The sequence below is a fragment of the Rhinoderma darwinii genome, unplaced genomic scaffold (genome assembly GCF_050947455.1).
Source record: "Rhinoderma darwinii isolate aRhiDar2 unplaced genomic scaffold, aRhiDar2.hap1 Scaffold_114, whole genome shotgun sequence".
Taxonomy (NCBI): domain Eukaryota; kingdom Metazoa; phylum Chordata; class Amphibia; order Anura; family Rhinodermatidae; genus Rhinoderma; species Rhinoderma darwinii.
Window position 1 is genome coordinate 202806 of NW_027461951.1, and position 72089 is coordinate 274894.

The 72089-nt window shown below is 44.8% G+C and overlaps 2 protein-coding genes across 2 annotated transcripts; both read left to right on the top strand.

Moving 5' to 3' along the window:
• The first annotated feature begins 10056 nt into the window (after positions 1-10056).
• Positions 10057-11828, top strand: LOC142699024 (uncharacterized). Its single transcript, XM_075847963.1, has 5 exons — positions 10057-10121; positions 10258-10462; positions 11141-11269; positions 11354-11487; positions 11568-11828. The coding sequence occupies exons 1-5, from the start codon at positions 10057-10059 to the stop codon at positions 11794-11796; spliced, it is 762 nt and encodes a 253-aa protein (XP_075704078.1). The 3' UTR covers positions 11797-11828.
• Positions 11829-14692: 2864 nt separating this feature from the next.
• On the top strand, positions 14693-38127 carry LOC142699023 (uncharacterized). Its single transcript, XM_075847962.1, has 13 exons — positions 14693-14904; positions 14996-15073; positions 34920-34952; positions 35067-35345; positions 35460-35570; positions 35662-35998; positions 36081-36382; positions 36503-36710; positions 36800-36919; positions 37012-37145; positions 37235-37465; positions 37560-37789; positions 37882-38127. The coding sequence occupies exons 3-13, from the start codon at positions 34939-34941 to the stop codon at positions 37998-38000; spliced, it is 2085 nt and encodes a 694-aa protein (XP_075704077.1). The 5' UTR covers positions 14693-14904; positions 14996-15073; positions 34920-34938; the 3' UTR covers positions 38001-38127.
• The last annotated feature ends 33962 nt before the right edge of the window (positions 38128-72089 follow it).

The window sequence follows — 72089 nt, forward strand, 5'->3', positions numbered from 1 at the left end:
TGCTGGCAGGTCCCGGTGGGGGGGGGGGCAGCGGGAGCAACCTGCATCTCCATGCCCAGCTAGAGTTCCAGGGTGATTGCTGGAAGGTCCCGGTGGGGGGGGGCAACGGGAGCAACCTATGTCCCCATGCCCAGACAGAGTTCCAGGGTGATTGCTGGTAGGTCCCGGAGGGGGGGGGGCAGCGGGAGCAACCTGCATCTCCATGCCCAGCCAGAGTTTCAGGGTGATTGCTGGTAGGTCCCGGTGGGGGGGGGCAGCGGGAGCAACCTGCATCTCCATGCCCAGCCAGAGTTCCAGGGTGATTGCTGGTAGGTCCCGTGGGGGGGGGGCAGCGGGAGCAACCTGCATCTCCATGCCCAGCCAGAGTTCCAGGGTGATTGCTGGAAGGTCCCGGTGGGGGGGCAGCGGGAGCAACCTATGTCCCCATGCCCAGCCAGAGTTCCAGGGAGATTGCGGCAAGGTCCGGTTGGGGGCAGCGGGAGCAACCTGCATCTCCATGCCCAGCCAGAGTTCCAGGGTGATTGCTGGTAGGTTCCGGTGGGGGGGGGGGGCAGCGGGAGCAACCTGCATCTCCATGCCCAGCCAGAGTTCCAGGGTGATTGCAGGTAGGTCCCGGTGGGGGGGGGGCAGCGGGAGCAACCTGCATCTCCATGCCCAGCCAGAGTTCCAGGGTGATTGCTGGCAGGTCCCGGTGGGGGGGGGGGGCAGCGGGAGCAACCTGCATCTCCATGCCCAGCTAGAGTTCCAGGGTGATTGCTGGAAGGTCCCGGTGGGGGGGGGGCAACGGAAGCAACCTATGTCCCCATGCCCAGCCAGAGTTCCAGGGTGATTGCTGGTAGGTCCCGGAGGGGGGGGCAGCGGGAGCAACCTGCATCTCCATGCCCAGCCAGAGTTCCAGGGTGATTGCTGGTAGGTCCCGGTGGGGGGGGCAGCGGGAGCAACCTGCATCTCCATGCCCAGCCAGAGTTCCAGGGTGATTGCTAGTAGGTCCCGGTGGGAGGGGGGCAGCGGGAGCAACCTGCATCTCCATGCCCAGCCAGAGTTCCAGGGTGATTGCTGGAAGGTCCCGGTGGGGGGGGCAGCGGTAGCAACCTATGTCCCCATGCCCAGCCAGAGTTCCAGGGTGATTGCTGTAGGGTCCGGTGGGGTGGGGTGGCAGCGGGAGCAACCTGCATCCCCATGCCCAGCCAGAGTTCCAGGGTGATTGCTGTAGGGTCCGGTGGGGGGGGGGCAGCGGGAGCAACCTGCATCTCCATGCCCAGCCAGAGTTCCAGGGTGATTGCTGTAGGGTCCGGTGGGGGGGGCAGCGGGAGCAACCTGCATCTCCATGCCCAGCCAGAGTTCCAGGGTGATTGCTGTAGGGTCCGGTGGGGTGGAAGGGGGCAGCGGGAGCAACCTGCATCCCCATGCCCGCCCAGAGTTCCAGGGAGATTGCGGGAAGGTCCCGGTGGGGGGGAAGCGGGAGCAACCTGCATCCTCATGCCCAGCCAGAGTTCCAGGGAGATTGCGGCAAGGTCCGGTTGGGGGCAGCGGGAGCAACCTGCATCTCCATGCCCAGCCAGAGTTCCAGGGTGATTGCTGGAAGGTCCCCGTGGGGGGGGGGCAACTCGAGCAACCTGCATCCCCATGCCCAGCCAGAGTTCCAGGGTGATTGCTGGTAGGTCCAGGTGGGTGGGGGGGGTAGCGGGAGCAACCTGCATCCCCATGCCCAGCCAGAGTTCCAGGGTGATTGCTGGTAGGTCCTGGTGGGGGGGGGCAGCGAGAGCAACCTGCATCCCCATGCCCAGCCAGAGTTCCTGGGTGATTGCTGGTAGGTCCCGGTGGGGGGCAGCGGGAGCAACCTGCATCTCCATGCCCAGCCAGAGTTCCAGGGTGATTGCTGGAATGTCCCGGTGGGGGGGCAGTGGGAGCAACCTGCATCCCCATGCCCAGCCAGAGTTCCAGGGTGATTGCTGGAAGGACCCGGTGGGGGGGGGGGGGGCAGCGGGAGCAACCTATGTCCCCATGCCCAGCCAGAGTTCCAGGGTGATTGCTGTAGGGTCCGGTGGGGGGGGCAGCGGGAGCAACCTGCATCCCCATGCCCAGCCAGAGATCCAGGGTGATTGCTGGTAGGTCCCGGTGGGGGGGGGGGGGGGGCAGCGGGAGCAACCTATGTCCCCATGCCCAGCCAGAGTTCCAGGGTGATTGCTGTAGGGTCCGGTGGGGTGGCAGCGGGAGCAACCTGCATCCCCATGCCCAGCCAGAGTTCCAGGGTGATTGCTGGTAGGTCCCGGTGGGGGGGGCAGCGGGGAGCAACCTGCATCCCCATGCCCAGCCAGAGTTCCAGGGTGATTGCTGGTAGGTCCCAGTGGGAGGGGGGGGCAGCGGGAGCAACCTGCATCCCCATGCCCAGCCAGAGTTCCAGGGTAATTTGTGGTAGGTCCCGGTGTGTGGGGGGGGGCAGCGGGAGCAACCTGCATCCCCATGCCCGGCCAGAGTTCCAGGGTGATTGCTGGAAGGTCCCGGTGGGGGGGCAGCGGGAGCAACCCGCATCCCCATGCCCAGCCAGAGTTCCAGGGTGATTGCTGTAGGGTCCGGTGGGGTGGGGGGCAGCGGGAGCAACCTGCATCCCCATGCCCAGCCAGAGTTCCAGGGTGATTGCTGGAAGGACCCGGTGGGGGGGCAGCGGGAGCAACCTGCATCTCCATGCCCAGCCAGAGTTCCAGGGTGATTGCTGGAAGGTCCCGGTGGGGGGGGCAGCGGGAGCAACCTATGTCCCCATGCCCAGCCAGAGATCCAGGGTGATTGCTGTAGGGTCCGGTGGGGTGGGGGGGCAGCGGGAGCAACCTGCATCCCCATGCCCAGCCAGAGTTCCAGGGTGATTGCTGGTAGGTCCCGGTGGCTGGGGGGGGGCAGCGTTAGCAACCTGCATCCCCATGCCCGGCCAGAGTTCCAGGGTGATTGCTGGAAGGTCCCCGTGGGGGGGCAGCGGGAGCAACCCGCATCCCCATGCCCAGCCAGAGTTCCAGGGTGATTGCTGGAAGGACCCGGTGTGGGGGGGGGGGCAGCGGGAGCAACCTATGTCCCCATGCCCAGCCAGAGTTCCAGGGTGATTGCTGGAAGGTCCCGGTGGGGGGGGGGCAGCGGGAGCAACCTGCATCTCCATGCCCGGCCAGAGTTCCAAGGTGATTGCTGTAGGGTCCGGTGGGGTGGAAGGGGGGCAGCGGGAGCAACCTGCATCCCCATGCCCGCCCAGAGTTCCAGGGAGATTGCGGGAAGGTCCGTGGGGGGGGGGGCGCAGCGGGAGCAACCTGCATCTCCATGCCCAGCCAGAGTTCCAGGGTGATTGCTGGAAGGTCCCGGTGGGGGGGGGGGGGGCAGCGGGAGCAACCTGCATCTCCTTGCCCGGCCAGAGTTCCAGGGTGATTCCTGGAAGGTCCCGGTGGGAGGGGGGGGGGCAGCGGGAGCAACCTGCATCTCCTTGCCCGGCCAGAGTTCCAGGGTGATTCCTGGAAGGTCCCGGTGGGGGGGGGGGCAGCGGGAGCAACCTGCATCCCCATGCCCAGCCAGAGTTCCAGGGTGATTGCTGTAGGGTCCGGTGGGGGGGGACAGCGGGAGCAACTTGCATCTCCATGCCCAGCCAGAGTTCCAGGGTGGTTGCTGTAGGGTCCGGTGGGGTGGAAGGGGGTCAGCGGGAGCAACCTGCATCTCCATGCCCAGCCAGAGTTCCAGGGTGATTGCTGGGGGGGGGGGGCAGCGGGAGCAACCTGCATCCCCATGCCCAGCCAGAGTTCCAGGGTGATTGCTGTAGGGTCCGGTGGGGGGGCAGCGGGAGCAACCTGCATCTCCATGCCCAGCCAGAGTTCCAGTTCCAGGGTGATTGCTGTAGGGTCCGGTGGGGTGGAAGGGGGTTAGCGGGAGCAACCTGCATCTCCATGCCCAGCCATAGTTCCAGGGTGATTGCTGGAAGGTCCCGGTGGGGGGGGGCAGCGGGAGCAACCTGCGTCCCCATGCCCTCCCGGAGTTCCAGGGTGATTGCTGGAAGGACCCGGTGGGGGGGGGCAGTGGGAGCAACCTGCATCCCCATGCCCAGCCAGTGTTCCAGGGTGATTGCTGTAGGGTCCGGTGGGGTGGGGGGGGCAGCGGGAGCAACCCGCATCCCCATGCCCAGCCAGAGTTCCAGGGTGATTGCTGTAGGGTCCGGTGGGGGGGGGGGGCAGCGGGAGCAACCTGCGTCCCCATGCCCAGCCAGAGTTCCAGGGTGATTGCTGTAGAGTCCGGTGGGGTGGGGGGGGGGGCGGCGGGAGCAACCTGTATCCCCATGCCCGGCCAGAGTTCCAGGGCAAGAGTGTGACGGCAGGCAGCATAGGCCGGGGAAAAGTTCCAAGGCGGTGGGGAGAGGACTAGGCCTCGAGATAAGGAGATCCATTTGGTGACCAAACAGCAGTGAAAATAAAAAGGCCCAAATGTCAAAGAATGACATTTCTGCTACTGAAAGTGAAACATTTAAAATCAAGTTAAAGTGGGGTATGTTCAAAAATGTCAGAGGCGGTGGTGAACAGCAGGGGCAGGCCGGGGCAGAGTTCCAGGGCCAGAGTGTGACGGCAGGCAGCGCAGGCCGGGGCAGAGTTCCAGGGCGGTGGGGAGAGGACTAGGCCTCGAGATAAGGAGATCCATTTGGTGACCAAACAGCAGTGAAAATAAAAAGGCCCAAATGTCAAAGAATGACATTTCTGCTACTGAAAGTGAAACATTTAAAATCACGTTAAAGTGGGGTATGTTCAAAAATGTCAGAGGCGGTGGTGAACAGCAGGGGCAGGCCGGGGCAGAGTTCCAGGGCCAGAGTGTGACGGCAGGCAGCACAGGCCGGGGCAGAGTTCCAGGGCGGTGGGGAGAGGACTAGGCCTCGAGATAAGGAGATCCATTTGGTGACCAAACAGCAGTGAAAATAAAAAGGCCCAAATGTCAAAGAATGACATTTCTGCTACTGAAAGTGAAACATTTAAAATCAAGTTAAAGTGGGGTATGTTCAAAAAATGTCAGAGGCGGTAATGAGCAGCAGAGGCAGGCCGGGGCACAGTTCCAGGGCCAGAGTGTGACGGCAGCACAGGCCAGGGCAGAGTTCCAGGGCCAGAGTGTGACGGCAGGCAGCGTAGGCTGGGGCAGAGTTCCAGGGCGGTGGGGAGAGGACTAGGCCTCGAGATAAGGAGATCCATTTGGTGACCAAACAGCAGTGAAAATAAAAAGGCCCAAATGTCAAAGAATGACATTTCTGCTACTGAAAGTGAAACATTTAAAATCAAGTTAAAGTGGGGTATGTTCAAAAATGTCAGAGGCGGTGGTGAACAGCAGGGGCAGGCCGGGGCAGAGTTCCAGGGCCAGAGTGTGACGGCAGGCAGCGCAGGCCGGGGCAGAGTTCCAGGGCGGTGGAGAGAGGACTAGGCCTCGAGATAAGGAGATCCATTTGGTGACCAAACAGCAGTGAAAATAAAAAGGCCCAAATGTCAAAGAATGACATTTCTGCTACTGAAAGTGAAACATTTAAAATCAAGTTAAAGTGGGGTATGTTCAAAAATGTCAGAGGCGGTGGTGAACAGCAGGGGCAGGCCGGGGCAGAGTTCCAGGGCCAGAGTGTGACGGCAGGCAGCACAGGCCGGGGCAGAGTTCCAGGGCGGTGGGGAGAGGAGTAGGCCTCGAGATAAGGAGATCCATTTGGTGACCAAACAGCAGTGAAAATAAAAAGGCCCAAATGTCAAAGAATGACATTTCTGCTACTGAAAGTGAAACATTTAAAATCAAGTTAAAGTGGGGTATGTGTAAAAAATGTCAGAGGCGGTAATGAGCAGCAGAGGCAGGCCGGGGCACAGTTCCAGGGCCAGAGTGTGACGGCAGCACAGGCCAGGGCAGAGTTCCAGGGCCAGAGTGTGACGGCAGGCAGCGTAGGCCGGGGCAGAGTTCCAGGGCGGTGGGGAGAGGACTAGGCCTCGAGATAAGGAGATCCATTTGGTGACCAAACAGCAGTGAAAATAAAAAGGCCCAAATGTCAAAGAATGACATTTCTGCTACTGAAAGTGAAACATTTAAAATCAAGTTAAAGTGGGGTATGTTCAAAAATGTCAGAGGCGGTGGTGAACAGCAGGGGCAGGCCGGGGCAGAGTTCCAGGGCCAGAGTGTGACGGCAGGCAGCACAGGCCGGGGCAGAGTTCCAGGGCGGTGGGGAGAGGACTAGGCCTCGAGATAAGGAGATCCATTTGGTGAACAAACAGCAGTGAAAATAAAAAGGCCCAAATGTCAAAGAATGACATTTCTGCTACTGAAAGTGAAACATTTAAAATCAAGTTAAAGTGGGGTATGTTCAAAAAATGTCAGAGGCGGTAATGAGCAGCAGAGGCAGGCCGGGCACAGTTCCAGGGCCAGAGTGTGACGGCAGCACAGGCCAGGGCAGAGTTCCAGGGCCAGAGTGTGACGGCAGGCAGCGTAGGCCGGGGCAGAGTTCCAGGGCGGTGGGGAGAGGACTAGGCCTCGAGATAAGGAGATCCATTTGGTGACCAAACAGCAGTGAAAATAAAAAGGCCCAAATGTCAAAGAATGACATTTCTGCTACTGAAAGTGAAACATTTAAAATCAAGTTAAAGTGGGGTATGTTCAAAAATGTCAGAGGCGGTGGTGAACAGCAGGGGCAGGCCGGGGCAGAGTTCCAGGGCCAGAGTGTGACGGCAGGCAGCGCAGGCCGGGGCAGAGTTCCAGGGCGGTGGGGAGAGGACTAGGCCTCGAGATAAGGAGATCCATTTGGTGACCAAACAGCAGTGAAAATAAAAAGGCCCAAATGTCAAAGAATGACATTTCTGCTACTGAAAGTGAAACATTTAAAATCAAGTTAAAGTGGGGTATGTTCAAAAATGTCAGAGGCGGTGGTGAACAGCAGGGGCAGGCCGGGGCAGAGTTCCAGGGCCAGAGTGTGACGGCAGGCAGCACAGGCCGGGGCAGAGTTCCAGGGCGGTGGGGAGAGGACTAGGCCTCGAGATAAGGAGATCCATTTGGTGACCAAACAGCAGTGAAAATAAAAAGGCCCAAATGTCAAAGAATGACATTTCTGCTACTGAAAGTGAAACATTTAAAATCAAGTTAAAGTGGGGTATGTTCAAAAATGTCAGAGGCGGTGGTGAACAGCAGGGGCAGGCCGGGGCAGAGTTCCAGGGCCAGAGTGTGACGGCAGGCAGCACAGGCCGGGGCAGAGTTCCAGGGCGGTGGGGAGAGGACTAGGCCTCGAGATAAGGAGATCCATTTGGTGACCAAACAGCAGTGAAAATAAAAAGGCCCAAATGTCAAAGAATGACATTTCTGCTACTGAAAGTGAAACATTTAAAATAAAGTTAAAGTGGGGTATGTTCAAAAAATGTCAGAGGCGGTAATGAGCAGCAGAGGCAGGCCGGGGCACAGTTCCAGGGCCAGAGTGTGACGGCAGCACAGGCCAGGGCAGAGTTCCAGGGCCAGAGTGTGACGGCAGGCAGCGTAGGCCGGGGCAGAGTTCCAGGGCGGTGGGGAGAGGACTAGGCCTCGAGATAAGGAGATCCATTTGGTGACCAAACAGCAGTGAAAATAAAAAGGCCCAAATGTCAAAGAATGACATTTCTGCTACTGAAAGTGAAACATTTAAAATCAAGTTAAAGTGGGGTATGTTCAAAAATGTCAGAGGCGGTGGTGAACAGCAGGGGCAGGCCGGGGCAGAGTTCCAGGGTCAGAGTGTGACGGCAGGCAGCGCAGGCCGGGGCAGAGTTCCAGGGCGGTGGAGAGAGGACTAGGCCTCGAGATAAGGAGATCCATTTGGTGACCAAACAGCAGTGAAAATAAAAAGGCCCAAATGTCAAAGAATGACATTTCTGCTACTGAAAGTGAAACATTTAAAATCAAGTTAAAGTGGGGTATGTTCAAAAATGTCAGAGGCGGTGGTGAACAGCAGGGGCAGGCCGGGGCAGAGTTCCAGGGCCAGAGTGTGACGGCAGGCAGCACAGGCCGGGGCAGAGTTCCAGGGCGGTGGGGAGAGGACTAGGCCTCGAGATAAGGAGATCCATTTGGTGACCAAACAGCAGTGAAAATAAAAAGGCCCAAATGTCAAAGAATGACATTTCTGCTACTGAAAGTGAAACATTTAAAATCAAGTTAAAGTGGGGTATGTTCAAAAAATGTCAGAGGCGGTAATGAGCAGCAGAGGCAGGCCGGGGCACAGTTCCAGGGCCAGAGTGTGACGGCAGCACAGGCCAGGGCAGAGTTCCAGGGCCAGAGTGTGACGGCAGGCAGCGTAGGCCGGGGCAGAGTTCCAGGGCGGTGGGGAGAGGACTAGGCCTCGAGATAAGGAGATCCATTTGGTGACCAAACAGCAGTGAAAATAAAAAGGCCCAAATGTCAAAGAATGACATTTCTGCTACTGAAAGTGAAACATTTAAAATCAAGTTAAAGTGGGGTATGTTCAAAATGTCAGAGGCGGTGGTGAACAGCAGGGGCAGGCCGGGGCAGAGTTCCAGGGCCAGAGTGTGACGGCAGGCAGCGCAGGCCGGGGCAGAGTTCCAGGGCGGTGGGGAGAGGACTAGGCCTCGAGATAAGGAGATCCATTTGGTGACCAAACAGCAGTGAAAATAAAAAGGCCCAAATGTCAAAGAATGACATTTCTGCTACTGAAAGTGAAACATTTAAAATCAAGTTAAAGTGGGGTATGTTCAAAAATGTCAGAGGCGGTGGTGAACAGCAGGGGCAGGCCGGGGCAGAGTTCCAGGGCCAGAGTGTGACGGCAGCACAGGCCAGGGCAGAGTTCCAGGGCCAGAGTGTGACGGCAGGCAGCGTAGGCCGGGGCAGAGTTCCAGGGCGGTGGGGAGAGGACTAGGCCTCGAGATAAGGAGATCCATTTGGTGACCAAACAGCAGTGAAAATAAAAAGGCCCAAATGTCAAAGAATGACATTTCTGCTACTGAAAGTGAAACATTTAAAATCAAGTTAAAGTGGGGTATGTTCAAAAATGTCAGAGGCGGTGGTGAACAGCAGGGGCAGGCCGGGGCAGAGTTCCAGGGCCAGAGTGTGACGGCAGGCAGCGCAGGCCGGGGCAGAGTTCCAGGGCGGTGGGGAGAGGACTAGGCCTCGAGATAAGGTGATCCATTTGGTGACCAAACAGCAGTGAAAATAAAAAGGCCCAAATGTCAAAGAATGACATTTCTGCTACTGAAAGTGAAACATTTAAAATCAAGTTAAAGTGGGGTATGTTCAAAAAAATGTCAGAGGCGGTGGTGAGCAGCAGAGGCAGGCCGGGGCACAGTTCCAGGGCCAGAGTGTGACGGCAGCACAGGCCGGGCAGAGTTCCAGGGCCAGAGTGTGACGGCAGGCAGCGTAGGCCGGGGCAGAGTTCCAGGGCGGTGGGGAGAGGACTAGGCCTCGAGATAAGGAGATCCATTTGGTGACCAAGCAGCAGTGAAAATAAAAAGGCCCAAATGTCAAAGAATGACATTTCTGCTACTGAAAGTGAAACATTTAAAATCAAGTTAAATTGGGGTATGTTCAAAAATGTCAGAGGCGGTGGTGAACAGCAGGGGTAGGCCGGGGCAGAGTTCCAGGGCCAGAGTGTGATGGCAGGCAGCACAGGCCGGGGCAGAGTTCCAGGGCGGTGGGGAGAGGACTAGGCCTCGAGATAAGGAGATCCATTTGGTGACCAAACAGCAGTAAAAATAAAAAGGCCCAAATGTCAAAGAATGACATTTCTGCTACTGAAAGTGAAACATTTAAAATCAAGTTAAAGTGGGGTATGTTCACAAATGTCAGAGGCGGTGGTGAGCAGCAGAGGCAGGCCGGGGCACAGTTCCAGGGCCAGAGTGTGACGGCAGCACAGGCCGGGGCAGAGTTCCAGGGCCAGAGTGTGTTGGCAGGCAGCACAGGCCGGGGCAGAGTTCCAGGGCGGTGGGGAGAGGACTAGGCCTCGAGATAAGGAGATCCATTTGGTGACCAAACAGCAGTGAAAATAAAAAGGCCCAAATGTCAAAGAATGACATTTCTGCTACTGAAAGTGAAACATTTAAAATCAAGTTAAAGTGGGGTATGTTCAAAAATGTCAGAGGCGGTGGTGAATCTAAGGGAATTTCAAGAGAAGTTGTCAGCAAACGGTGAGTTATGAACTCAAATGTATCCTTAGACAAAGTATGAAACCTCAAATAGGTATATATTTATTTTAGATATTGCTACTACTCTTTATTACTTTTGTATATACAATAAAATCATTTCTCTTTACTTTGTGTTTAGATACAAGTCATTGACAAATTCTATGAAAACACCCCAGGAATGTCAGAGGCTTTTAGTTGTGGCAAAGCCAACCTTCCTGAAATGCCTCAAAGCTGCAAAAGACAGACACATGAAGCGAGACACTCAACTTGAAATTATTTATTATCTTGAGGCCCTGCTTATTTTGAGGCATCTGCAACGGCCAGGTGTTGTCAGACATATGACTGTAAGTAGCTTTCTCCTCCTCTGTTTTTCTGCGTCATTTTGTTTTCCTACCCTGTTATGGTTATGCTTTGGGGTGCTTTTTAGAGAAGTGTCTGGAGGCCTTATGGCTGCAGTTAAATACTTTTAATAGTGTAGGGGAGCACTGAAGGCCGATAATGGTGTGAAGCCTGCATAAGGTTAATGTTAGCTTATTAAAGTCGGATATTTGTCTGCAAGAACAGAGTGAATAATCTATGTAAAAACCTTACACCTGGCTAGAGACAGAAATTATGCTGAAACAAAAGAGTGGCATATGTATAGAAAAAAAAATCACAAGTGGCTTGGCGTAGTGTTGGGCTAACACAATACAGTGGCAAGTACATTGACAAATCTCACACATAGCTGGCTCAGGGATTGGGCTGTAACAATACAGTGTCATGCACATTAAAAATATGTCACACCTGGCTGGAGCCAGATGCAGCTAACAATATAAATTTGTCACCTCTACTTGGTTAATCCCTTAATTCCTAGCTCCATGGCAGGGAGCAGCTTCTGTTGACATATTCCCATAATCCAATCTATTCTCCCAAAACCAGTAGCTACTGACATGGTATGATGTGAACTTAGAATTGATAGGAAAATTATATTCAATAAATAATTTGCTTTCCTGTCCCTCATACTTTTTCCTTTTGACTCATAGGTTTCAGAGTGGAATGAGAGGATCACTCACAGATATTTGGGTTTAGACCTGGTAGTTGTTGGGGTCAAGTTACACAAGACCTCTACACACCAAGTGGCAACCTATGTGCTAACAAAGGAGGAAGAAATGGTAAGTTTCTATAAGGCTCCTACTTACTTTATGGAGTTGTAAAGATGCTTTTCAATAATCTCTTTATTTGTATCCGTCCCCTAGTGGTTTAATGTCTACTTTGAGATAGTAAGACCAATGTTGCTAAAGAACAACATGCCAACAGAAGTATTTTTCCTCTCTACATCTGGAAAGGAAATTTATAATGTTTCCAATGACATCCTGCGGTACCACACAAAGTAAGTTTCTTAAAAGTCACCTGTCTTTATTCAATTCTAAGTGCTGTGTATGTATTATGTTTTTCTATTTTCCTTTCTAGATATAAACTACCCAACATCACCAGTCAGCTTGTCAGGAGGATTTGCGAAACTTGGACTCTCCCTAATTTTTCTGACTCTGAAAAGTGTCTGTTTGCCAAATATTTGGCACACACCAACATGACAGCGGAAAGAAACTATCGTGAGAAGACACTGACGGACATATGCCATGGTTATATGCTGGTAATGCAAGCCGGTGGTGAGCAGCCCCAAGCCAGCACTTCAAGGTAATTTATTGTGGGAGGGAAATAATATATACTGTATAATATTACAGTGGCGGACACAGACTGCAAAAGGCCCCTGTGCAGATAATGTGCCAGGGCCCCCCCGCCCCCCCCCCAATACCGACAAAGTTACCTAAACATATATATGCATATAAAAATAAACCTTACTAATAAAAATTATGAAGGAAGATTTATATTGTACATTTTATTACCAGTTTAGAACACAAGTAACACATTTTTTTCCGGGTTAAATTCTTATCTAAACTAAGTCCCTAAATGTGGGCAAAGAAAATGAAAAACCTATACTCACCTCCTCCGGCGCCTCCGTTCCCCCTCCGCAGCCCCTATCCCTTTCTGTGTTTACAAAGCTGCTGTGGTGACGCGCGGTCGATGGCACATGACCGCTGCAGCCAATCAATGCCCTCAACAGCGATTTGCTGTGGAACTACTGTCCTCAGCAGCACACCAATGAGGAGTTATTGGCAGCAGCGGTCACGTGCCATCGGCAGCGCGTCACCAGTGCAGCCTTGTACACTTGTAACACAGACCGAGACAGGAGGATGGGGGCTGCGGCGGGTGAACGGAGGCGAGGGAGGAGGTGAGTATAGTTTTTTTATTTTCTTTGCCCACATTTAGAGACTTAGGTTAAATTGAATCATTGAATATAACACAAAGCACTCATGCAACTGAGATGCAATAATTTAGATGATCTTATCATGCTTAGCTTACTGCACTGTTACCTATCAAGCAGGACTGAATCTCAAGATATCTACAGAGGGGGCTGTATGGCGTTATCTACAGGGGGGACTGTATGGCGCTATCAACAGAGGGGGCTGTATGGCGTTATCTACAGGGGGGACTGTATGGCGCTATCTACAGAGGGGTCTGTATGGCGCTATCTACAGGGGGGTCTGTATGGCGCTATCTACAGGGGGGACTGTATGGCGCTATCTACAGGGGGGACTGTATGGCGCTATCTACAGGGGGGACTGTATGGCGCTATCTACAGGGGGGACTGTATGGCGCTATCTACAGGGGGGACTGTATGGCGCTATCTACAGAGGGGGCTGTATGGCGTTATCTACAGGGGGGCTGTATGGCGTTATCTACAGGGGGCTGTATGGTGTTATCTACAGGGGGGACTTTATGGCGTTATCTACAGTGGGGTCTGTATGGCGTTATCTACAGGGGTTCTGTATGGCGTTCCCTACAGGGGGGGTCTGTAGGGAAAGTCATACAGCCCCCCCCTGTAGGGAACGCCATACAGACCCCCCTTTAGGGAACGCCATACAGACCCCCCTGTAGGGAACGCTATACAGCCCCCCCTGTAGGGAACGCTATACAGCCCCCCCTGTAGGGAACGCCTTACAGCCCCCCCCTGTAGGGAACGCTATACAGCCCCCCCCCTGTAGGGAACGCCATACACCCCCAATCACTCAAAAAAATGCGACCTACAGTGTGAAAAGACAAAAGACATGTATCCCCTATCCACAGGATAGGGGATACATGTGTGATCGCTGGCATTGATAGGGAGAGCGGGGGACCGAAAGTCCCCCGAAGTTCTCCATCACTCACCTCTGACTTCCGGTGTCTGCGCAGCTCAAGTGTGACCGGCGCTCCATTCATTTCTACGGAGCTGCCGACACAGACCCCGGAAGTCCGAGGTTTGTGATGGAGAACTTCAGGGGACTTTCGGTCCCCCGTTCTCCCTATCAATGCCAGCGATCACACACGTATCCCCTATCCTGTGGATAGGGGATACATGTCTTATGTTTAATGGCAGAGCGGGGAGATACTCCCTGCTCTGCCGTAGTGTTCCGTGGCATCGCGCTGTAGCAGCCATAGCGGCAGCTAGCGGAGATTCCGGCCAAGGTGGGGGCCCGTGCCGGCAGGTGACGCGGGCCCCCTCATGCCGCGGCCCCGTAGCAGCCGCTACGGCTGCTATAGCAGTAGTTACGCCCCTGTGTTAGGGGGAGTTCACACTGAGGTTTTTTTCGCGAAAAACGTCAGAAAGTGCCTCCCATTGAAATCCATGAAATTTTTCCTGCGAGCAGTAAAAACCGCATGCGGGAAAAAGAAGCGCAATGCCCTTTCTTCGGGCGTTTCTGTCTCTGACTTCCCATTGACAACAATGGCAGGCAGAAAATGCGTTTTTTGCTGCGTTTCCCTGCCCACGGCCCGATGGCCGAAAAACGCCACAAAAAAACGCAATGAAAAACGCGGGAAGTGTTCTACCGGCAGGTCAAAATATGCCTCAAAATTCCGGAAGGAATTATGAGGCAGATTTTTCTACATAAAAACTTCTCCCTTCTGACATGAACTTTTTAACTTCATCTACCTGTCCTCTGCAGTCTGCACGTCCTCCACTCGTCCTGTGTCTGTCCTCCGCTCATCCTATGAGTTCTCCGGCAGTCCTGACTGTACTGTCCAGCCGCCCGAAGTCTTACGTCGCACCGCCCCCTGTCCTCTCCCCTGCCTGAGCGCTCCTCCTACCACCAGCATCGCCGTCCTGTCCTATTCATCTGTGCCAGATTGGCAGTGCAGTGTAGCGGCTATCACCGGGCCCGGGCACCCGCCCCCTCCCTCCCGATTGGTAGTGCAGTGTGGCGGCTATCACCGGGCCCCCGCCCCCTCCCTCCCCTCATGCCTAGTGTTGTGATGCTACTAGGCATGAGGGGGCCCGTGCCGCCAGGCCTGGTACATAAAATGTAATGTGCCTGTCAGGGCGACACGGGCCCCCCCATGCCGCGGGCCCCGTAGCAGCTGCTACGGCTGCTACTGTGGTAGTTACGCCACTGAACGGGCCCCCTTCCCACGCGGGGCCCTTGTGCAGCTGCACCGGCTGCACATGCGGTATGTCCGCCCCTGTAATATTACATGATTTGTTTTAGAAGTTTAATGCTTTATTTTTTCTATGTCTACCCTATAGACAAGAGAACATTCAGGAAGGAGGCCAGGGAATCCAAAGAGAAGACATCACATCCCACGAAGAAGCCCAGGAACAAGATTACAGTGCCAAAGAGGACTGGAGTGAATCAACTGACCGAGGAGAAGAAGAAAGCTTGGCTGATCATGATGATGATGATGATGATGATGATGATGATTGGACTTCAAGGTAGATAAACTCTCAGTTTTATTATAAATGTCCTCAGTTTAGTTGTGTTAGACTTATCAATTGATATACTAATGTTTGGTTATTTTTTCAGAGCACAAGTACCATCCTCATTGTTCATCCGAACACGGTTCAGGGCACAGAGGCAGAGAGGGGAAGGGAGCTCCTCTGGGTAATAATAAAATACATTTATTGACCTTACTTTGTAAACTAATATGCTTATTAAACTGTATGTCTCACATTTTGTTTTAACATCAGTATTTATTTTCTTCTTTTATCAAAGGGCTGAAGTGATGTCGAGGGATACATCACTATCGGCAATCAAAAGAGTCCCTGTTGTTCTGCTCAGGCGCATCGATAGTTAATTTCCTTTAGACATATATATATATATATATATATATATACATACATATAAATACATACATATACATATACTTAGAGGCTACTTAAACATATGCATTGAAATTGCCATAAGAAATATATATATATATATATATATATATATATATATATATATATATATATATATATATTATCAATAACTAAATAAATTATTATATTAAAAATTAACTCAACTTTAGAGAATACTAAAACAAAAGTGTGGTATGTGTATTGAAATATTTCACACGTGGCTGAAACATGTGTTTGGCTGAAACAATACAGTGGCAATTATGACTGTCCCCTGGCCGGAGCCAGCTTAGTCTAACAATATAAATGTGTCACCTCCACTCTGCCAGTATCGACACCTTGGCATGGACTAATATATTTTAACACTATTCCACATTCTAATCTGGTTTCTATGCAAACAGTATCTAGAAACATGTTGTAAAGGTCAGTTTAGAAACGATAGTAAATATTACATTTAATAGATGTATATGAAATAGGTACACATTTTTAAAATAAAGTGATTTATTCAATCAATGCAGAGATGTGACTTTTGTGTCCAGCCTTAGGACTGTTCTCAAGCTTGCCACATCTCTTCATTAATTGAATAAATCATTTTACTTTGCTTATATTGGTGTGCAGCATAATTTATTTTCAATATACTACATGTCCATGGATCAGGATTACTTCTGTGCACAGGTTACTATAGTGGGATTTGGTATAGAGTGATATATATATATATATATATATATATATATATATATATATATATATATATATATATATATATATATATATATATATATATATATATATATATATATATATATATATATATATATATAATAAGTACATATACATATGTATTGTATGAGATGACAAAAGCCCTGGAAACTAAAGTATGTGAGCCAGTGGTCAAAGAAAAAAAACAAAAAATGTCCACACAAAAGGTGAGAAATGTTTTGCCTGCAAGCTTTATACATGTTGTGGAAATATATTTTTCTTGCATGTGATAATAATATATATTGTTTTGTATATGTATTTATTGTATATAAATACATATACATGTGCTTAGAGGCATATGCATTAAAATTGACATAAGAAATATATATACATTTAGCATTGGATGCTTACATTAGCTTGTGTTTGTAAGGGGTTTTTGCTAACTTGCACACATTTTCCTCTAGGTGTTAGCCACACCCCCTAAACCTAGTTTTCACACCTTACAAAAATGTAAATGTTTCCCAACTTTCTGTTTAAAAGGAGCAGTACTGAGTCCAGTCTCTCACAACACTTTGAACAATTTACTGAAGCTCAGCTCTCTCTACTAGACTGATCTACACGGATTCTTCTGCTGTCTAGCTACTGTACTGGAAGGTTCACTGAAGTGACAATTGAGTAAAATATACCTTTTATTAGTAACTCTTTTTAAAAACAGGGGTAACACACCACTGTGAAATAAGCCCCACCGTGATAGTTTAAAAACGTATTAAACAAAAGACACTGAGTCATTATGATAAATATATCTCAGTGTTTGTAACAATGTTTCACTGACAACAGCATTTGACCTGGGCACAACAGTAGTACAATCCCCAAAGTGCACCAGTGTCCGTGAACAAAACACCGGAACTCCTAGCGCTGGGTGTAAAACAATGCTACTGTCCCCTATGCAGACATTCAGTATACAATGAAAGACCCTACGCGTTTCAGATACTCATCCTCAGGGGTCCGTATCTTGGTCACTCTGGCCTCATCACCAGCGATAATGGTATACAACAGCAGATATTCTGCTGTGCGTCACGGGAAGATGCTCGTATCGATGTCAACGGCATACTTCATTACAGGCGCTGGGTTACTATAAGCCCCAAACTCCACCCCTCGTTTTGGCGGCGATACATGAACTGACCAATCACAACACCCTCTCGATTCGTGACACCTGCCCATGTGACCCCCCGCCGTCAGCTGACAGCCAGGGGTCATCATCGGCCGCATCAACCCGAACGCGCAGGCGCAGTGGAAGCCAGGGACGTATCGCCCGGACTGCCAAGTAAGAGGAAGGTAAGGGCAAGCCGATAAATTGTTTGTGAGTATGTCTCGCGGGACAGTTACCCACCGCAAGTGGACTGCCTCAAATAAGCAACTCTTTAGTTTAAAAACACATATTGGGCGGACAAGATAGCGGAATCCCTCCCATTCAGAATATTTGAACACAAGATCTCTGAATATGTTAAGTGGCCAATATGGCCATATCAAACATAGTGAACTATGTAAAATACAACCACCCAACCAAAAGGCCACCCAAGGTAAATATTGGCCGTCTAAGGTGGAGGAATGGTATAACATATTAAATAAAACAAGTATAATTAGTCTGCTCGTTTAAACCCGCTGGTTGTATGCATGCCAGTCTATGGATCCATTGGGCTTCTTTGCGTAGAATTAGGTTGTCCCAGTCACCTCCTCTTTTGGGGGGTCTAATAAGTTCAATTGCTTGAAACTTTAAACATGCTGCTTGGCCTTGGTGTTTGGCATGCACATGCTTAGATATTGGGGTGTCCCTAACATGGATAATATCTCCAACATGCTCCCTTATCCGGCGCCGAAATTGTCGCGCCGTTTTTCCCACATAATTAAGGGGGCATGGGCATGTAATGAGGTAAACCACCCCCGCTGTTTTGCAATTGACAAAATCCCGAATGTTGTATTTCTCCTGTGTTGCAACACTGGTAAAGCTATTCCCTTTGAGAATGAAGTCACAAGCTTTACAGCTACCACATCTAAAAGTGCCTGGTATTTGTCTATCCAGCCACGTACCCCTAGGTAAAATGGGGTCAAAACAACTATGCATGACTCTGTCCCTGATGTTTTTCCCTCTCCGATACGTGACAGAGGGCCACTGTGTGATCTGATCAACCAAATCTGTGTCAGAACTGAGAATACGCCAATACCTTTTCAGGATTTGCATGATATCATTTTGTTTAGAATCATATGTGCCTATGAGTCTCGTAACTTGTTCTTGTTTAAGTTTTTTAGGAACCAGAAGACATTGCCTATCTGCGTCCCTTGCTCCCTCATAGGCCTTTCTGATTACACCCTTGGGGAAGCCTCTATCCTTCAATCTTATCTTGAGTTCCTGAGCCTGGCACTCAAAGTCACCCATGGAGCTACAATTCCTGCGTACTCTCATAAATTGGCCTTTTGGAATGCCACGTTTGAGGGGATAAGGATGACAGCTGTTCCATTGCAAGAAACTGTTGGTTGCTGTTTCTTTTCGGTGTACCTTTGTACGAATTGTACCTTCTCCTGTTTTTATAATTTTCAAATCCAGAAAAGACAATTCTTTTTCACTAATCTCACACGTGAACCTAAGCCCTATATCATTTGTGTTGAGGGCTGCTACAAAACTATGGAACTCCTCTGCTGTAGAGTTCCAAAGAAGCAGCACGTCATCAATATATCTAATCCATAGTCCAATGGACGAAGTCCATTTTGTAAAATTGTCCCCAAAGACAATTGTCTCCTCCCACCAGCCAAGAAATAAATTTGCATAGGTGGGAGCGGCAGGACTCCCCATTGCAGTGCCACATTGCTGATGAAAGATCTTGTCTTCAAAGATAAATATATTTTTTTCAAGAACGAATTGTAATAACTGCAAAACAAATTGGTTATGGGCTGCAAACTGAGTGCCCCTTGATCCAAGGAAGTACTCGATCGCCTTGTAACCCAATTTGTGAGGTATGGATGAATACAACGCCTCAACATCCAGGCTAGCCAACAGTGTGCCTTTCTCCAAAGAAATACCATCAATCTGTTTCAGAACATCCATAGTGTCACGTACATATGATGTGAGACTCAAAACAAAAGGGCGCAACACCTGATCAACATATGTACTCACATTTTGAGTTAGATTATTAATGCCTGAAACAATAGGTCTGCCACGTAAGGGGGGATACCCTTTGTGGATTTTGGGCAGGCTATAAAAACATGCCATGATGGGAAATTGTGGAAACAGGAACCCAAACTCGCTAGCACTGATCAGAGATCTGCTCTTTGCATCACTCAGAATGCCCAGCAACTCTTTCTTGAACAGTGCTGTGGGGTTATCCTTCAAAATGGTGTAACAGTCAGGGTTAAGTAAGATGTCCTCACACATTTTTTTGTAGTCATCTCTGCCCATGACCACGATGTTCCCACCTTTATCAGATGCCTTTAGAACGATACTTTGTTTTTTCTCTAAGGTGGTCAGAGCTACTCTTTCGGACCAGGATAGGTTGTTGTCTATGCCCCTAATATCCTGACTAAGATTTTTGATCTCATCTCCCACCATTTCCACAAATAAATCCACATTGGTAAAATCTCCTATAGGTGGCAGCTTCCTACTCTTCAATTTAAGATTGGTGAAAGGACCTAGACCTGGGGTTCTACCAGATTCCTCTAGTAACCCCTCTAAGGCCACCAGGCCTTCCATATCAGATTCTTCTAACCCTAATTCAATGCATTTTTTTCTATTATGGTGTTTAAAGAATTTGATCCATTTAAGTTTGCGAGCAAACAAATTAAGATCCTTTATCCAAGAAAATGAGTCAAACTTAACAGTGGGGACAAAGGAAAGTCCCTTTTCTAGTAACGTGTTCTCTGATGCACTCAGATTATAATCAGATAGGTTTATGATTCGTAGTCTATCCATCTTTCCCTTCACTAATCCTTTTGTCCCCTCAGCATGTAGCGGGAAATGGGGGGATTGTTGGCTAAAAAATTATTGCCACTATTAGAAGAGGTTCTAGCACGGCCTCTATTCCTACCTCTAGCTCCTCCCCTATATTTTTGTTTCCCACCACTACCACCAAAGAAAGGGCCCACTCTTTCAGAGTCTGTTGTTTCACTCTCTGATGTGGAAGGGTCAGTTTCCCTCGGCCCCCTATTAGTCTGTTGATATTGCTGTTGTTAGGTATTAACAAAGTCGTAAGCTTTTTTCTCCCTAAATTCCTGTAGGTCTCTCTGGAACTGGAAGTGTTTACGTTCCTTTAAATGATTAGTGAACCTTTCTAGAGTTTGTTGTAGGATTTTATCTTTTTTATCAAAACCAGGGGTATCTACCAAAGACTTAGCGGCCTCGATCTCTTTTTTGAGCTCCGCACTAATAGAGTCAAACTGGACTTTCTCTTCCTCCACTAGAATCTGCATAAGCCTAAGTGAACTCTCTGTGATCTCCTGTTCCCACCTTTCTTTTATATTAGTGGTTTTTAATCTTGATGCTGGAACAATGGGGACCCTCAGGCCTCTGGGAACTATATTGTTTTTTAGATAGTTTTCCAAACTCTGGATCTCCCACCAGCTTCTAGTATAATCCTTATGTAGTCTATTAAGGTTTTTAAAGGTAGTTTTGAGAGACGCACCCTGTGCTGTATACATCAGTTCACATTCAGAAAAGACACTTTTAGCCTCACTCATCCACCCTTCCGTGTTTAAATCAGAGAGTGCAAAGGCTGCCATACCCAGATATATTGAAAATAATAACTGTATGGATTAAATATAAATTCACTGTATAAATTGATATAAATATAATTGTGCTCCCACAATATGAGAAAATTAGAAGGTTCACTGAAGTGACAATTGAGTAAAATATACCTTTTATTAGTAACTCTTTTTAAAAACAGGGGTAACACACCACTGTGAAATAAGCCCCACCGTGATAGTTTAAAAACGTATTAAACAAAAGACACTGAGTCATTATGATAAATATATCTCAGTGTTTGTAACAATGTTTCACTGACAACAGCATTTGACCTGGGCACAACAGTAGTACAATCCCCAAAGTGCACCAGTGTCCGTGAACAAAACACCGGAACTCCTAGCGCTGGGTGTAAAACAATGCTACTGTCCCCTATGCAGACATTCAGTATACAATGAAAGACCCTACGCGTTTCAGATACTCATCCTCAGGGGTCCGTATCTTGGTCACTCTGGCCTCATCACCAGCGATAATGGTATACAACAGCAGATATTCTGCTGTGCGTCACGGGAAGATGCTCGTATCGATGTCAACGGCATACTTCATTACAGGCGCTGGGTTACTATAAGCCCCAAACTCCACCCCTCGTTTTGGCGGCGATACATGAACTGACCAATCACAACACCCTCTCGATTCGTGACACCTGCCCATGTGACCCCCCGCCGTCAGCTGACAGCCAGGGGTCATCATCGGCCGCATCAACCCGAACGCGCAGGCGCAGTGGAAGCCAGGGACGTATCGCCCGGACTGCCAAGTAAGAGGAAGGTAAGGGCAAGCCGATAAATTGTTTGTGAGTATGTCTCGCGGGACAGTTACCCACCGCAAGTGGACTGCCTCAAATAAGCAACTCTTTAGTTTAAAAACACATATTGGGCGGACAAGATAGCGGAATCCCTCCCATTCAGAATATTTGAACACAAGATCTCTGAATATGTTAAGTGGCCAATATGGCCATATCAAACATAGTGAACTATGTAAAATACAACCACCCAACCAAAAGGCCACCCAAGGTAAATATTGGCCGTCTAAGGTGGAGGAATGGTATAACATATTAAATAAAACAAGTATAATTAGTCTGCTCGTTTAAACCCGCTGGTTGTATGCATGCCAGTCTATGGATCCATTGGGCTTCTTTGCGTAGAATTAGGTTGTCCCAGTCACCTCCTCTTTTGGGGGGTCTAATAAGTTCAATTGCTTGAAACTTTAAACATGCTGCTTGGCCTTGGTGTTTGGCATGCACATGCTTAGATATTGGGGTGTCCCTAACATGGATAATATCTCCAACATGCTCCCTTATCCGGCGCCGAAATTGTCGCGCCGTTTTTCCCACATAATTAAGGGGGCATGGGCATGTAATGAGGTAAACCACCCCCGCTGTTTTGCAATTGACAAAATCCCGAATGTTGTATTTCTCCTGTGTTGCAACACTGGTAAAGCTATTCCCTTTGAGAATGAAGTCACAAGCTTTACAGCTACCACATCTAAAAGTGCCTGGTATTTGTCTATCCAGCCACGTACCCCTAGGTAAAATGGGGTCAAAACAACTATGCATGACTCTGTCCCTGATGTTTTTCCCTCTCCGATACGTGACAGAGGGCCACTGTGTGATCTGATCAACCAAATCTGTGTTAGAACTGAGAATACGCCAATACCTTTTCAGGATTTGCATGATATCATTTTGTTTAGAATCATATGTGCCTATGAGTCTCGTAACTTGTTCTTGTTTACGTTTTTTAGGAACCAGAAGACATTGCCTATCTGCGTCCCTTGCTCCCTCATAGGCCTTTCTGATTACACCCTTGGGGAAGCCTCTATCCTTCAATCTTATCTTGAGTTCCTGAGCCTGGCACTCAAAGTCACCCATGGAGCTACAATTCCTGCGTACTCTCATAAATTGGCCTTTTGGAATGCCACGTTTGAGGGGATAAGGATGACAGCTGTTCCATTGCAAGAAACTGTTGGTTGCTGTTTCTTTTCGGTGTACCTTTGTACGAATTGTACCTTCTCCTGTTTTTATAATTTTCAAATCCAGAAAAGACAATTCTTTTTCACTAATCTCACACGTGAACCTAAGCCCTATATCATTTGTGTTGAGGGCTGCTACAAAACTATGGAACTCCTCTGCTGTAGAGTTCCAAAGAAGCAGCACGTCATCAATATATCTAATCCATAGTCCAATGGACGAAGTCCATTTTGTAAAATTGTCCCCAAAGACAATTGTCTCCTCCCACCAGCCAAGAAATAAATTTGCATAGGTGGGAGCGGCAGGACTCCCCATTGCAGTGCCACATTGCTGATGAAAGATCTTGTCTTCAAAGATAAATATATTTTTTTCAAGAACGAATTGTAATAACTGCAAAACAAATTGGTTATGGGCTGCAAACTGAGTGCCCCTTGATCCAAGGAAGTACTCGATCGCCTTGTAACCCAATTTGTGAGGTATGGATGAATACAACGCCTCAACATCCAGGCTAGCCAACAGTGTGCCTTTCTCCAAAGAAATACCATCAATCTGTTTCAGAACATCCATAGTGTCACGTACATATGATGTGAGACTCAAAACAAAAGGGCGCAACACCTGATCAACATATGTACTCACATTTTGAGTTAGATTATTAATGCCTGAAACAATAGGTCTGCCACGTAAGGGGGGATACCCTTTGTGGATTTTGGGCAGGCTATAAAAACATGCCATGATGGGAAATTGTGGAAACAGGAACCCAAACTCGCTAGCACTGATCAGAGATCTGCTCTTTGCATCACTCAGAATGCCCAGCAACTCTTTCTTGAACAGTGCTGTGGGGTTATCCTTCAAAATGGTGTAACAGTCAGGGTTAAGTAAGATGTCCTCACACATTTTTTTGTAGTCATCTCTGCCCATGACCACGATGTTCCCACCTTTATCAGATGCCTTTAGAACGATACTTTGTTTTTTCTCTAAGGTGGTCAGAGCTACTCTTTCGGACCAGGATAGGTTGTTGTCTATGCCCCTAATATCCTGACTAAGATTTTTGATCTCATCTCCCACCATTTCCACAAATAAATCCACATTGGTAAAATCTCCTATAGGTGGCAGCTTCCTACTCTTCAATTTAAGATTGGTGAAAGGACCTAGACCTGGGGTTCTACCAGATTCCTCTAGTAACCCCTCTAAGGCCACCAGGCCTTCCATATCAGATTCTTCTAACCCTAATTCAATGCATTTTTTTCTATTATGGTGTTTAAAGAATTTGATCCATTTAAGTTTGCGAGCAAACAAATTAAGATCCTTTATCCAAGAAAATGAGTCAAACTTAACAGTGGGGACAAAGGAAAGTCCCTTTTCTAGTAACGTGTTCTCTGATGCACTCAGATTATAATCAGATAGGTTTATGATTCGTAGTCTATCCATCTTTCCCTTCACTAATCCTTTTGTCCCCTCAGCATGTAGCGGGAAATGGGGGGATTGTTGGCTAAAAACAAGGAGTTCCATAGTTTTGTAGCAGCCCTCAACACAAATGATATAGGGCTTAGGTTCACGTGTGAGATTAGTGAAAAAGAATTGTCTTTTCTGGATTTGAAAATTATAAAAACAGGAGAAGGTACAATTCGTACAAAGGTACACCGAAAAGAAACAGCAACCAACAGTTTCTTGCAATGGAACAGCTGTCATCCTTATCCCCTCAAACGTGGCATTCCAAAAGGCCAATTTATGAGAGTACGCAGGAATTGTAGCTCCATGGGTGACTTTGAGTGCCAGGCTCAGGAACTCAAGATAAGATTGAAGGATAGAGGCTTCCCCAAGGGTGTAATCAGAAAGGCCTATGAGGGAGCAAGGGACGCAGATAGGCAATGTCTTCTGGTTCCTAAAAAACGTAAACAAGAACAAGTTACGAGACTCATAGGCACATATGATTCTAAACAAAATGATATCATGCAAATCCTGAAAAGGTATTGGCGTATTCTCAGTTCTGACACAGATTTGGTTGATCAGATCACACAGTGGCCCTCTGTCACGTATCGGAGAGGGAAAAACATCAGGGACAGAGTCATGCATAGTTGTTTTGACCCCATTTTACCTAGGGGTACGTGGCTGGATAGACAAATACCAGGCACTTTTAGATGTGGTAGCTGTAAAGCTTGTGACTTCATTCTCAAAGGGAATAGCTTTACCAGTGTTGCAACACAGGAGAAATACAACATTCGGGATTTTGTCAATTGCAAAACAGCGGGGGTGGTTTACCTCATTACATGCCCATGCCCATGCCCCCTTAATTATGTGGGAAAAACGGCGCGACAATTTCGGCGCCGGATAAGGGAGCATGTTGGAGATATTATCCATGTTAGGGACACCCCAATATCTAAGCATGTGCATGCCAAACACCAAGGCCAAGCAGCATGTTTAAAGTTTCAAGCAATTGAACTTATTAGACCCCCCAAAAGAGGAGGTGACTGGGACAACCTAATTCTACGCAAAGAAGCCCAATGGATCCATAGACTGGCATGCATACAACCAGCGGGTTTAAACGAGCAGACTAATTATACTTGTTTTATTTAATATGTTATACCATTCCTCCACCTTAGACGGCCAATATTTACCTTGGGTGGCCTTTTGGTTGGGTGGTTGTATTTTACATAGTTCACTATGTTTGATATGGCCATATTGGCCACTTAACATATTCAGAGATCTTGTGTTCAAATATTCTGAATGGGAGGGATTCCGCTATCTTGTCCGCCCAATATGTGTTTTTAAACTAAAGAGTTGCTTATTTGAGGCAGTCCACTTGCGGTGGGTAACTGTCCCGCGAGACATACTCACAAACAATTTATCGGCTTGCCCTTACCTTCCTCTTACTTGGCAGTCCGGGCGATACGTCCCTGGCTTCCACTGCGCCTGCGCGTTCGGGTTGATGCGGCCGATGATGACCCCTGGCTGTCAGCTGACGGCGGGGGGTCACATGGGCAGGTGTCACGAATCGAGAGGGTGTTGTGATTGGTCAGTTCATGTATCGCCGCCAAAACGAGGGGTGGAGTTTGGGGCTTATAGTAACCCAGCGCCTGTAATGAAGTATGCCGTTGACATCGATACGAGCATCTTCCCGTGACGCACAGCAGAATATCTGCTGTTGTATACCATTATCGCTGGTGATGAGGCCAGAGTGACCAAGATACGGACCCCTGAGGATGAGTATCTGAAACGCGTAGGGTCTTTCATTGTATACTGAATGTCTGCATAGGGGACAGTAGCATTGTTTTACACCCAGCGCTAGGAGTTCCGGTGTTTTGTTCACGGACACTGGTGCACTTTGGGGATTGTACTACTGTTGTGCCCAGGTCAAATGCTGTTGTCAGTGAAACATTGTTACAAACACTGAGATATATTTATCATAATGACTCAGTGTCTTTTGTTTAATACGTTTTTAAACTATCACGGTGGGGCTTATTTCACAGTGGTGTGTTACCCCTGTTTTTAAAAAGAGTTACTAATAAAAGGTATATTTTACTCAATTGTCACTTCAGTGAACCTTCTAATTTTCTCATATTGTGGGAGCACAATTATATTTATATCAATTTATACAGTGAATTTATATTTAATCCATACAGTTATTATTTTCAATATATCTGGGTATGGCAGCCTTTGCACTCTCTGATTTAAACACGGAAGGGTGGATGAGTGAGGCTAAAAGTGTCTTTTCTGAATGTGAACTGATGTATACAGCACAGGGTGCGTCTCTCAAAACTACCTTTAAAAACCTTAATAGACTACATAAGGATTATACTAGAAGCTGGTGGGAGATCCAGAGTTTGGAAAACTATCTAAAAAACAATATAGTTCCCAGAGGCCTGAGGGTCCCCATTGTTCCAGCATCAAGATTAAAAACCACTAATATAAAAGAAAGGTGGGAACAGGAGATCACAGAGAGTTCACTTAGGCTTATGCAGATTCTAGTGGAGGAAGAGAAAGTCCAGTTTGACTCTATTAGTGCGGAGCTCAAAAAAGAGATCGAGGCCGCTAAGTCTTTGGTAGATACCCCTGGTTTTGATAAAAAAGATAAAATCCTACAACAAACTCTAGAAAGGTTCACTAATCATTTAAAGGAACGTAAACACTTCCAGTTCCAGAGAGACCTACAGGAATTTAGGGAGAAAAAAGCTTACGACTTTGTTAATACCCAACAACAGCAATATCAACAGACTAATAGGGGGCCGAGGGAAACTGACCCTTCCACATCAGAGAGTGAAACAACAGACTCTGAAAGAGTGGGCCCTTTCTTTGGTGGTAGTGGTGGGAAACAAAAATATAGGGGAGGAGCTAGAGGTAGGAATAGAGGCCGTGCTAGAACCTCTTCTAATAGTGGCAATAATTTTTTAGCCAACAATCCCCCCATTTCCCGCTACATGCTGAGGGGACAAAAGGATTAGTGAAGGGAAAGATGGATAGACTACGAATCATAAACCTATCTGATTATAATCTGAGTGCATCAGAGAACACGTTACTAGAAAAGGGACTTTCCTTTGTCCCCACTGTTAAGTTTGACTCATTTTCTTGGATAAAGGATCTTAATTTGTTTGCTCGCAAACTTAAATGGATCAAATTCTTTAAACACCATAATAGAAAAAAATGCATTGAATTAGGGTTAGAAGAATCTGATATGGAAGGCCTGGTGGCCTTAGAGGGGTTACTAGAGGAATCTGGTAGAACCCCAGGTCTAGGTCCTTTCACCAATCTTAAATTGAAGAGTAGGAAGCTGCCACCTATAGGAGATTTTACCAATGTGGATTTATTTGTGGAAATGGTGGGAGATGAGATCAAAAATCTTAGTCAGGATATTAGGGGCATAGACAACAACCTATCCTGGTCCGAAAGAGTAGCTCTGACCACCTTAGAGAAAAAACAAAGTATCGTTCTAAAGGCATCTGATAAAGGTGGGAACATCGTGGTCATGGGCAGAGATGACTACAAAAAAATGTGTGAGGACATCTTACTTAACCCTGACTGTTACACCATTTTGAAGGATAACCCCACAGCACTGTTCAAGAAAGAGTTGCTGGGCATTCTGAGTGATGCAAAGAGCAGATCTCTGATCAGTGCTAGCGAGTTTGGGTTCCTGTTTCCACAATTTCCCATCATGGCATGTTTTTATAGCCTGCCCAAAATCCACAAAGGGTATCCCCCCTTACGTGGCAGACCTATTGTTTCAGGCATTAATAATCTAACTCAAAATGTGAGTACATATGTTGATCAGGTGTTGCGCCCTTTTGTTTTGAGTCTCACATCATATGTACGTGACGCTATGGATGTTCTGAAACAGATTGATGGTATTTCTTTGGAGAAAGGCACACTGTTGGCTAGCCTGGATGTTGAGGCGTTGTATTCATCCATACCTCACAAATTGGGTTACAAGGCGATCGAGTACTTCCTTGGATCAAGGGGCACTCAGTTTGCAGCCCATAACCAATTTGTTTTGCAGTTATTACAATTCGTTCTTGAAAAAAATATATTTATCTTTGAAGACAAGATCTTTCATCAGCAATGTGGCACTGCAATGGGGAGTCCTGCCGCTCCCACCTATGCAAATTTATTTCTTGGCTGGTGGGAGGAGACAATTGTCTTTGGGGACAATTTTACAAAATGGACTTCGTCCATTGGACTATGGATTAGATATATTGATGACGTGCTGCTTCTTTGGAACTCTACAGCAGAGGAGTTCCATAGTTTTGTAGCAGCCCTCAACACAAATGATATAGGGCTTAGGTTCACGTGTGAGATTAGTGAAAAAGAATTGTCTTTTCTGGATTTGAAAATTATAAAAACAGGAGAAGGTACAATTCGTACAAAGGTACACCGAAAAGAAACAGCAACCAACAGTTTCTTGCAATGGAACAGCTGTCATCCTTATCCCCTCAAACGTGGCATTCCAAAAGGCCAATTTATGAGAGTACGCAGGAATTGTAGCTCCATGGGTGACTTTGAGTGCCAGGCTCAGGAACTCAAGATAAGATTGAAGGATAGAGGCTTCCCCAAGGGTGTAATCAGAAAGGCCTATGAGGGAGCAAGGGACGCAGATAGGCAATGTCTTCTGGTTCCTAAAAAACGTAAACAAGAACAAGTTACGAGACTCATAGGCACATATGATTCTAAACAAAATGATATCATGCAAATCCTGAAAAGGTATTGGCGTATTCTCAGTTCTGACACAGATTTGGTTGATCAGATCACACAGTGGCCCTCTGTCACGTATCGGAGAGGGAAAAACATCAGGGACAGAGTCATGCATAGTTGTTTTGACCCCATTTTACCTAGGGGTACGTGGCTGGATAGACAAATACCAGGCACTTTTAGATGTGGTAGCTGTAAAGCTTGTGACTTCATTCTCAAAGGGAATAGCTTTACCAGTGTTGCAACACAGGAGAAATACAACATTCGGGATTTTGTCAATTGCAAAACAGCGGGGGTGGTTTACCTCATTACATGCCCATGCCCCCTTAATTATGTGGGAAAAACGGCGCGACAATTTCGGCGCCGGATAAGGGAGCATGTTGGAGATATTATCCATGTTAGGGACACCCCAATATCTAAGCATGTGCATGCCAAACACCAAGGCCAAGCAGCATGTTTAAAGTTTCAAGCAATTGAACTTATTAGACCCCCCAAAAGAGGAGGTGACTGGGACAACCTAATTCTACGCAAAGAAGCCCAATGGATCCATAGACTGGCATGCATACAACCAGCGGGTTTAAACGAGCAGACTAATTATACTTGTTTTATTTAATATGTTATACCATTCCTCCACCTTAGACGGCCAATATTTACCTTGGGTGGCCTTTTGGTTGGGTGGTTGTATTTTACATAGTTCACTATGTTTGATATGGCCATATTGGCCACTTAACATATTCAGAGATCTTGTGTTCAAATATTCTGAATGGGAGGGATTCCGCTATCTTGTCCGCCCAATATGTGTTTTTAAACTAAAGAGTTGCTTATTTGAGGCAGTCCACTTGCGGTGGGTAACTGTCCCGCGAGACATACTCACAAACAATTTATCGGCTTGCCCTTACCTTCCTCTTACTTGGCAGTCCGGGCGATACGTCCCTGGCTTCCACTGCGCCTGCGCGTTCGGGTTGATGCGGCCGATGATGACCCCTGGCTGTCAGCTGACGGCGGGGGGTCACATGGGCAGGTGTCACGAATCGAGAGGGTGTTGTGATTGGTCAGTTCATGTATCGCCGCCAAAACGAGGGGTGGAGTTTGGGGCTTATAGTAACCCAGCGCCTGTAATGAAGTATGCCGTTGACATCGATACGAGCATCTTCCCGTGACGCACAGCAGAATATCTGCTGTTGTATACCATTATCGCTGGTGATGAGGCCAGAGTGACCAAGATACGGACCCCTGAGGATGAGTATCTGAAACGCGTAGGGTCTTTCATTGTATACTGAATGTCTGCATAGGGGACAGTAGCATTGTTTTACACCCAGCGCTAGGAGTTCCGGTGTTTTGTTCACGGACACTGGTGCACTTTGGGGATTGTACTACTGTTGTGCCCAGGTCAAATGCTGTTGTCAGTGAAACATTGTTACAAACACTGAGATATATTTATCATAATGACTCAGTGTCTTTTGTTTAATACGTTTTTAAACTATCACGGTGGGGCTTATTTCACAGTGGTGTGTTACCCCTGTTTTTAAAAAGAGTTACTAATAAAAGGTATATTTTACTCAATTGTCACTTCAGTGAACCTTCTAATTTTCTCATATTGTGGGAGCACAATTATATTTATATCAATTTATACAGTGAATTTATATTTAATCCATACAGTTATTATTTTCAATATATCTGGGTATGGCAGCCTTTGCACTCTCTGATTTAAACACGGAAGGGTGGATGAGTGAGGCTAAAAGTGTCTTTTCTGAATGTGAACTGATGTATACAGCACAGGGTGCGTCTCTCAAAACTACCTTTAAAAACCTTAATAGACTACATAAGGATTATACTAGAAGCTGGTGGGAGATCCAGAGTTTGGAAAACTATCTAAAAAACAATATAGTTCCCAGAGGCCTGAGGGTCCCCATTGTTCCAGCATCAAGATTAAAAACCACTAATATAAAAGAAAGGTGGGAACAGGAGATCACAGAGAGTTCACTTAGGCTTATGCAGATTCTAGTGGAGGAAGAGAAAGTCCAGTTTGACTCTATTAGTGCGGAGCTCAAAAAAGAGATCGAGGCCGCTAAGTCTTTGGTAGATACCCCTGGTTTTGATAAAAAAGATAAAATCCTACAACAAACTCTAGAAAGGTTCACTAATCATTTAAAGGAACGTAAACACTTCCAGTTCCAGAGAGACCTACAGGAATTTAGGGAGAAAAAAGCTTACGACTTTGTTAATACCCAACAACAGCAATATCAACAGACTAATAGGGGGCCGAGGGAAACTGACCCTTCCACATCAGAGAGTGAAACAACAGACTCTGAAAGAGTGGGCCCTTTCTTTGGTGGTAGTGGTGGGAAACAAAAATATAGGGGAGGAGCTAGAGGTAGGAATAGAGGCCGTGCTAGAACCTCTTCTAATAGTGGCAATAATTTTTTAGCCAACAATCCCCCCATTTCCCGCTACATGCTGAGGGGACAAAAGGATTAGTGAAGGGAAAGATGGATAGACTACGAATCATAAACCTATCTGATTATAATCTGAGTGCATCAGAGAACACGTTACTAGAAAAGGGACTTTCCTTTGTCCCCACTGTTAAGTTTGACTCATTTTCTTGGATAAAGGATCTTAATTTGTTTGCTCGCAAACTTAAATGGATCAAATTCTTTAAACACCATAATAGAAAAAAATGCATTGAATTAGGGTTAGAAGAATCTGATATGGAAGGCCTGGTGGCCTTAGAGGGGTTACTAGAGGAATCTGGTAGAACCCCAGGTCTAGGTCCTTTCACCAATCTTAAATTGAAGAGTAGGAAGCTGCCACCTATAGGAGATTTTACCAATGTGGATTTATTTGTGGAAATGGTGGGAGATGAGATCAAAAATCTTAGTCAGGATATTAGGGTCATAGACAACAACCTATCCTGGTCCGAAAGAGTAGCTCTGACCACCTTAGAGAAAAAACAAAGTATCGTTCTAAAGGCATCTGATAAAGGTGGGAACATCGTGGTCATGGGCAGAGATGACTACAAAAAAATGTGTGAGGACATCTTACTTAACCCTGACTGTTACACCATTTTGAAGGATAACCCCACAGCACTGTTCAAGAAAGAGTTGCTGGGCATTCTGAGTGATGCAAAGAGCAGATCTCTGATCAGTGCTAGCGAGTTTGGGTTCCTGTTTCCACAATTTCCCATCATGGCATGTTTTTATAGCCTGCCCAAAATCCACAAAGGGTATCCCCCCTTACGTGGCAGACCTATTGTTTCAGGCATTAATAATCTAACTCAAAATGTGAGTACATATGTTGATCAGGTGTTGCGCCCTTTTGTTTTGAGTCTCACATCATATGTACGTGACACTATGGATGTTCTGAAACAGATTGATGGTATTTCTTTGGAGAAAGGCACACTGTTGGCTAGCCTGGATGTTGAGGCGTTGTATTCATCCATACCTCACAAATTGGGTTACAAGGCGATCGAGTACTTCCTTGGATCAAGGGGCACTCAGTTTGCAGCCCATAACCAATTTGTTTTGCAGTTATTACAATTCGTTCTTGAAAAAAATATATTTATCTTTGAAGACAAGATCTTTCATCAGCAATGTGGCACTGCAATGGGGAGTCCTGCCGCTCCCACCTATGCAAATTTATTTCTTGGCTGGTGGGAGGAGACAATTGTCTTTGGGGACAATTTTACAAAATGGACTTCGTCCATTGGACTATGGATTAGATATATTGATGACGTGCTGCTTCTTTGGAACTCTACAGCAGAGGAGTTCCATAGTTTTGTAGCAGCCCTCAACACAAATGATATAGGGCTTAGGTTCACGTGTGAGATTAGTGAAAAAGAATTGTCTTTTCTGGATTTGAAAATTATAAAAACAGGAGAAGGTACAATTCGTACAAAGGTACACCGAAAAGAAACAGCAACCAACAGTTTCTTGCAATGGAACAGCTGTCATCCTTATCCCCTCAAACGTGGCATTCCAAAAGGCCAATTTATGAGAGTACGCAGGAATTGTAGCTCCATGGGTGACTTTGAGTGCCAGGCTCAGGAACTCAAGATAAGATTGAAGGATAGAGGCTTCCCCAAGGGTGTAATCAGAAAGGCCTATGAGGGAGCAAGGGACGCAGATAGGCAATGTCTTCTGGTTCCTAAAAAACGTAAACAAGAACAAGTTACGAGACTCATAGGCACATATGATTCTAAACAAAATGATATCATGCAAATCCTGAAAAGGTATTGGCGTATTCTCAGTTCTGACACAGATTTGGTTGATCAGATCACACAGTGGCCCTCTGTCACGTATCGGAGAGGGAAAAACATCAGGGACAGAGTCATGCATAGTTGTTTTGACCCCATTTTACCTAGGGGTACGTGGCTGGATAGACAAATACCAGGCACTTTTAGATGTGGTAGCTGTAAAGCTTGTGACTTCATTCTCAAAGGGAATAGCTTTACCAGTGTTGCAACACAGGAGAAATACAACATTCGGGATTTTGTCAATTGCAAAACAGCGGGGGTGGTTTACCTCATTACATGCCCATGCCCCCTTAATTATGTGGGAAAAACGGCGCGACAATTTCGGCGCCGGATAAGGGAGCATGTTGGAGATATTATCCATGTTAGGGACACCCCAATATCTAAGCATGTGCATGCCAAACACCAAGGCCAAGCAGCATGTTTAAAGTTTCAAGCAATTGAACTTATTAGACCCCCCAAAAGAGGAGGTGACTGGGACAACCTAATTCTACGCAAAGAAGCCCAATGGATCCATAGACTGGCATGCATACAACCAGCGGGTTTAAACGAGCAGACTAATTATACTTGTTTTATTTAATATGTTATACCATTCCTCCACCTTAGACGGCCAATATTTACCTTGGGTGGCCTTTTGGTTGGGTGGTTGTATTTTACATAGTTCACTATGTTTGATATGGCCATATTGGCCACTTAACATATTCAGAGATCTTGTGTTCAAATATTCTGAATGGGAGGGATTCCGCTATCTTGTCCGCCCAATATGTGTTTTTAAACTAAAGAGTTGCTTATTTGAGGCAGTCCACTTGCGGTGGGTAACTGTCCCGCGAGACATACTCACAAACAATTTATCGGCTTGCCCTTACCTTCCTCTTACTTGGCAGTCCGGGCGATACGTCCCTGGCTTCCACTGCGCCTGCGCGTTCGGGTTGATGCGGCCGATGATGACCCCTGGCTGTCAGCTGACGGCGGGGGGTCACATGGGCAGGTGTCACGAATCGAGAGGGTGTTGTGATTGGTCAGTTCATGTATCGCCGCCAAAACGAGGGGTGGAGTTTGGGGCTTATAGTAACCCAGCGCCTGTAATGAAGTATGCCGTTGACATCGATACGAGCATCTTCCCGTGACGCACAGCAGAATATCTGCTGTTGTATACCATTATCGCTGGTGATGAGGCCAGAGTGACCAAGATACGGACCCCTGAGGATGAGTATCTGAAACGCGTAGGGTCTTTCATTGTATACTGAATGTCTGCATAGGGGACAGTAGCATTGTTTTACACCCAGCGCTAGGAGTTCCGGTGTTTTGTTCACGGACACTGGTGCACTTTGGGGATTGTACTACTGTTGTGCCCAGGTCAAATGCTGTTGTCAGTGAAACATTGTTACAAACACTGAGATATATTTATCATAATGACTCAGTGTCTTTTGTTTAATACGTTTTTAAACTATCACGGTGGGGCTTATTTCACAGTGGTGTGTTACCCCTGTTTTTAAAAAGAGTTACTAATAAAAGGTATATTTTACTCAATTGTCACTTCAGTGAACCTTCTAATTTTCTCATATTGTGGGAGCACAATTATATTTATATCAATTTATACAGTGAATTTCTAGCTACTGTACTGGACTGATCTGAAAGGATTCACTCCATTTACTACCTCTGTTTGCACCCTTTTGCTTTTTACTTCTTGAGCTTTTTTAAAAGCTTTATTAATTGTTTTATCTTATATTCTACAGGTCTATCTCAAGCCTAAAAATGCCATCCAAAGCGTAAGTATCTTTGTCTGTCTCATTCTTAGTTTACTAACAGTCCTAATGATATGCATCAATCCTCTACAATGTTATTAATATAACTCTAATCTTTATTTATTTTTTCTTAAACAGGCAAAACAGGACCCCAATGACATGCCCCATCTGTTACAAGACAGAGTTGATGCTGGGTACCCACCTGCACAGAAAATGCATGAAGCACAGCAGCGATGAGGCTATAAAGGCTACCCTTGCTATTGCTAGGAAAAACTTGACAAATGTAGCATCTAAAGGCCTTGCAATTCACTACCATGAGGTTTCTCAGCTGGTATGTGCTGGAAAATGCATGGACAACCTCCTCGAGTTCCTCAGTGGCCGTGGTTTCACAATCCTCAACACCCCTCCTGTGCCAAGGTAAGTACTATTACAATAACTAGAGTATTGGTCTCATATAAAAAAAAATGCATTTGTATTATATTTTTGTATGCATTTTTCTAATATCATTAATTTTGTCTTTCCACTTTTAAGGTCTGATACAGTCAGAAATGATAATTCCGAAGTTGAGATGACAAAAGCCCTGGAAACTAAAGTATGTGAGCCAGTGGTCAAAGAAAAAAACAAAAAATGTCCACACAAAAGGTGAGAAATGTTTTGCCTGCAAGCTTTATACATGTTGTGGAAATATATTTTTCTTGCATGTGATAATAATATATATTGTTTTGTTTAATAGCTGTCAACAGTCAGATGATGTCATAATGGAGGAGGAGGAAGAAGAAGAAGAAGAAGAAGAATCAGAAGAAGCCACGACAAGAGACTCTGACAAGGAAAATGACGAAGGCACTATGGAAGATAAGGATGAACGGCCAGAGGATGCGGAAAAAGAAGAGAACAATGCGAGGGACCAGGAAACACTGGCTGACGAGCCCAAGATATCCTGGAACAACCCATTGAGGAAGAAAATGTCAGAAGCTGGATTCTACAAGAGGCATTCTCTGAACTCTGAGTTGATCGCTGGTTTTGTCAACCACCTTAGAACAGGCTTAGGCGTCGTCAGATACAAACAGGAGGTAAGCACCAAATCATCATGTAAGTAACATAGATCGATGTAAGATTCTGTTCCTTTTAATTAATCCCATTTCATCATTATAGGCAGAGAACGTTGCTCGCTTCCTGTATTTTATAGACAGCAAGAAGCCATCTCTGAAATTTGTCGACGACATTGAGGAGACACACAAGTACTTTGACAAGCTGCTGGCAATCGGAAACACTCATCAAACCGTCTTCAATTATCATAAGAATGTGAAGCGTTTCGTCTCTTATCTGAAAAATGTCAAATGTCAAAAGCACAAAGACAGAAAGACCTACAAAGCAGTCAAAAATTACTTGTCTGCTCTTTCTGTTAGTCAAAAGAGGCTACACAAAGGAATTTCCAAGGAGATTGTTGCAAAGAAGTAAGTCTAAGAAAAGTTTTATGAGGTCTTAGAATAGATTGACAAAAACACAATTTAATATGTATTAATTATTTCTTCTGCCTTTTCATTTGTTAAACTGCTTTTATTTTCTTTCAATAGACATAAGCGCATATTTCAGACCGTTTTAAAGCCTGACGATTTGAGAACGTTGTTGAAAGTTGCTGGACCCACTTTCCAAATGGTGTTGAGGATGGCTGAAAATGGCGATACACTCCTTGATAGCGAAAAATTAACAATCATCAATTATTTGGAGTCCATCATTGTCTTAAAAAAAATGCAACGACCTGGTGTGGTCCAAAATATGACAGTAAGTAACCTTTGTTTTTTTTTTGTTTTTTTAATGCTGTCTTTGAACATTTGTGCAGTGCTTGTTTTCACAATTTATTTATCTTGTAGGTCAATGAATGGAAAGAAAGAGTAGCAGGAAAAGAGAGCAGCGTGGTAATATCTTTCCTGGAACACAAGACTGCAACACAACAAGCAGCAACATTGATTCTAGATAAAGAAGAGGAAAAGGTATGAATCTTACAGTATAATGTAATCTACGGCACCTCTCATCTATCATTCTTTCGTTCATCAATCTCACGACTATGTATTTTTTTTTCCAGTGGTTTGAAATATATCACAACTTAGTGAGGCCTACGCTTTTGAAGACGAACAAAACTATTGCCAACTTCTTTATCTCCACCTCTGGAGAAAGGCTATACAATGTTTCAAACGATGTAGCAAGATTTCATACAAGGTAAGTTCTTATTAGTGACAGTTAGATTTCCACTCTACATGCCAACGTTATAAACTATTCTTTTAATAATAATTTCTTCTATTGTATAGATTTGGATTAAAGCCAGTGAGCAGCCAGGTGGTCAGGAGAATGTCAGAGACCTTTGTGTCCTCAAATTGCAGAAATCCCAATGAGACACAAATATTCTCAAAATTATTGGCGCATTCAAACATCACTGCAGAGCGGGTCTACTGGGAGAAGACCATAGACAACATGATAAAGGCATCATTGTTGCCGGACAGAATTCAACGGGAATTGGAAGAGCAGGCTTCCACCTCAAAGTAAGTACCAGAGCAATAATATGTTCATATTCTTGACCCTTGGTTTTGCTCTTTTCTATTATCTCTTTCACTAAAATAATTGTGTCTTTTGCAGAGCTGCGATGGAAGATATTCTAATAATGGGTACAGCACAAGACAATATACCTCCTGCAATCTGCTCTAAGGAGGTAGAATTTGAAAGATTTACAGGCAAGTATCCCCTCACTGTGGAGAAGGATCCACCAGCGCTTAAAAGATGCAATGCAGAGTCCACAATCCATGGACAACATCTGTACGATCGGTGGAGGAAACTGCAGAACAGAATGCGAGTGGACTACATAATAGGTAAGAATGATGTTCATTCTTTTTTTGTTCTCTCTATCACAATACAATATTAATACTAATTATTAATCATCTATATGACCTTTTAATCATAGGATTGCTTCAGGACCACCTGCCGGAAGAAGAGAAAATAAAGAGGACTTTAGGACATCAGCTCTGGGGAAAAAACCGTCCAAGAGTAAAAGACATTTTGGACCAATGGAAGAAGAAATAAGAAGCTTATAAATTATGGACTTTTAATGGACATTAAAATGCACAGGGAACAAAAGCACTTTTATTTGTTGGGTTCTGGGATGTTTGGATGTATTCAATAAATTGATATATATTTTTTTATTTAATGAGCTACGCTGTTTCCTTGACTCCAATAGTAGTGAATGGCAGTTACAGAAGCAGCGTAGTATGTCTCGTTATTAGTTTACTAACGGTCCTAACGATATGCATTAATCCTCTTCAATGTTATTAGTGTAACTGTAATCCTTATTCATTTTTTCTTAAGCAGGCAAACCAGGACGCCAATGACCTGCCCCATCTGCTATAAGACAGAGTTGATGCTGGGAACCTGCACAAAAAATGCATGAAGCACAGCAGCGATGAGGATATAAAGGCTACCCTTGCTATTGCTAGGAAAAACTTGGCAAATGTAGCATCTAAAGGCCTTGCAATTCACTATCATGATGTTTCTGAGCTGATATGTGCTGGAAAATGCATGGAAAACCTCTTTGGGTTCCTCAGTGGTCGTGGGTTCACAATCATCAACTATGTCTTATAGCAGAGGTCATTGGGGTCCTGTTTTGTCTGTTTAAGAAAAAATAAATAAAGATTAGAGTTATATTAATAACATTGTAGAGGATTAATGCATATCATCAGGACCATTAGTAAACTAATAATGAGAAACTAATTATTAATAATCTATGATCTTTCAATCATAGGATTGCTTCAGGACCACCGGCCGGAAGAAGAGAAAATAAAGAGGACTTTAGGACATCAGCTCTGGTGAAAAAACCATCCAAGAGTAAAAGACATTTTGGACCAATGGAAGAAGAAATAAGAAGCTTAAAAATTATGGACTTTTAATGGACATTAAAATGCACAGGGAACAAAATCACTTTTATTTGTTGGGTTCTGGGATGTTTGGATGTATTCAATAAATTGATATATATTTTTTTATTTAATGAGCTACGCTGTTTCCGTGACTCCAATAGTAGTGAATGGCAGTTACAGAAGCAGCGTAGTATGTCTCATTATTAGTTTACTAACGGTCCTAACGATATGCATTAATCTTCTTCAATGTTATTAATGTAACTGTAATCTTTATTCATTTTTTCTTAAACAGGCAAACCAGGACCCCAATGACCTGCCCCATCTGCTATAAGACAGAGTTGATGCTGGGAACCTGCACAAAAAATGTATGAAGCACAGCAGCGATGAGGATATAAAGGCTACCCTTGCTATTGCTAGGAAAAACTTGGCAAATGTAGCATCTAAAGGCCTTGCAATTCACTATCATGATGTTTCTGAGCTGATATGTGCTGGAAAATGCATGGAAAACCTCCTTGGGTTCCTCAGTGGTCGTGGGTTCACAATCATCAACTATGTCTTATAGCAGAGGTCATTGGGGTCCTGTTTTGTCTGTTTAAGAAAAAATAAATAAAGATTAGAGTTATATTAATAACATTGTAGAGGATTAATGCATATCATCAGGACCATTAGTAAACTAATAATGAGAAACTAATTATTAATAATCTATGATCTTTCAATCATAGGATTGCTTCAGGACCACCGGCCGGAAGAAGAGAAAATAAAGAGGACTTTAGGACATCAGCTCTGGTGAAAAAACCATCCAAGAGTAAAAGACATTTTGGACCAATGGAAGAAGAAATAAGAAGCTTAAAAATTATGGACTTTTAATGGACATTAAAATGCACAGGGAACAAAATCACTTTTATTTGTTGGGTTCTGGGATGTTTGGATGTATTCAATAAATTGATATATATTTTTTTATTTAATGAGCTACGCTGTTTCCGTGACTCCAATAGTAGTGAATGGCAGTTACAGAAGCAGCGTAGTATGTCTCATTATTAGTTTACTAACGGTCCTAACGATATGCATTAATCTTCTTCAATGTTATTAATGTAACTGTAATCTTTATTCATTTTTTCTTAAACAGGCAAACCAGGACCCCAATGACCTGCCCCATCTGCTATAAGACAGAGTTGATGCTGGGAACCTGCACAAAAAATGTATGAAGCACAGCAGCGATGAGGATATAAAGGCTACCCTTGCTATTGCTAGGAAAAACTTGGCAAATGTAGCATCTAAAGGCCTTGCAATTCACTATCATGATGTTTCTGAGCTGATATGTGCTGGAAAATGCATGGAAAACCTCCTTGGGTTCCTCAGTGGTCGTGGGTTCACAATCATCAACTCTGTCTTATAGCAGAGGTCATTGGGGTCCTGGTTTGCCTGTTTAAGAAAAAATAAATAAAGATTAGAGTTATATTCATAAAATTGTAGAGGATTAATGAATACAATTAGGACCGTTAGTAAAGTAAGCATGAGATACTAATTATTAATAATCTATGATCTTTCAATCATAGGATTGCTTCAAAACCACCGGCCGGAAGAAGACAAAATAAAGAGGACTTTAGGACATCAGCTCTTGGGAAAAAAGGTCCCAGAGCAAAATACATTTTAGACCAATGGAAGAAGAAATAAGAATCTTAAAAACATGGACTTTTAATGGACATTAAAATGCACAGAGAACAAAAGCACTTTTATTTGTTGGGTTCTGGGATGTTTGGATGTATTCAATAAATGTATATATTTTTTAATCTTCATAAAAACTGTGTGTTGCGGCTGAGCGAGATGTTTTGCGATCATGAAAAACGTTATATGTTCGTGAGTTATGTAAACAGCGTAACTCGCTGAGTTTTTCATTAGAACTAAATTGTAAGCGTGTAAAAATAGCCGTCGCTCACAAGGCTTTTGTGGTCCAAGCGCGCGTCACAGAACCCTGAATATTTTTAGGCTAGGTGAGAGTGTCCATGGCTACATGTCTAACAAATATTAGTTATATGCAACAGTTAGTTTTTAAGATATTATTTTTTTTCCTAAACATAAATTGAAGCCGTGTGCAGAAACAGGCGTCGCTAACGAGGATTTTCCTCGCTAACTGCGCGATGTACCATCAAGAGTCTTGGCGTACATACTCAGGAGATGGTGACGTATAACAGCTTCGGGGCTCGTAACTCCACATTGAACGGTTACGGAAAAAAATTGGTAAACCTATCCATATTAAGCTCAAAATATGGAAATTCCACCATGTTAATGGGGCAAAAGAAAAGTCTCCTTTTAGAAAAGACGACCAAGTCAGGTGTCGTATTGTTCGGCTTTGCAAGGCGAACGAATGGACGTCTCGGTTGATTCTATCAGACCCGCTGTTCGTTGCTGGTTGTGAAATGCTCTGGGACAGCATTATGGAAAATTATTATTTATACCCATTTTAGTGAAAAAGGCCTACATTTTTGACCCGCTGCGCGGGCTACATCTGTCCTGCTGGCCTAAGTTTTTATATGGTAGGTCAAAGGCTAGATGTGTATGAAAAATTAGGCCTTTTGCACTACTATTATCTATAATATTGTTCATTTATTAGAATTAAATAGTAAATTACACACTCTGTGCGTTAAACAGGAGCAGCAAAAGAGGCTTTTGAGGCCTAAAACTGCGACGCAGACCCTTGAAATTTTTTAGGGTAGGTCATAGTGTTAAGTGCTACAGGTGTGAGAAGTTTGATGGCTTTGAGGCGGTTCGCTTTTAAGATATTATTTTTTTAATTAGAACTACATTGTAAACGTGTGTAAAAATAGCCGTCGCTCACAAGGCTTTTGTGGTCCAAGCGCGCGTCACAGAACCCTGAATTTTTTTAGGCTAGGTCAGAGTGTCAAGGGCTACATGTCTAACAAATATTAGTTATATGCAACAGCTAGTTTTCAAGATATTAATTTTTTTATAAAAATAAATTGAAGCCGTGTTTAGAAACAGGCGTCGCTAACGAGAAGTGACCTCGCTAACCGCGCGACGTATCATCACGAGTCTTGGCGTACATACTCAGGAGATGGTGACGTATAATAGCTTCGGGGCACATAACTCTACATTGAGCGGTTACGGAAAAAAATTGGAAAACCTATCCATATTAAGCTCCTATTATGGAAATTCCACCATGTTTATGGGGCAAAAGAGGAGTCCCCTTTCAGAAAAGACGACCGAGTCAGGTGTCGTATTGTTCGGCTTTGCAAGGCGAACGAATGGACGCCTCGGTTGATTCTATCAGACCCGCGGTTCGTTGCTGGTTGTGAAATGCTCTGGGACAGCATTATGGAAAATTATTATTTATACCCATTTTAGTGAAAAACGCCTACATTTAATAATAATAATAATAATAATCTTTATTTATATAGCGCCAACATATTACGCAGCACTTTACAATTTAGAGGGGACATGAAACAAACAATATCAGACATTACATAGTGACAAAGTTCATTTACAATTCAAACCTGGGGAGTGAGGACCCTGCTCGCAAGAGCTTACAATCTATGAGGAAATAAAGGAGACACAAAGTGTAACAGTGTTTGTTCTGTACAATGGTCCGGATATTTTTATACACATGGGGTGGTGACATAAAGCTGCATGAGCCGGTCACCAGCCAGTGTCCGTGTATGATGGACATGAAGAGAAGGAGTGTGAGGGAATCTTATTCTGATGACTAATCTAAATGGAGGGCCATGGCAAGGAGTCAGATTAGGGAATGTTATAGGCCTGTCTAAATAGATGTGTTTTCAGGGCACGTTTAAAACTGTGGATATTGGGAATTAATCTGATTGTCTGGGGTAGCACATTCCAGAGGACTGGTGCAGCACGAGAGAAATCCTGGAGACGGTAGTGGGAGGTTCGTATTATGGAGGATTTTAATCTAAGGTCGTTGGCAGAACGTAGAGCCCGAGTAGAGTGGTAGACAGAGATGAGGGAGGAGATGTAAGGAGGTGAAGCACTGTGGAGAGCTTTGTGGGTGAGAGTAATAAGTTTGAATTTTATTCGGAAGGGGATGGGCAACCAGTGCAGTGACTGGCACAGATTAGAGGCGTTGGTGTAGCGGTTGGTCATAAAGATGAGCCTGGCTGCTGCATTGAGGATAGATTGGAGAGGGGAGAGTTTAGTGAGGGGAAGACCGACTAGTAATGAGTTACAGTAGTCAAGACGAGAGTGAATCAGAGCAACAATGAGAGTTTTGGCAGTTTCCTCCGTAAGAAAAGAGCGGATTCTGGAGATGTTTTTGAGGTGAATATGACAGGAGCGTGAAAGTGATTGTATGTGAGGAGTAAAGGAAAGATCAGGTTTAGGGAGGTTAGTAGATGGTGGGAACACAAGGAGCTCAGTTTTAGAAAGATTCAGTTTCAGATAGAGAGAGGACATGATGTTAGAGACAGCGGACAGACAATCACTGGTGTTCTGTATTAGAGCAGGGGTGATGTCACGGGAAGAGGTATATAATTGGGTGCCATCAGCGTAGAGATGGTACTGGAAGCCAAATCTGCTGATGGTTTGTCTAATAGGAGCTGTGTAGAGAGAAAAGAGGAGCGGACCTAGGACTGATCCCTGAGGAACCCCGATATCAAGGGGAAGAGGAGAAGAAGTGGAACCAGCAAATGACACACTGAACGAGCGGTCAGATAGATAGGAGGAAAACCAAGAGAGAGCCGCGTCCTTGAGGCCAATAGAGTGGAGCAGGTTAAGTAGGAGTTTGTGGTCTACAGTGTCAAAGGCTGCAGAGAGATCCAAAAGAATCAGGAGAGAGGATTTACCGTCCGATTTAGCCGCCAAGAGATCATTTGAGACTTTAGTAAGGGCAGTTTCTGTGGAGTGTAGAGTGCGGAAACCAGATTGTAAGGGGTCTAGAATGGAGTTAGCAGAGAGATAGCGGATAAGGAGAGAGTAGACCAAGCGTTCCAGGAGTTTGGAGATGAAGGGCAGATTAGAGACTGGTCGGTAGTTGGCAGCGCTGGATGGGTCAAGTGTTGGTTTTTTCAATAATGGGTTTATAATGGCATGTTTAAAAGCGGAGGGAAAGATACCAGAGGAAAGAGAGAGGTTAAATATTTTAGTGAGGTGACTAGTGACAGCTGGGGAGAGGGACTGGAGGAGGTGTGAGGGGACAGGATCACTAGGGCAGGTAGTAGGACGAGAAGAAGAAAGGAGCCTCGAGACTTCTTCTTCAGTTATTGGGTCAAATGCTGAGAGTGAAGAAGAGGGAGTGCGGGGGGGGGGAAGGGGATCGATGTTACTAGGGGACTGGAAGATAATATCATGCCGGATGTTGTCAATTTTAACTTTAAAATAATTGGCCAGGTCTTCAGCACTGAGATCTGTGATTGGCGTCTGCACTTTAGGACTAAGGAGGGAGTGAAAAGTATCAAAGAGGCGTTTTGGATTATTAGATAGTGTGGAGAGGAGAGAAGTGAAATAGACTTGTTTGGCTCGGTGAAGGGCAGAGTTGTAAGTTTTGAGCATAAATTTGTAATGGAGGAAATCTGGATCCAAATGCGATTTTCTCCACAGTCGTTCGGGACATCTCAAGCACCGCTGAAGGAAGCGGGATTGAGGCGTGTGCCAGGGTTGTCGTCGTCTTTGTCGGGTGGTTCGGAGTGTAGGGGGGGCTGCTTCATCCAATGCATTTTTGAGAGTGTTATTATAAAGTTTGGCAGCCAGATTGGGACAGGAGAGGGAAGAGATAGGGGACAATGAGGACTGTAGACTGTCTATGAGTTTCACAGTGTTAATGGCATGTAGATTTCTGTATGTCTGATACGTAGGGATGACCTGAGGAGGCAGAGAATATTTGATAGTAAAGCAGAGAAGATTGTGGTCAGAAAGCGGGAGAGGAAAGTTAATAAAGTCAGAAACTGAGCAGAGCCGGAAGAAGACCAGGTCAAGTGAATGGCCGTCTTCATGTGTAGGAGAGTTAGTAAGTTGTGACAGACCGAGGGACGAGGTTAAAGATAGAAACTGGGAGGCAGATGAGGAGATTGGGTTATCAATGGGGATGTTGGAGTCACCCATGATGAGAGTGGGTGTTTCAGAGGATAGAAATTGTGGAAGCCAGGCAGCAAAATGATCCAGGAATTGGCGGGGTGAGCCTGGGGGGCGGTAGACAACTGCCACTCGGAGGGGAAAAGGGTGAAAGAGTCTGAGGGTGTGGACTTCAAAAGAGGGAAATGTGAGTGAGGGGACCGGGGGAATGACCTGGAAAGTGCAGTGTGGGGAAAGAAGTATACCTACTCCTCCACCCTGCCTGTTCTCAGGTCTAGGGTCATGAGAGAACTGGAGACCACCATAAGATAGAGCAGCAGGGGAAGCAGTGTCAGACAGGTGTAGCCATGTTTCTGTTTCTGCGCGGGCTACATCTGTCCTACTGGCCTGAGTTTTTATATGGTAGGAAAGAGTGTCAAAGGCTAGATGTGTATGAAAAATTAGGCCTTTTGCACTACTAGTATCTATAATATTGTTCATTTATTAAAATTAAATCGTAAATTACGCACTCTCTGCGTTAAACAGGAGCAGCTAAAGAGGCTTTTGTGGCCTAAAACTGCGACGCAGACCCTTGAAATTTTTAAGGGTAGGTCATAGTGTCAACCGCTACAGGTGTGAGAAGTTTGATGGCTTTGAGGCGGTTCGCGTTTAAGATATTATTTTTTTTATTAAAACTACATTGTAAACAAGTCTAACAAATATTAGTTATATGCAACAGCTAGTTTTCTTGATATTAATTTTTTTATAAAAATAAATTGAAGCCGTGTTTAGAAACAGGCGTCGCTAACGAGAAGTGACCTCGCTAACCGCGCGACGTATCATCACGAGTCTTGGCGTACATACTCAGGAGATGGTGACGTATAACAGCTTCGGGGCTCATAACTCTACATTGAGCGGTTACGGAAAAAAATTGGAAAACCTATCCATATTAAGCTCTTAATATGGAAATTCCGCCATGTTTATGGGGCAAAAGAGGAGTCCCCTTTCAGAAAAGACGACCGAGTCAGGTGTCGTATTGTTCGGCTTTGCAAGGCGAACGAATGGACGTCTCGGTTGATTCTATCAGACCGGCGGTTCGTTGCTGGTTGTGAAATGCTCTGGGACAGCATTGTTGAAAATTATTATTTATACCCATTTTAGTGAAAAAGGCCTACATTTTTGGCCCGCTGCGCGGGCTACATCTGTCCTACTGGCCTGCGTTTTTATATGGTAGGTCAGAGTGTCAAAGGCTAGATGTGTATGAAAAATTAGGCCTTTTGCACTACTAGTATCTATAATATTGTTCATTTATTAAAATTAAATCGTAAATTACACACTCTGTGCGTTAAACAGGAGCAGCTAAAGAGGATTTTGGGGCCTAAAACTGCGATGCAGACCCTTGAAATTTTTTAGGGTAGGTCACAGTGTCAACTGCTACAGGTGTGAGAAGTTTGATGGCTTTGAGGCGGTTCGCTTTTAAGATATTATTTTTTTTATTAGAACTACATTGTAAACGTGTGTAAAAATAGCCCTCGCTCACAAGGCTTTTGTGGTCCAAGCGCGCGTCACAGAACCCTGAATTTTTTTAGGCTAGGTCAGGGTGTCAAGGGCTACATGTCTAACAAATATTAGTTATATGCAACAGCTAGTTTTCAAGATATTAATTTTTTTATAAAAATAAATTGAAGCCGTGTTTAGAAACAGGCGTCGCTAACGAGAAGTGACCTCGCTAACCGCGCGACGTATCATCACGAGTCTTGGCGTACATACTCAGGAGATGGTGACGTATAACAGCTTCGGGGCTCATAACTCTACATTGAGCGGTTACGGAAAAAAATTGGAAAACCTATCCATATTAAGCTCTTAATATGGAAATTCCGCCATTTTTATGGGGCAAAAGAGGAGTCCCCTTTCAGAAAAGACGACCTAGTCAGGTGTCGTATTGTTCGGCTTTGCAAGGCGAACGAATGGACGTCTCGGTTGATTCTATCAGACCGGCGGTTCGTTGCTGGTTGTGAAATGCTCTGGGACAGCATTGTTGAAAATTATTATTTATACCCATTTTAGTGAAAAAGGCCTACATTTTGGCCCGCTGCGCGGGCTACATCTGTCCTGCTGGCCTGCGTTTTTATATGGTAGGTCAGAGTGTCAAAGGCTAGATGTGTATGAAAAATTAGGCCTTTTGCACTACTAGTATCTATAATATTGTTCATTTATTAGAATTAAATCGTAAATTACGCACTCGTTAAACAGGAGCAGAAAAAGAGGCTTTTGGGGCCTAAAACTGCGACGCAGACCCTTGAAATTTTTTAGGGTAGGTCATAGTGTCAACTGCTACAGGTGTGAGAAGTTTGATGGCTTTGAGGCGGTTTGCTTTTAAGACTTGTAATTCTCACATTACAAAGCCCCTAATGTCACTGTCTATGTACAGACAGTAACATCAAGGGATCCTCCAGGAGCAGAATCCATATATGGACAGTGACGTCAGGGGCTCCCTCCAGGAGTGGAATCCCCAGCCAGTGCAATGCCAGTGTTCTGGCCTAGGATTTTGGCATCTTAAAGCTCCTAACGTCAGTGTCCATTTATGGACAGTGTTGTCAGGAGCTTCCCTAGGAGTAGAATCCCCAGTCAGAGCGTTGCTAACGTCAGGGGCTTTCCGAGCCTAGTGCTTAAAGTAACGATGTGCCCGGGGAGTTCAGGTGATATATCCCACTCTATGCCTATACAGCCTTCCGTTGGAGGTATACGTAGAGACTTCTACCAACGCATACCTCTGACGAAAAGAAAAAATTGAATGTGAACATACTCCAAGAAGCCCACAGCTCTGAATAAATATGGCGCAACTTGGGTTGTCAGTGCTGCACAAACTGACATCTACACCAGTTAGCATAGATGTCAGCTATAATATCCGCAGGTGTAAATTAAATATGTCATGCAGGAGATCTGCTCTCCCGCTGGTCCCGACTTACTAGCTGAAAAGACGCGAAAACAGCATAATGTCTCAAAAAGATAAAATTTTTTACTCAAAACGGGCATGCGCCAAAATTTCCCATTACATTACTTTACAATATCATGTATTATAAAGACATTTACTTTTGAGCTACTTTGACTAAATCGTTAGCAAATGGAAAAAAAAAACACCAAGGAAAAAAATGTAATTAAAAAACTACGGCCTCCTCCATTTCCCCTCTAGCCGTCCTTTCCATCTCCAAAATGGTGTGTTTTCTGCCATTTTAGGTTGAAAAATTTCTATTTGCTCGCCATTTAGGCAAAGTAGCAGGAGGGTATATTATGCAGCTTCTCAAACTCTACCTTGAAGAGCTGTGTGGTTTGTATTTTAATAGTAACTTTTTAATCTAAATTTACTTTTTACTCTGCCTGACTTGGTATTTATTTGTTCAGAGTTTCAAGCTCACATTGACTTGGTCCTCCCCTATAGGACCTCTCTATCTGTTGAACTAAGTATCATTACTAAAACTTATCTGAATCTGATTCTTAAACATCTAGTTACTACTTCTGCTCATACAGTACAGTCAGCCAAGCATACCAAGTTACCAAGTTCAATCACACAATATTAAAATGAGTAAGGAGACTTCCGGTGGGCGGGGCATCAAGGTGGCCGCATTTTAGCTGAGCTCCCGCAGGCTGTTAAGAACTTGGCCCGGCGGACGAGATACCGGAGCTGCACAGCGCGGATTTCGGGCAGGAGCAGAGGAGCCCGGTCTGCTGAGTCGCGGGAGCGACATAAGGGCACTGGAAGTCGGCCTGGAGAGTGGGCACAGAGACGCCGCGCGCGGTGGTGAGGCTGGACCCCGCCATCTTGGAGAGCGGACCACGTGGCGCTTCCACTGCAGGCGGGAGATCGCAGAGCACGGGCGGCCCTCGGACCTAAACGCCTGCTTCCCGGCCCATAGCAGGGCTTGGATGTGAGGACGCTGCCGCACCGGAGAGGACACCGAGGAGAGAAGGGAGCCGGTGGGCAAGCCGATCCGGACCGGCACAGATAAGTCAAACGGGGGGGGGGGGAGGAGGCACATATCTCCCTATCCCCTTGCTAGTAGACCCTGCTACACAGCGAATACACCCTGAAGGCTGCTGAGTACCCCATAACACCCCACATAACACAGGACAGCTCTATATCCCTGCACCCACTGCCCACTGAGAGGGGACAAAGTCTGCGTGGCAAATCATACCCTGAAACGCTGTATGGACGCCTAATTTACATCTTTCTGCTGACTTAGCCACTATCTCACCTACTGCCTAGACATCCTGGGGTGAGACCTGTGAAGAGCGGTGGGAATAACCATAGAAAATCCCTCCTGGGACGTGTGTTTGGTCTTCTGAGGGACCCTCTCCTGCTTTTGATGATCTTCATGCCGCTGTATATGTGAGTTGAGCGGCCCTCCCCCACAGTGCACTTATCCCGTATATAAAAGCTCTCGGCCCGCCTGGCCTTTACCATCTGCTGGATGGACAAGTACTTGCATAAATCTGCGCAAGCTAGAGCCACCCGATCCTCCTCGACGGCGCTTCCTTCTACCGCGACAGCCTCCACGATGCAGTCTGCACAGCGGAAAAATGGAAAGGGCTCATCAAAGGGCCTGGCCGTGGCGGCCGCACAATCACACCAGGAGACGCCTTCCGGCGAGTCAGTGTCTGGAGACATAACACCACCAAATCTTTCAGGGTCTCCGAGTCCGTCTACCCAAGTATCGTTAATGCACATCCAGGCCACTGAAGTGGCACAAGAGGTATCCCGCCTCATCATCCCTATCTTTGACAAAAGATTGGACCTTCTACAATCCTCTATTAACACGGTGCTGGCTCAGGTGACCGCAAACTCCCAGAAGCTGGGGGACTTGGAGACCAGAACCATGTCCTGTGAGACGGAGGTGACTCGTCTGGAGGGTCTAACCACCCATCAAGATGCCCTTATTCACACACTGCAAGAAAAACTAGATGATTTGGAAAATCGAGAAATGCGCAATAATCTGCGATTCGTTGGTATCCCGGAGGATGTTACGGCGGAAACACTTGCCAAGTATTTGTCTACTGATCTGCCCAGGGCTCTTGGAGTTCAAACGCCGGAAGATCCCCTGTCCATTGAGCGGGCCCACCGCCTGAGACAGAGGAGAGACCAGGGTGGAGGGGGCAGGCCGAGGGCTGTCATAGCCCGCTACCATAACTGGACAGTTAAAGAAAGGATCCTCAGGGCGTACAGACAGGCCCCAGAGCTTCGGGTTCAAGGCCACAAAATCCTAATGTTTCAGGACTTTTCCATTCAAGTGTCCCAGAAGCGCAAAGCTTTCACACCAATCTGTAAACATCTCCATGACCACAATATCCGTTTTCAGCTGCTATATCCGGCAAAATTACGTGTGGTGGAGAATGGTCGGGCCCGGCTGTACGACTCCCCGGAGGAAGCTGCCAGAAGATATCCTCCAGCGGTGGCGGACTGATATGTATTCATTATACTGTGGCGGAGACTGTTCACTTTCTGGCCTATTGGCTTCTTGTTGGTTAAATGGGTCGTGAGATCCTTGGTTTGCTCTATGGAAGCTATCTGTGTTTTTTCGCCTGTACATGGGGGAGGGTTTATAGTACCCACCTTACTCAATGTAATGTATTTACTGGTATGATGATGTTATTTTGTTTTTTGGTTAGGTTTTCATGCTTGCCGCCTCTCTCTTTTAGGTTACCTGTAGCCTCTTGTGACCGGAAACGGTCCCCCCGTTCTTGTATGCTGACTACACTTCGCGCTCGCTGGGACGGGAAGTGGCGTCGTAATAGCGTTTGGATCATATTGACAGAAGTCATACGTCTAGACACAGGATGAGTACCCTAATAAGCACATCACATGAGTCCCATACACCCCCCACCCTACACATAGTGTCATGGAATGTGGCAGGTCTGAATACCCCTGAAAAATGGCGCAAAGTGCTCGCACATATAAAGCGCCAACGCGCAGATATCATCTGTTTGCAGGAAACTCACTGGAGAACGGACCACTATGTTCCTATCCGGGCATCCTGGTTAGATGCGCCAGTGGTCTCCACGTACTCCACCAAGACACGTGGGGTCGCTGTATATTTCAGGAAAGGCCTGCCATACTCCATCCGACTTATTGTAGCTGACAAATCGTACTCTCTTCTTAACATTTACGCCCCCAACCTGACGACTGACGGTTTTTATCCTAAACTACTGGAATTCTTGTTGCAAAGGGAATGCTCGGACCTGATTGTGGCTGGAGACTATAATTTAGCTTCTTACCCTCCCCTCGATAGATCGGGTGGAGACCATGCTGACTCCCCTCTGATTTTGCAGATGGCCTTCTTCATGGAACATCTCTCCTTATGTGACCCCTGGAGACTCCATAATCCACAAGTGAGAGATTATACTTTCTACTCTGCAGTACACGACTCTTTTTCCAGAATCGATTACATAATGCTCACTACAGACTTGTTCTCAAGAGTGACACGGACTGATATCCGACCCATCGCCATATCAGATCACGCCCTTGTGTCCCTAACCTTAGAGGGGCTGCCCCCTATGCCCCGGACGAATCTGTGGAGATTCCCATCGTACCTTTATGAGTCAGAGGACTTCAGAAGCTATGTAAAAACACACTGGAATAACTATATCCATGATCACATCCAGCAGCTAGATGACGTAGCCTTGATATGGTTGGCCTCTAAAGCAGTGATGAGGGGGCATATAATAAGTTATGTAAACTTAAAACGTAAGAAAACACAGACACAACTTCTCGATTTACAATCTAATCTCCTTAGAGCACAATCCATACACGCGGCCAACCCCACCCCTGACTCTAAAAAAGAATTCTTAGATGCGCAGGGCCTACTGAACACTTTCTTACAGGGGCACGCAATGTGGCAGGTGAAGACCTCCCAAAACAAATTTTACAGGTGGGGGAACAGGGTAGGATCCCTATTGGCATATCTCACGCGACCCCCACGCAACACGGGCCGTGTGCTTTTGGCAAGGGACACACGCTCAGGGGCACTACACTCGGAAACTGAGAAAATTGAAGCAATATTTGCGGAGTACTATGAAGACCTCTACAGGGCAGCTCCCACTGATATGTCAAAAGTGAAGGCCTTTTTGGAAACTCTTTCCATGCCTAGGGTCTCTGAGGAACAAAACACGCTTTTAGAGGCGGACATCTCGGAAGAGGAAGTCCGCCTAGCTATCTCCTCTTCACACAACCACAAATCCCCAGGGCCGGACGGTTTTCCGATTGAGTACTACAAGATGCTATCCCCAGACATAGTCCCACATCTAACTCGCTTACTCAACGACATTTACCGCAACAACCTGGTAGTAGACTCGTTTTTTGACTCTCGAACCATAATTATCCCTAAACCAAATAAGGACCCAGTCTTACCCCAGTCCTACAGACCTATCTCCCTGCTCAATCAGGACTACAAACTCCTGTCTAAAATTTTAGCTAATCGTATACAGACATTCCTTCCCGCAATCACCCACCCTTCCCAGATGGGGTTTGTCTCTGGCAGATACTCCTCTAAAAGCATTCGGGCGGTGATTGCTGCGACAGTGCGGGCACAGGAGGCTGACCAACTTCCGACCATGCTACTCAGTCTAGATGCTGAAAAAGCTTTTGATAAGGTCTCTTGGCCCTTTTTAAACGAAATGCTGCGGGGTAGGAATTTTGGTCAGACCTTTCTGACGTACCTGCACTCCTTACAGACGCAGGCCACTACGAACCTATTTATTAACGGACACCTTTCTCAAACGATAGATTTATTCAGGGGCACAAAACAGGGTTGTCCCCTCTCCCCTATCCTATTCAACATGTCATTAGACCCCCTATTATACCACATTTCCATGTCATCCACGTTCAGGGGTGTACATCTGGGGAGATACGAATTGAAGATGACGGCATATGCGGATGATCTTCTTCTTGTGCTCAGGGACCCCAGGCACACTTTGTCCCGGGCCCTGGAGGAACTACAAACGCTGGGGAAACTTTCCGGCTACACCCTGAACGTGGATAAAAGTGAAGCCCTAATTCTAAAAGGCCCTTGCACGCCCCTATGGTCATCGCAGTTCTCCCTGAAATGGTGCATTTCCTCGATAAAATACCTGGGAGTTGAGATCACTAGAGCGCCTTCTACCCTTTATAACTGCAATATTTCTAAATATCTTGTAGCCTTAGAATCCACATTGAAATCTTGGCAACACTTCTCTCTCTCATTCATGGGCAGGGCAAATTTACTGAAAATGGTGGAATTCCCTAAACTTCTTTATCTTTTTCAATCCCTGCCTGTGTATTTGAGACCGAAGGATGAAAAGCTTATAAATAAACTCTACAGGGAATTTATCTGGGCGGGGGGCCGGCCGAGAATCCCGTTTCATGTTTTACAACAACACAGGTCTAACGGCGGTCTGAACTTCCCCAACATTAGGACTTATAATCTGGCGGCGTTGGCCAGGGTGATATCGGACTGGGCACAAGGCACCTCATACTACACTACCCCTCAGGTGGATCAATCTTTTACACCGGGGATATCCCTTATAAACCTTCTACATCTCCCATATGACATGTTGCCTACTGACTCTAGGGTCAACCCGCTCATAATTACAATTTGGAGGACCTGGCATAAGATCCGCCACATGCTACACCTAGACACCCAATTCTCTCCAGCACTGACCCTGGTCAGGAACCTGCGGTTTCAGCAGGGTACCTCACACCATATTTTTACCTCCTGGCATGATAATGGTATTAATTCCTTGGGGGCCCTCTTGCATCCCACGCTCCATACAATGCTCTCCCTACAGGACTTACAAATTAAATACCCACACATCTCTCTCCCCTTTTTTAACTATATACAGGCCCAGAGTTATGCGCAGGTGGTGCTGGGTCACATTTCACCTGAGGAATGGACTTCCCCTTTTAAATCACTGATACTAGAGCCAGGAACACATCTTGCGAGAATATCTAGATTGTACAAATTTCTCCATCCCTCCATAGAATATAGTACCCCTGACTCAGGCCTAGCGAAATGGGAGGCGGACGATGCGACTTTAACCCCTACAGTTATACTACAGGCCACAATCTTTGCGCACAAATTCTTGCCCTCAGCAAGATATGTGGAAATGTGGCTCAAGGTGGCCCATCGAGCATATATTACACCCCAAAGGGGCCACAGGATGGGATGGGACTGTATGAGACCTCGGACTGTTTTAAATGTGGTGAGACGGAGGCAAACTTGTACCACTGCTTATGGGCGTGCCCTCGTATCCGGGAGTTCTGGGAGAGGGTTGGAGACTTTGGAAAGACCAACATGACGGGTCAGTTTGCTTTGACCTCCCAATGGGCAATACTGGGGTATGTGGAAACAGGCACACAGGATCATACCCGACACGAACTTCGCATCCTACATTTATTGGCAGCAGCAGGCAGGAAGGCAATACTGCAAGTGTGGAACCACACCCAGGCCCCACAACTTCAGGTTTTCCTGGAAAAATTATCCTTTATGATGAAGATGGATTGGGTGGAGGCTTCACACCAGAAGGAAAAAAGGGTTAAGACTTTCTTTCAGATCTGGGAGGGCTTTATTTCTCTACTACCCCAACGAGTAAAAGATAAAATACATACCGGCTTCCAACCCACTACATGGTATCAGAGGAGGAGGCTGGCTGGGGATATTCTGCAGTAGGACTTCCATACATGCCTGAGATAGGGTGTAGAAGGGGGGAGTATAGACAGCGGGGGACAGGAAATGGATGCAACAGACTTCTAAAAGAAGGACTGGGGGGGATGACACGGGGTAAACAGGAGAGGCGGCGGGCAATGAAGGTTTTATTTTCTGATAGTATGTTGGTTTCTATGTTTGGTTATGTGTCCGAGCAGTATGGCCCACGGTTGTGTGGCCGAGAAGGGGGCTAAAGTGCACGATTGTTCCCTCGCTGAGACGAGATAAGCACAATGGAGACGTGGTAATGACATGTATAAACTCTCGTTCTGTATAAAGGCACAGAGAATGTATTATTATTATTTTTTTTTTATGTACTTATCTGCCTGACTTGCAAGTCAGTATATGCTTTTCAAGTGCACTAAGTCGCCTGAGATGACTTTATGTTGTTATTTTGTTGTTTATACGGAAAATTAATAAAAACAAATTAAAAAAATAAATAAAATGAGTAAGGAGCATGGATACATATCAGCATTAGATACACATGGGTAGAACTTATCATTGTCAAACCTTGTTCTTAAAGCTTAAAAAAATGGTTTCAATTTATTAAAGATCATATCCGACTACTACCATAACAATTGACAGACATCAGGGGCTCCTTCCAGAAGAGTAATCACTAACCAGAGCATTGCCGACGCTCTGGCCATGGATTCCTGGGTTTTAAAAACTCCTAACATCACTGTCCATATAGTGAAAGTGACATCAAGGGCTTTCCCAAGTCAGGAGTTCCCGGCCAGTGAGTGCTTGCGATGCTCTGGCCGGGGACTCCAGAGTTTAAAGCCAAATATGGATATTTAAAGCCATATATGCACAGTAAAGTGAGAGGCTTTCTCTACAAGTGTAATTCCCGGCCACAGCGCTGCCAACGCTCCGACTTGGAATTCTCACATTACAAAGCCCCTAATGTCACTGTCTGTGTACAGACAGTAACATCAAGGGATCCTCCAGGAGCAGAATCCATATATGGACAGTGACGTCAGGGGCTCCCTCCAGGAGTGGAATCCCCAGCCAGTGCAATGCCAGTGTTCTGGCCTAGGATTTTGGCATCTTAAAGCTCCTAACGTCAGTGTCCATTTATGGACAGTGTTGTCAGGGGCTTCCCTAGGAGCAGAATCCCCAGTCAGAGCGTTGCTAACGTCAGGGGCTTTCCGAGCCTAGTGCTTAAAGTAACGCTGTGCCCGGGGAGTTCAGGTGATATATCCCACTCTATGCCTATACAGCCTTCCGTTGGAGGTATACGTAGAGACTTCTTCCAACGCATACCACTGACGAAAAGAAAAAATTTAATGTGAACATACTCCAAGAAGCCCACAGCTCTGAATAAATATGGCGCAACTTGGGTTGTCAGTGCTGCACAAACTGACATCTACACCAGTTAGCATAGATGTCAGCTATAATATCCGCAGGTGTAAATTAAATATGTCATGCAGGAGATCTGCTCTCCCGCTGGTCCCGACTTACTAGCTGAAAAGACGCAAAAACAGCATAATGTCTCAAAAAGCTACAATTTTTACTCAAAATGGGCATGCACCAAAATTTCCCATTACATTACTTTACAATATCATGTATTATAAAGACATTTACTTTTGAGCTACTTTGACTAAATCGTTAGCAAATGGAAAAAAAAAAAACACCAAGGAAAAAAATGTAATTAAAAAACTACGGCCTCCTCCATTTCCCCTCTAGCCGTCCTTTCCATCTCCAAAATGGTGTGTTTTCTGCCATTTTAGGTAGAAAAATTTCTATTTGCTCACCATTTAGGCAAAGTAGCAGGAGGGTATATTATGCAGCTTCTCAAACTCTACCTTGAAGAGCTGTGTGGTTTGTATTTTAATAGTAACTTTTTAATCTAAATTTACTTTTTACTCTGCCTGACTTGGTATTTATTTGTTCAGAGTTTCAAGCTCACATTGACTTGGTCCTCCCCTATAGGACCTCTCTATCTGTTGAACTAAGTATCATTACTAAAACTTATCTGAATCTGATTCTTAAACATCTAGTTACTACTTCTGATCATACAGTACAGTAAGCCAAGCATACCAAGTTACCAAGTTCAATCACACAATATTAAAATGAGTAAGGAGCATGGCTACATATCAGCATTAGATACACATGGGTAGAACTTATCATTGTCAAACCTTGTTCTTAAAGCTTAAAAAAATTGTTTAAATTTATTAAAGATCATATCCGACTACTACCATAACAATTGACAGACATCAGGGGCTCCTTTCAGGAGAGTAATCACTAACCAGAGCATTGCCGACGCTCTGGCCATGGATTCCTGGGTTTTTAAACTCCTAACATCACTGTCCATATAGTGAAAGTGACATCAAGGGCTTCCCCAAGTCAGGAGTTCCAGGCCAGTGAGTGCTTGCGATGCTCTGGCCGGGGACTCCAGAGTTTAAAGCCAAATATGGATATTTAAAGCCATATATGCACAGTAAAGTGAGAGGCTTTCTCTACAAGCGTAATTCCCGGCCACAGCGCTGCCAACGCTCCGACTTGGAATTCTCACATTACAAAGCCCCTAATGTCACTGTCTATGTACAGACAGTAACATCAAGGGATCCTCCAGGAGCAGAATCCATATATGGACAGTGACGTCAGGGGCTCCCTCCAGGAGTGGAATCCCCAGCCAGTGCAATGCCAGTGTTCTGGCCTAGGATTTTGGTATCTTAAAGCTCCTAACGTCAGTGTCCATTTATGGACAGTGTTGTCAGGGGCTTCCCTAGGAGCAGAATCCCCAGTCAGAGCGTTGCTAACGTCAGGGGCTTTCCGAGCCTAGTGCTTAAAGTAACGCTGTGCCCGGGGAGTTCAGGTGTTATATCACACTCTATGCCTATACAGCCTTCCGTTGGAGGTATACGTAGAGACTTCTCCCAACGCATACCTCTGACGAAAAGAAAAAATTGAATGTGAACATACTCCAAGAAGCCCAAAGCTCTGAATAAATATGGCGCAACTTGGGTTGTCAGTGCTGCACAAACTGACATCTACACCAGTTAGCATAGATGTCAGCTATAATATCCGCAGGTGTAAATTAAATATGTCATGCAGGAGATCTGCTCTCCCGCTGGTCCCGACTTACTAGCTGAAAAGACGTGAAAACAGCATAATGTCTCAAAAAGCTAAAATTTTTACTCAAAACGGGCATGCGCCAAAATTTCCCATTACATTACTTTACAATATCATGTATTATAAAGACATTTACTTTTGAGCTACTTTGACTAAATCGTTAGCAAATGGAAAAAAAAAAACACCAAGGAAAAAAATGTAATTAAAAAACTACGGCCTCCTCCATTTTCCCTCTAGCCGTCCTTTCCATCTCCAAAATGGTGTGTTTTCTGCCATTTTAGGTAGAAAAATTTCTATTTGCTCACCATTTAGGCAAAGTAGCAGGAGGGTATATTATGCAGCTTCTCAAACTCTACCTTGAAGAGCTGTGTGGTTTGTATTTTAATAGTAACTTTTTAATCTAAATGTACTTTTTACTCTGCCTGACTTGGTATTTATTTGTTCAGAGTTTCAAGCTCACATTGACTTGGTCCTCCCCTATAGGACCTCTCTATCTGTTGAACTAAGTATCATTACTAAAACTTATCTGAATCTGATTCTTAAATATCTAGTTACTACTTCTGATCTTACAGTACAGTCAGCCAAGCATACCAAGTTACCAAGTTCAATCACACAATATTAAAATGAGTAAGGAGCATGGATACATATCAGCATTAGATACACATGGGTAGAACTTATCATTGTCAAACCTTGTTCTTAAAGCTTAAAAAAATGGTTCAAATTTATTAAAGATTATATCCGACTACTACCATAACAATTGACAGACATCAGGGGCTCCTTCCAGGGGAGTAATCACTAACCAGAGCATTGCCGACGCTCTGGCCATGGATTCCTGGGTTTTTAAACTCCTAACATCACTGTCCATATAGTGAAAGTGACATCAAGGGCTTTCCCAAGTCAGGAGTTCCCGGCCAGTGAGTGCATGCGATGCTCTGGCCGGGGACTCCAGAGTTTAAAGCCAAATAAGGATATTTAAAGCCATATATGCACAGTAAAGTGAGAGGCTTTCTCTACAAGCGTAATTCCCGGCCACAGCGCTGCCAACGCTCCAACTTGGAATTCTCACATTACAAAGCCCCTAATGTCACTGTCTATGTACAGACAGTATCATCAAGGGATTCTCCAGGAGCAGAATCCATATATGGACAGTGACGTCAGGGGCTCCCTCCAGGTGTGGAATCCCCACCCAGTGCAATGCCAGTGTTCTGGCCTAGGATTTTGACATCTTAAAGCTCCTAACGTCAGTGTCCATTTATGGACAGTGTTGTCAGGGGCTTCCCTAGGAGCAGAATCCCCAGTCAGAGCGTTGCTAACGTCCGGGGCTTTCCGAGCCTAGTGCTTAAAGTAACGCTGTGCCCGGGGAGTTCAGGTGATATATCCCACTCTATGCCTATACAGCCTTCCGTTGGAGGTATACGTAGAGACTTCTCCCAACGCATACCTCTGACGAAAAGAAAAAATTGAATGTGAACATACTCCAAGAAGCTCACAGCTCTGATAAATATGGCGCAACTTGGGTTGTCAGTGCTGCACAAACTGACATCTACACCAGTTAGCATAGATGTCAGCTATAATATCCGCAGGTTTAAATGTAATATGTCATGCAGGAGATCTGCTCTCCCGCTGGTCCCGACTTACTAGCTGAAAAGACGCAAAAACAGCATAATGTCTCAAAAAGCTAAAATTTTTACTCAAAACGGGCATGCGCCAAAATGTCCCATTACATTACTTTACAATATCATGTATTATTAAGACATTTACTTTTGAGCTACTTTGACAAAATTGTTAGCAAATTGAAAAAAAAAACACCAAGGAAAAAAATTTAATTAAAAAACTACGGCCTCCTCCATTTCCCCTCTAGCCGTCCTTTCCATCTCCAAAATGGTGTGTTTTCTGCCATTTTAGGTAGAAAAATTTCTATTTGCTCACCATTTAGGCAAAGTAGCAGGAGGGTATATTATGCAGCTTCTCAAACTCTACCTTGAAGAGCTGTGTGGTTTGTATTTTAATAGTAACTTTTTAATCTAAATTTACTTTTTACTCTGCCTGACTTGGTATTTATTTGTTCAGAGTTTCAAGCTCACATTGACTTGGTCCTCCCCTATAGGACCTCTCTATCTCTTGAACTAAGTATCATTACTAAAACTTATCTGAATCTGATTCTTAAACATCTAGTTACTACTTCTGATCATACAGTACAGTCAGCCAAGCATACCAAGTTACCAAGTTCAATCACACAATATTAAAATGAGTAAGGAGCATGGATACATATCAGCATTAGATACACATGGGTAGAACTTATCATTGTCAAACCTTGTTCTTAAAGCTTAACCCCTTCCCGCTCCTTGACGTACTATTACGTCATGGCAGCTGTATCGTTCGCGCTCCATGCCGTAATAGTACGTCTCGGGAGTAACGGCCGTTTCGGCCGTCCTCCCGACACATACAGGAGCTGTGACGCTGCTGTCTTGTTCAGCAGCTGTCACAGCTCCTACAGCGGGGACCGATCGCTGTGTCCCCGCTGATTAACCCCTTAAAAGCCGCGTTCTATAGAGATCGCGGCTTTTTAGGGGTTAAGCTGCCATCGCCGGCCTGCTACGCGATAGCGGCCGGCGATGGTGACTATGGCAACCGGACACCAAACAATGGCGTCCGGCTATGCCATAGACGGAAGCCTAGTGGGTCCTGACAACGTCAGGACCCACTATGCTTGCTGTCAGTGAGTAGCTGACAGTTCTAATACACTGCACTACGCATGTAGTGCAGTGTATTAGAATAGCGATCAGGGCCTCCTGCCCTCATGTCCCCTAGTGGGACAAAGTAATAAAGTAAAAAAAAAGTTAAAAAAAGATGTGTAAAAATAAGAAAATAAAAGTTTTAAAAGTAATAAAAGTAAAAGTCCCACTTTTTCCCTTATCAGGCCTTTATTATTAATAAAAATATATAAACAAACAAATAAACTATACATAATTGGTATCGCCGCGTCTGTAACGGCCTGAACTACAAAAATATTTTGTTATTTATCCCGCACGGTGAACGCCGTAAAAAAAAATATTAATAAACCGTACCACAATCACAATTGTTTGGTCACTTCACCTCCCAAAAAATGGAATAAAAAGAGATCAAAAAGTCGCATGTACCGAAAAATGGTACTGATGGAAAATACAGTTCGTTACGCAAAAAATAAGTCCTCGCACGGCTTTATTGATTGAAAAATAAAAACGTTATGGCTCTTAGAATAAGGTAACACAAAAAGTGAATGATTGTTTACAAAACGTACTTTATTGTGCAAACGCCATAAGACATAAAAAAAAACTATAAACATCTGGTATCGCCGTGATCGTATCGCCCCGCAGAATAAAGTTAATATATCATTTATAGCGCACGGTGAATGCTGTAAAAAAAAAAGTATACAAAAACAATAGTACAATTGCTGTTTTTTAGGCACCACGCCACCTAAAAATGGAATAAAAACTGATCAAAAAGCCGCATGCACCCCATGAAAACTACAATGGATTCCTCAAGGGGTCTAGTTTCCAAATTGGGGTCACTTTTGGGGGGTTTCCAATGTTTTGGCACCACAAGACCTCTTCAAACCGGACATGGTGCCTAATAAAAACGAGGGCTCAAAATCCGCTAGGTGCTCCTTTGCTTCGGAGGCCGGTGCTTCAGTCCATTACCGCCCGAGGGCCACATGTGGGATATTTCTCTAAACTGCAGAATCTGGGCAATAAGTATTGAGTTGCGTTTCTCTGATAAATCCTTTTGTGTTATAAAAAAAATGGTATAAAAAGAGTAAATGTCACCTCTACTTTGCTCTAAATTTCTGTGAAACACCTAAAGGGTTCATAAACTTTCTAAATGCTGTTGTGAATACTTTGAGGGGTCTAGTTTCTAAAATGGGGTGTTTGATAGGGGTTTCTAATATATGGGCCCCTCAAAGCAACTTCAGAAATGAACTGGAACCTAAAAAAATAAATAAATGAGGCAATACTTCGCTTCTTACATTATACTGATAATGAGCCGTGCCCACTCCGAGATGACCCCAGTTTTGACCGTTTGTATAAACGGAGACCCCTATTAGACCGTTCCAGTGCCCGGTTTTCCCAAGCATACACCCCCGAGAAGTGTTTTTCTATTGATGAGTCCCTGGTACATTTTAAAGGGAGGGTTCAATTCCGCCAGTACCTGCCAGGTAAGAGGGCAAGGTATGGCGTGAAGATGTATAAGCTGCGAGAGTGCATCAGGGTATACCTACAGGTTTAGGATATATGAAGGAAAGGCCACCCCCAAACCAGACTGCATCCTGGACTACAATAGGTACATGGGAGGGATGGACTTGTCAAATCAAGTCCTGAAGCCCTACAGCGCCATGCGGTGAGGTATAAGAAGCTGGCCGGGCACATCATACAGATGGCTTTGTACAATGCGTATGTGCTACGTCGATGTGCAGGCCAGAGGGGAACTTTCCTGGAATTTCAAGATCTAATCTTTAGGGACCAGGAAGGGGGGGCGCATCGTACCAGGGCAACACTTTCCAGGAGAAGGTCCCCAAACCGGTGGAAAGGGAAAGAGTCAAAAGAGGTGCAGAGTCTGCTATAAGAGGGGGATAAGGAAGAACACAATATACCAATGTGACACGTGTCCCGAAAAACCAGGGCTCTGTATAAAAGATTGTTTTAAAATGTATCATACATCCCTTGATTTTTAATTTACCCTGATGCACTCCGCACAGCTTACCCCCCTCATCTTTCCCTTCTGAGCCCTGCCGTATGCCCAGGCAGCTGATAACAGCCACATGTAGGGTATTGTCGTACCCAGGAGAACCCACATTACAATTTAAGGGGTGTATATCTCCGGTGGCGCATGCTGGGCACACTATATTGGACACTGAAATGGCATATACATATATAAAATTGCAAATCTCACACTGCACCATCTGCTGCGCATTATCTTTTACACAGTACCTGTGGGGTCAAAATGCTCACTACACCTCTAGATGAATGTCTTAAGGGGTGTAGTTTTTAAAATGGGGTCACTTCTCGGGGGTTTCAACTGTACTGGTACCTCAGGGGCTTCTGCACACATGACTTAGCACCAGAAAAGCTCCAGTAGGCCAAATGGTGGTCCTTTCCTTCTGAGCCCTCCCATGGGCCCAAAGGGCAGTTTATCACCACAAATGGGGTATTGCCGCACTAAGGACAAATTGGGCAACAAAATGGGGTATGTTGTTCCTTGTGAAAATAAGAAATTTTGATCAAAAATGACATCTTATTGGAAAAAATATCATTTTTTTCATTTCACAGCCCAATTCAAATAGGTGCTGTGAAAAAACTGTGCGGTCAAAATGATAACAAAAACCATAAATGAATTCCTTGAGGGGTGTAGTTTCCAAAATGGGGTCACTTCTGGTGGGTTTCCATTGCTTTGATACCTCTGGGGCTCTGCAAATGCAACATGGCACCCGAAAACCAATCCAGCAAAATCTGGACTCCAACAAACACATAGCGCTCCTTTCCGTCTGAGCCCTCCCATGGGCCCAAACGGCAGTTTATCACCACAAATGGGGTATTGCCGCACTAAGGACAAATTGGGCAACAAAATGGGGTATGTTGTTCCCTGTGAAAATAAGAAATTTTGATCAAAAATGACATCTTATTGGAAAAAATATAATTTTTTTCATTTCACAGCCCAATTCAAATAGGTGCTGTGAAAAACCTGTGCGGTCAAAATGATAACAAAAACCATAAATGAATTCCTTGAGGGGTGTAGTTTCCAAAATGGGGTCACTTCTGGTGGGTTTCCATTGCTTTGATACCTCTGGGGCTCTGCAAATGCGACATGGCACCCGAAAACCAATCCAGCAAAATCTGGACTCCAACAAACACATAGCGCTCCTTTCCTTCTGAGCCCTCCCATGGGCCCAAACGGCAGTTTATCACCACAAATGGGGTATTGCCGCACTAAGGACAAATTGGGCAACAAAATGGGGTATGTTGTTCCCTGTGAAAATAAGAAAATTTGATCAAAAATGACATTTTATTGGAAAAAATATCATTTTTTTCATTTCACAGCCCAATTCAAATAGGTGCTGTGAAAAAACTGTGCGGTCAAAATGATAACAAAAACCATAAATGAATTCCTTGAGGGGTGTAATTTCCAAAATGGGGTCACTTCTGGTGGGTTTCCATTGTTTTGATACCTCAACGCCTCTTCAAACCTGGCATGCTGCCTACAATATATTCTAATAAAAAAGAGGCCTCAAAATGCACTAGGTGCTTCTTTGCTTCTAGGGCTTGTGTTTTAGTCCACGAGCGCAGTAGGGCCACATGTGGGACATTTCTAAAAACTGCAGAATCTGGACAATACATATTTAGTAGTGTTTCTCTGGTAAAACCTTCTCTGTTACTAAAAAAAAATTGAATAAAATTGAAATTCAGCAGAAAAAATGAAATTTGCAAATTTAATTTCCACTTTGCTTTAATTCCTGTGAAATGCCTGAAGGGTTAAAAAACTTTCTATATGCTGTTTTGAATACTTTGAGGGGTCTAGTTTTTAAAATGGGGTGTTTTATGGGGGTTTCTAACACATAGTCCCCTCAAATCCACTTCAGAACTGAACTGGCACCTTCAAAAAAAGGCTTTTGAAATTTTCTTAAGAATATGAGAAATTGCTGTTTATGTTCTAAGCCTTGTAACGTCCAAGAAAAATAAAAGAATGTTCAAAAAACGATGCCAATCAAAAGTAGACATATGGGAAATGTGAACTAGTAACTATTTTGGGTGGTATAACCGTCTGTTTTTCAAGCAGATGCATTTAAATTCTGAAAAATGCTATTTTTTGTAAATTTTTACTAAATTTTGCAATTTTTCACAAATAAAGACTGAATATATCGACCAAATTTTACCACGAACATGAAGCCCAAAGTGTCACGAGAAAACAATCTCAGAATCGCTTGGATAGGTTTAAGCATTCCGACGTTATTACCACATAAAGTGAAATATGTCAGATTTGAAAAATGGGCTCTGAGCCTTAAGGCCCAAACTAGGCTGCGTCCTTAAGGGGTTAAAAAATGGTTTAAATTTATTAAAGATCATATCCAACTACTACCATAACAATTGACAGACATCAGGGGCTCCTTCCAGGAGAGTAATCACTAACCAGAGCATTGCCGACGCTCTGGCCATGGATTCCTGGGTTTTTAAACTCCTAACATCACTGTCCATATAGTGAAAGTGACATCAAGGGCTTTCCCAAGTCAGGAGTTCCCGGCCAGTGAGTGCTTGCGATGCTCTGGCCAGGGACTCCAGAGTTTAAAGCCAAATATGGATATTTAAACCCATATATGCACAGTAAAGTGAGAGGCTTTCTCTACAAGCGTAATTCCCGGCCACAGCGCTGCCAACGCTCCGACTTGGAATTCTCACATTACAAAGCCCTAATGTCATTGTCTATGTACAGACAGTAACATCAAGGGATCCTCCAGGAGCAGAATCCATATATGGACAGTGACGTCAGGGGCTCCCTCCAGGAGTGGAATCCCCAGCCAGTGCAATGCCAGTGTTCTGGCCTAGGATTTTGGCATCTTAAAGCTCCTAACATCAGTGTCCATTTATGGACAGTGTTGTCAGGGGCTTCCCTAGGAGCAGAATCCCCAGTCAGAGCGTTGCTAACGTCAGTGGCTTTCCGAGCCTAGTGCTTAAAGTAACGGTGTGCCCGGGGAGTTCAGGTGATATATCCCACTCTATGCCTATACAGCCTTCAGTTGGAGGTATACGTAGAGACTTCTCCCAACCCATACCTCTGACGAAAATAAAAAAATTGAATGTGAACATACTCCAAGAAGCCCACAGCTCTGAATAAATATGGCGCAACTTGGGTTGTCAGTGCTGCACAAACTGACATCTACACCAGTTAGCATAGATGTCAGCTATAATATCCGCAGGTGTAAATTAAATATGTCATGCAGGAGATCTGCTCTCCCGCTGGTCCCGACTTACTAGCTGAAAAGACGTGAAAACAGCATAATGACTCAAAAAGCTAAAATTTTTACTCAAAACGGGCATGCGCCAAAATTTCCCATTACATTACTTTACAATATCATGTATTATAAAGACATTTACTTTTGAGCTACTTTGACTAAATCGTTAGCAAATGGAAAAAAAAAAACACCAAGGAAAAAAATGTAATTAAAAAACTACGGCCTCCTCCATTTCCCCTCTAGCCGTCCTTTCCATCTCCAAAATGGTGTGTTTTCTGCCATTTTAAGTAGAAAAATTTCTATATGCTCACTATTTAGGCAAAGTAGCAGGAGGGTATATTATGCAGCTTCTCAAACTCTACCTTGAAGAGCTGTGTGGTTTGTATTTTAATAGTAACTTTTTAATCTAAATTTTCTTTTTACTCTGCCTGACTTGGTATTTATTTGTTCAGAGTTTCAAGCTCACATTGACTTGGTCCTCCCCTATAGGACCTCTCTATCTGTTGAACTAAGTATCATTACTAAAACTTATCTGAATCTGATTCTTAAACATCTAGTTACTACTTCTGATCATACAGTACAGTCAGCCAAGCATACCAAGTTACCAAGTTTAATCACACAATATTAAAATGAGTAAGGATCATGGATACATATTAGCATTAGATACACAAGGGTAGAACTTATCATTGTCAAACCTTGTTCTTAAAGCTTAAAAAAATGGTTTCAATTTATTAAAGATCATATCCGACTACTACCATAACAATTGACAGACATCAGGGGCTCCTTCCAGGAGAGTAAATCACTGACCAGAGCATTGCCGACGCTCTGGCCATTAATACCTGGGTTTTTAAACTCCTAACATCACTGTCCATATAGTGAAAGTGACATCAAGGGCTTTCCCAAGTCAGGAGTTCCCGGCCAGTGAGTGCTTGCGATGCTCTGGCCGGGGACTCCAGAGTTTAAAGCCAAATATGGATATTTAAAGCCATATATGCACAGTAAAGTTAGAGACTTTCTCTACAAGCGTAATTCCCGGCCACAGCGCTGCCAACGCTCCGACTTGGAATTCTCACATTACAAAGCCCCTAATGTCATTGTCTATGTACAGACAGTAACATCAAGGGATCCTCCAGGAGCAGAATCCATATATGGACAGTGACGTCAGGGGCTCCCTCCAGGAGTGGAATCCCCAGCCAGTGCAATGCCAGTGTTCTGGCCTAGGATTTTGGCATCTTAAAGCTCCTAACATCAGTGTCCATTTATGGACAGTGATGTCAGGGGCTTCCCTAGGAGCAGAATCCCCAGTCAGAGCGTTGCTAACGTCAGGGGCTTTCCGAGCCTAGTGCTTAAAGTAACGCTGTGCCCGGGGAGTTCAGGTGATATATCCCACTCTATGCCTATACAGCCTTCCGTTGGAGGTATACGTAGAGACTTCTCCCAACGCATACCTCTGACGAAAAGAAAAAATTGAATGTGAACATACTCCAAGAAGCCCAAAGCTCTGAATAAATATGGCGCAACTTGGGTTGTCAGTGCTGCACAAACTGACATCTACACCAGTTAGCATAGATGTCAGCTATAATATCTGCAGGTGTAAATTAAATATGTCATGCAGGAGATCTGCTCTCCCGCTGGTCCCGACTTACTAGCTGAAAAGACGTGAAAACAGCATAATGTCTCAAAAAGCTAAAATTTTTACTCAAAACGGGCATGCGCCAAAATTTCCCATTACATTACTTTACAATATCATGTATTATAAAGACATTTACTTTTGAGCTACTTTGACTAAATCGTTAGCAAATGGAAAAAAAAAACACCAAGGAAAAAAATGTAATTAAAAAACTACGGCCTCCTCCATTTCCCCTCTAGCCGTCCTTTCCATCTCCAAAATGGTGTGTTTTCTGCCATTTTAAGTAGAAAAATTTCTATATGCTCACTATTTAGGCAAAGTAGCAGGAGGGTATATTATGCAGCTTCTCAAACTCTACCTTGAAGAGCTGTGTGGTTTGTATTTTAATAGTAACTTTTTCATCTAAATTTACTTTTTACTCTGCCTGACTTGGTATTTATTTGTTCAGTTTCAAGCTCACATTGACTTGGTCCTCCCCTATAGGACCTCTCTATCTGTTGAACTAAGTATCATTACTAAAACTTATCTGAATCTGATTCTTAAACATCTAGTTACTACTTCTGATCATACAGTACAGTCAGCCAAGCATACCAAGTTACCAAGTTCAATCACACAATATTAAAATGAGTAAGGAGCATGGATACATATCAGCATTAGATACACATGGGTAGAACTTATCATTGTCAAACCTTGTTCTTAAAGCTTAAAAAATGGTTTAAATTTATTAAAGATCATATCCAACTACTACCATCACAATTGACAGACATCAGGGGCTCCTTCCAGGAGAGTAATCACTAACCAGAGCATTGCCGACGCTCTGGCCATGGATTCCTGGGTTTTAAACTCCTAACATCACTGTCCATATAGTGAAAGTGACATCAAGGGCTTTCCCAAGTCAGGAGTTCCCGGCCAGTGAGTGCTTGCGATGCTCTGGCCGGGGACTCCAGAGTTTAAAGCCAAATATGGATATTTAAAGCCATATATGCACAGTAAAGTGAGAGGCTTTCTCTACAAGCTTAATTCCCGACCACAGCGCTGCCAACGCTCCGACTTGGAATTCTCACATTACAAAGCCCCTCATGTCACTGTCTATGTACAGACAGTAACATCAAGGGATCCTCCAGGAGCAGAATCCATATATGGACAGTGACGTCAGGGGCTCCCTCCAGGAGTGGAATCCCCAGCCAGTGCAATGCCAGTGTTCTGGCCTAGGATTTTGGCATCTTAAAGCTCCTAACGTCAGTGTCCATTTATGGACAGTGTTGTCAGGAGCTTCCCTAGGAGCAGAATCCCCAGTCAGAGCGTTGCTAACGTCAGGGGCTTTCCGAGCCTAGTGCTTAAAGTAACGCTGTGCCCGAGGAGTTCAGGTGATATATCCCACTCTATGCCTATACAGCCTTCCGATGGAGGTATACGTGGAGACTTCTCCCAACGCATACCTCTGACAAAAAGAAAAAATTGAATGTGAACATACTCCAAGAAGCCCACAGCTCTGAATAAATATAGCGCAACTTGGGTTGTCAGTGCTGCACAAACTGACATCTACACCAGTTAGCATAGATGTCAGCTATAATATCCGCAGGTGTAAATTAAATATGTCATGCAGGAGATCTGCTCTCCCGCTGGTCCCGACTTACTAGTTCAAAAGACGCGAAAACAGCATAAAGTCTCAAAAAGCTAAAATTTTTACTCAAAACGGGCATGCGCCAAAATTTCCCATTACATTACTTTACAATATCATGTATTATAAAGACATTTACTTTTGAGCTACTTTGACTAAATCGTTAGCAAATGGAATAAAAAAAACACCAAGGAAAAAAATGTAATTAAAAAACTACGGCCTCCTCCATTTCCCCTCTAGCCGTCCTTTCCATCTCCAAAATGGTGTGTTTTCTGCCATTTTAGGTAGAAAAATTTATATTTGCTCACCATTTAGGCAAAGTAGCAGGAGGGTATATTATGCAGCTTCTCAAACTCTACCTTGAAGAGCTGTGTGGTTTGTATTTTAATAGTAACTTTTTAATCTAAATTTACTTTTTACTCTGCCTGACTTGGTATTTATTTCTTCAGAGTTTCAAGCTCACATTGACGTGGTCCTCCCCTATAGGACCTCTCTATCTGTTGAACTAAGTATCATTACAAAAACTTATCTGAATCTGATTCTTAAACATCTAGTTACTACTTCTGATCATACAGTACAGTCAGCCAAGCATACCAAGTTACCAAGTTCAATCACACAATATTAAAATGAGTAAGGAGCATGGATACATATCAGCATTAGATACACATGGGTAGAACTTACCATTGTCAAACCTTGTTCTTAAAGCTTAAAAAAATGTTTTCAATTTATTAAAGATCATATCCGACTACTACCATAACAATTGACAGACATCAGGGGCTCCTTCCAGGAGAGTAATCACTAACCAGAGCATTGCCGACGCTCTGGCCATGGATTCCTGTGTTTTTAAACTCCTAACATCACTGTCCATATAGTGAAAGTGACATCAAGGGCTTTCCCAAGTCATGAGTTCCCGGCCCGTGAGTGCTTGCGATGCTCTGGCCGGGGACTCCAGAGTTTAAAGCCAAATATGGATATTTAAAGCCATATATGCACAGTAAAGTGAGAGGCTTTCTCTACAAGCGTAATTCCCGGCCACAGCGCTGCCAACGCTCCGACTTGGAATTCTCACATTACAAAGCCCCTAATGTTACTGTCTATGTACAGACAGTAACATCAAGGGATCCTCCAGGAGCAGAATCCATATATGGACAGTGACGTCAGGGGCTCCCTCCAGGAGTGGAATCCCCAGCCAGTGCAATGCCAGTGTTCTGGCCTAGGATTTTGGCATCTTAAAGCTCCTAACGTCAGTGTCCATTTATGGACAGTGTTATCAGGGGCTTCCTTAGGAGCAGAATCCCCAGTCAGAGCGTTCCTAACGTCAGGGGCTTTCCGAGCCTAGTGCTTAAAGTAACGCTGTGCCCGGGGAGTTCAGGTGATATATCCCACTCTATGCCTATACAGCCTTCCGTTGGAGGTATACGTAGAGACTTCTCCCGACGCATACCTCTGACGAAAAGAAAAAATTGAATGTGAACATACTCCAAGAAGCCCACAGCTCTGAATAAATATGGCGCAACTTGGGTTGTCAGTGCTGCACAAACTGACATCTACACCAGTTAGCATAGATGTCAGCTATAATATCCGCAGGTGTAAATTAAATATGTCATGCAGGAGATCTGCTCTCCCGCTGGTCCCGACTTACTAGCTGAAAAGACGCGAAAACAGCATAATGTCTCAAAAAGCTAAAATTTTTACTCAAAACGGGCATGCGCCAAAATTTCCCATTACATTACTTTACAATATCATGTATTATAAAGACATTTACTTTTGAGCTACTTTGACTAAATCGTTAGCAAATAGAAAAAAAAAACACCAAGGAAAAAGATGTAATTAAAAAACTACGGCCTCCTCCATTTCCCCTCTAGCCGTCCTTTCCATCTCCAAAATGGTGTGTTTTCTGCCATTTTAGGTAGAAAAATTTATATTTGCTCACCATTTAGGCAAAGTAGCAGGAGGGTATATTATGCAGCTTCTCAAACTCTACCTTGAAGAGCTGTGTGGTTTGTATTTTAATAGTAACTTTTTAATCTAAATGTACTTTTTACTCTGCCTGACTTGGTATTTATTTCTTCAGAGTTTCAAGCTCACATTGACGTGGTCCTCCCCTATAGGACCTCTCTATCTGTTGAACTAAGTATCATTACAAAAACTTATCTGAATCTGATTCTTAAACATCTAGTTACTACTTCTGATCATACAGTACAGTCAGCCAAGCATACCAAGTTACCAAGTTCAATCACACAATATTAAAATGAGTAAGGAGCATGGATACATATCAGCATTAGATACACATGGGTAGAACTTACCATTGTCAAACCTTGTTCTTAAAGCTTAAAAAAATGTTTTCAATTTATTAAAGATCATATCCGACTACTACCATAACAATTGACAGACATCAGGGGCTCCTTCCAGGAGAGTAATCACTAACCAGAGCATTGCCGACGCTCTGGCCATGGATTCCTGTGTTTTTAAACTCCTAACATCACTGTCCATATAGTGAAAGTGACATCAAGGGCTTTCCCAAGTCATGAGTTCCCGGCCCGTGAGTGCTTGCGATGCTCTGGCCGGGGACTCCAGAGTTTAAAGCCAAATATGGATATTTAAAGCCATATATGCACAGTAAAGTGAGAGGCTTTCTCTACAAGCGTAATTCCCGGCCACAGCGCTGCCAACGCTCCGACTTGGAATTCTCACATTACAAAGCCCCTAATGTTACTGTCTATGTACAGACAGTAACATCAAGGGATCCTCCAGGAGCAGAATCCATATATGGACAGTGACGTCAGGGGCTCCCTCCAGGAGTGGAATCCCCAGCCAGTGCAATGCCAGTGTTCTGGCCTAGGATTTTGGCATCTTAAAGCTCCTAACGTCAGTGTCCATTTATGGACAGTGTTATCAGGGGCTTCCTTAGGAGCAGAATCCCCAGTCAGAGCGTTCCTAACGTCAGGGGCTTTCCGAGCCTAGTGCTTAAAGTAACGCTGTGCCCGGGGAGTTCAGGTGATATATCCCACTCTATGCCTATACAGCCTTCCGTTGGAGGTATACGTAGAGACTTCTCCCGACGCATACCTCTGACGAAAAGAAAAAATTGAATGTGAACATACTCCAAGAAGCCCACAGCTCTGAATAAATATGGCGCAACTTGGGTTGTCAGTGGTGCACAAACTGACATCTACACCAGTTAGCATAGATGTCAGCTA

Coding starts and splice junctions, on each gene's coding strand:
- LOC142699024 (XM_075847963.1), top strand. CDS start 10,057: ATGTTCAAAAATGTCAGAGGCGGTGGTGAATCTAAGGGAATTTCAAGA. Junction 11,270..11,353: donor TAACAAAGGAGGAAGAAATG/GTAAGTTTCTAT, acceptor TCCGTCCCCTAG/TGGTTTAATGTCTACTTTGA. Junction 11,488..11,567: donor ATCCTGCGGTACCACACAAA/GTAAGTTTCTTA, acceptor TTTCCTTTCTAG/ATATAAACTACCCAACATCA.
- LOC142699023 (XM_075847962.1), top strand. Junction 37,466..37,559: donor GAGCAGGCTTCCACCTCAAA/GTAAGTACCAGA, acceptor TGTCTTTTGCAG/AGCTGCGATGGAAGATATTC. Junction 37,790..37,881: donor GCGAGTGGACTACATAATAG/GTAAGAATGATG, acceptor TTTTAATCATAG/GATTGCTTCAGGACCACCTG.